This window comes from Miscanthus floridulus, chromosome 4 (genome assembly GCF_019320115.1).
Source record: "Miscanthus floridulus cultivar M001 chromosome 4, ASM1932011v1, whole genome shotgun sequence".
NCBI lineage: Eukaryota > Viridiplantae > Streptophyta > Magnoliopsida > Poales > Poaceae > Miscanthus > Miscanthus floridulus.
The window spans coordinates 101,462,033-101,533,443 of NC_089583.1; the positions used below are offsets into that span (position 1 = coordinate 101,462,033).

The window sequence follows — 71,411 nt, forward strand, 5'->3', positions numbered from 1 at the left end:
TTTGGCTCAAAGCATCAGCTACCACATTAACTTTTCTAGGGTGGTAATGAACCTCCAAGTTATAATCCATGATTAGCTCCAACCATTCCGTTGCCTCATATTTAACTCGGATTGAGTGAAAATATATTTGAGGCTCTTGTGATTCATAAAAATGTGTACTTTATTTCCCAACAGATAATGCCTCCAAATTTTTAGAGCATGCACCACAACAGTCAGCTCTAAATCATGGGTGGGATAATTCACCTCATGCTTTTTTAGTTGACGTGAAGCATAAGCTATCACACACCCATCCTGCATAAGCACACATCCCAACCCTATCTTCGAGGCATCACAATATACATCAAAGGGTCTGTCAATATCTGGTTGGGCAAGATCAGGAGCGGTAGTAAGAAATTTCTTCAAAGCTTGGAGGGCTTCTTCACAAGCTGGGTTCCAAACAAACTTGCCATCTTTCTGGAGCAGCTTGGTCATCGGCTGAGCTATTTTGGAGAAGTCAGGAATGAAGCGCTGATAATATCCAGCAAGACCAAGGAACTGACGAATCTGGTGCACTGACTTGGGGGACTTCCAATTTAACATATCCTGCACCTTGCTTGGATCTACCGAGATACCTTCAGGTGTCAGAACATGTCCCAAAAACTGCACTTGATCTAACCAAAATTCACACTTGCTGAATTTGGCATACAACTTGTGTTCCTTAATTGAGTCAGTACTATCTGAAGATGTTGGGCATGCTCTTCCTTGTTCTTGGAGTATATCAAGATATCATCAATGAATGCCACTACAAACTTGTTTAACTTCGGCATAAAGATTGAATTCATGAGGTACATCAAGAATGCAGGAGCATTGGTGAGACCAAAAGACATGACTAGGTATTCATACAACCCATACCTCTAACTGCTTTTTCATTTCAGCCAATTCCTTAGGGGCCATGCGGTATGGGCACCGGGAGATAGGAGCAGTGCCAGGTTCTAACTCAATGGAGAACTCCACATCTCTATCCGGTGGCAACCCAAGTAGATCTTTAGAAAATACATCTAGGAACTCACATACCACAGGAATAGAGGCAAGATCAGGGGAAGCTTCAGCATGTGCAGCAACAGGTAAGGTTGGATCTGAGGGCATAAGAATAGACATCCTATCCTCATAAGAAGGAAGCCGTAACTCAACAACTCTCTGCTTCAGATCCAAAACTACCCTATATACACGCAACTAGTTCATTCTCAGAATTGCATCAATGCCTTGCCTAGGCAGCACCATGAACTAGAGACAGTAAGTGTGAGTGGCTAGCATTAATCCAACTATGTCCGTCCGAGTATTAACGCACAACTGGGCACCCGAAGTACTGATTCTATAGGAAAAAGGTATAGCCATAAGAGGTATATTGCGTATGTGTGGAAATCCCATGCTCATGAATGAATGTGATGCACCAGAATCAAACAACACATAAGCTGGATGAGAATCAATGGTAAACATACCAACCATCACCAGTTCATTCTGCAATATTTCCTTAGCCTCCATAAAATTAACTTGTCTAGAATGGCTTACTGGCACCTTCTTCTTGATAATTGTCTGCTTGATTAGATGGGATTTAGCTAAGGGCTAAGCAGACTGGGTAGGTTGGTTTTGCGGACACTCCCGGGCATAGTGGCCTTCCTTGCCACACTTGAAACAAGCACCAGGCTTGTTCCCATATCCTTGATGAGGTGGAACCTACTGTCCCTAGGGCTGTTGATGTTGGACCTACTAAGTAGGTGCATGGTACTGGGTGGAAGGTGCCTGAAAGATCTGCTCAGGCTATCGAAATGAATGCCCACCCGAAGACTGATAGGGCACCCGCCTGACAACCTATACCTTCTGCGCCTGGGGGTGACTAGAAGACCTAGTAGCCACCCACTTGCACTTCCACTCTGCCTAAGAGTCACGCTGCAGTCCCTCCATGGCAATAGCAGCATTCATCATAGCCCCAAAGGTCTGATAGTTTCCTGTATATAACTCCTTCTGCAGGCTGCAAGAGAGGCCGCGATAGAAACAGTTCCTCTTCTTCTCATCTATATCGACATGAGTCCTAGCATACTGTGATAAGTGGTTAAACTTTTTGACATAGTCCATCATGGACATGCTCCCTTGCCTCAGATCTAAGAACTCTATTAACTTCCTGTTTAGAACACCAGAAGGAATGTAATACTCTTTGAAGGCTACATTAAACTCCTGCTAGGTCACACGGTGATCCACCGGCTGCATGGCATTAAATGTGTCCCACCATGCACTAGCAGATCCCAACAACTGTTGCGCTACAAAGCGCACCTTCTGCTCCTCAGTTATGGTGAGTAATAGAAACTTTTGCTCTAGAATACGAAGACAATGCTCCGCACCCAGAGGCTCAGCAGTTGGCATGAACATGGGTGGGTGCGTCTTTAAGAAATCCTGATAAGAGCAAGGTCCCTCAGGACCATAGGCACCACACCCATTCCCACCATTTCCTCCATGGCCTTCATGAGCGAAACCACCGATAGCCTATGCTAACAGTTCCATGGCATGGGCTGACTCGCGACGAGCAGCCAACATCTCTACCATCATCTCTACATGAGTCATTGAAGGCGGTGGTGGTGGTGGAGGAGGAGCTAGAAATGGGGCCTCATGGCTCTCCTCGTTGCCGTGCTCATTGCCCTGGCCACTTTCACCTTGGCTTTTGCCAAGACCATAGCCTGCTCCAGCACTGGTGCTCCCATGATTGGATCTCAAGTTCATCTAAAAACAGATCGAAACCAACCATTTAGGACAACCCTCCAGATCAGGAACAAGAGATTAGAGAAATGATAAAATGGTTATTAAAGCATTCTTTTAGGTTATCCTATCAATTCACTAATCCAAATTATACATGTAGGAGGACTTTAGTTTAGGCAAGATTCTCTTTTCATGATGCATGCATCGGCCTACCCGTTCACTCAAGCCAGAATATAGCGGCATTCACAAAATTTTTGGCATATCGCACACTCACTTTCCGCTTGCTAAACGATTCTTACGCAGTGTAAGTTAGTGTACCTGTAGAAAATTGATTAGATAAAACCAGTGCCACTATCCTTGATAGACCATATTGCTAGGGCTTATATTTATCTACATAATTTATCGCATCCTGCTTTTCGCAAAACTTTTATTGGTCAAATTTTAGGTTTTTGAAAAGAGTTATGAAACTCGTAGGCTCATTATTGGCTCTGATACCACCTATGGCAGAACCGCCCAGAATGTCCTTCGGAGGCGCTCGTCTTCCACCAGACACTAAGCACCCCGAGAGCGAGCTACATCGGGTGGATTTTGTCAAGCACACCCCAAGGGAGAACTCGAATAATCCACATTTTCACCAGGATCCAATAATGAGAACAAGTTTACAATACTTAATCTATTTCATATAACCAGAGTTCTGAGAAATAAATTATTACAGTACCAAATTTAGAGTGCGGAAATTTAACAGTGGAATGAAAATAAACATCTATCGATAATATACAAGGATCCGTCTATGCCCACTAGAAGAATCCTTCACACAATGACTACTCCTCAAGCTGCACCTGCAATAGGGGTAAATAAATCCTGAGTACATAATGTACTCGCAAGACTTACCTGACTAGTGGGAATAATTTCTCGACTCCAAGGGATATGATAAGCTTTATTGTTTGCTGGTTTTCCTATTTGCGGAAGGCAATACAAATAGTGAATCCTTATGTATGTTTATTATTAGCAATCATGGTTAGTTCATTATCTAACCATTCTATATAAGCACATGTTCAACTTTCAAGCAAAGTTGAACAAACAGTTCAATTTCACCACTTTTGATCTTTCAGTTCTTACTACGATGCAAGACTTAGACAAGCCGTATTGGATCACCCAGCGATTCATGAATTAATGTGCCCAGCTGGGTACCCCAAAACACACGTCCTGCTTGTACCCCAGGCACAAGTAGGACCAACCCACCACTCTCCTATCATGGAGCCTAGGTCCCCATCCAAACTTGGACTCCAAGCCCCCACAAGAACCGCTCTCATATCTATTTTGGTTATAAAGTTAAAAAAATCACAAGACGATGCAAGCTATACATTGGTGTTCTCTACTTTACCTTATCTTAAGGGGGGTAGCCAAGTTGAAGGGTTTGCAAGATGAAGTTTTCTTGCATTCTAGTGTTTCATGTGGAAGAATTGGATATCTCAATGGTTGGGGTTTTCTCTAGTCTTTCATACTATCAATCCTATCTTATCATCTCTTGAAACTACAGTAAAGAATGCTATGAATGACTGAATCCTAATGCATATATGTTGGAAACAGATGGCCTCTACCAAGAGAAGTGCTTCACAAGATGTTGGAAGGAATGTTCCCACTTCTAATCCATCGCCATCAAGTCCCCCAACTATAGAGCAAGCTTTGATGACGTAGACTCAACTGATGGGAGAGAAGAAGAGAAAATGTGATCTTCAATGCTAGCTAAGGAACACTCATCCTTGGTTCACTACGCAACTAGAATATTAGTCACATCCTATGAATCTACTTGTGAGTATAGATCAAAATCAGAATCAGCAACCCAATGATGAAGTGCAATAGGTCAGCTCTCAAGAGCTAGAACAGAATGTCTATGGGAAGCAGGTGCATGGAAACAAGTTAAAACGGAATTACATCCTTGGAAGATTGAATAGTGTGGATATGATTACCACTCATGGAGCTAAGGAGGTCATTTATGGATTGATTGTAGTAAGCTCAACCACTGCTGAAATGACCTGATTTCCACGAAGGGAAATCCACAGAGTCAAAGTGTAATAAGACAGTTTGTAGATCATATTACCCAATTTCTAGTCGAATACCACATCCATACAATGATAATATCAGAGTACAAATAGTACAGAATTACATAATTTATTACATCACTGCATTGGTGGAATCAAAAGTAGCATTCATTCAGAACAGCTTGAAGATAAGATCACCAAACTCGAGCGTAGGCACGAACCCCTCAACCATCAAACTCCTCGGAGCTATACTCCTCAGCAAAACCTATGTGCCAAAATTTATCAGTACGATTTGTAATGGCCACTCCCACCCTATGAGCTATGCTTTGTGGAAATTAGATGCAAGTTGGATATAAGCAAAAGGAACCTATAAGGCTGGTGTTCCCTATGTTTTAGCATGTCAAGTATATAATAATAGTTGTCAAGTTTTAACACCATCCCCACACACATTCCACCCCATTCTCTTTCTAGAGCCAGGTTTCGATCATGGGATCGATATACCATCATCCACACCATCACCATACCATTGCTCAGTCGATAGGCCAACTCCCTCTCGGCACTGTCTCAAGGCCCATAGCCCCTGGCTATGTCCAACACTCTCTCACGGGGGAAGAAGAGAAGGACTCATCTCACTATCTAGTTTAAGCAAAACCCAGGAAAGGTCCATAGCCGACAAGTTGGCACATGTATCGGTCGATCAACCATACACTCTATAGAGGTTTTACATAACCACAAGATCTGCCTTCTTCGTTGACCGTCATCAACTAGGCTGATTTTGGCCGCTTGCTAGCCTAGGATAATGCCACTCTACCATTCGGCCCTTGTACACCACAAGTCTAGTCTGGGGCGGCAGAAACTATGAGTCATGAGCCAGGTCCACAAGGTCTCCATGAAGTCTCGGAAGGGTGTGGGGGAATCCTCCGTGCCCCGTACCTCTTTACACTGTCCGCTATCAACCTAGCAGTAGTGGCAATATCCTACCAAGTAGTTCAGCCATCCTGCACCATATAGGGTGAGTGGTACATAAGGCTTCTCGGTGAATCTGAGTACTAGTAAGTCCTTAGGGATGACCAAGCCAGAATGTCTTCATTAGGGTTTCTATTTACCGTGCCACGATAGCACCTCCACCCTGGGCTCCTCCCATCATAGGTTCACACCTAGGGCCACCTCATATACCATTTACCCACCACATGTATCCATTCTAGGGGTGCCCAGGTAGCACCCCATGGCAAGACTTGCCCTAGGCTCGTCATATACTCTAACTTGGTCGACACAACCCTCACCCTCCACATACCCAAGTCACACACGCAGCACTCTCCCCATAGTCCAGATAACACTAGTTTCCACCATGCTTTAATGTAGTATAGGCATAGTAGAAGTATAAGCATTGAAATATAGTAGTAAGCGTGTGTCTAGCCTAATAGCAGGGTACGTAGGGGTAAGGTTGAGTCAAGGTAAAGGCCATCAAGTAAGCATACTACCATGCAAGTCCTATCATAGCATGATTATAACAGTAAAGTAAAGCAATAGCAGTTCTATGTTAGCCATGCGTAATAGGTGCTACAAGATTGGGTGGGATGTGGCACCTTCAGTGTAGTCGTCTGTGTTCTCCTCATGGTACTCACGATCCTCGTCCATCTAGTTCTCCTCCGAGTCTACAATGATCGCATTATAGTCACATTAGCGACGTTTATAGAATAGCACAAAGAAGCAATGAAAATTCAAAAGAGCCAAATACACTCAAACATGGGTTCATTGCGTAAAGCTCGATTTTAGATGAATTTTGGTCCTAGTTTTGTATTTTTTTGAGGGTCGTATGAATTAGTAATGAATTTTTGAAGTTTAATTCATCTCTGAAAATGGAAAAGGGCTGATTAATTCAGGGCTGACATGTGTCACACTGTGACTGGTCCATGTGGCATGCTGACGTCAGTGTGACATCAGCATGATGTCATCATCTTGGCTTCGAGCTGATAAGTGGGGTCCTGCTGACGTCAGCATGACATCATCAACGTCATCGTTTCCGATAGGTGGGGCCAGAGGCTCTTAGGTCGCTGACATGTGGGTCCGGTCAAGGTCAACATCAAGTCAACGGGCGAGTCAACGATCAACGGACCACAGTCACTGACAGGTGGGGCTAGGGCTGGTGACGTCAGCAGCTGACGTCACCATGACATCATCATGACGTCACCTTGGCTGTGTTTGTTACTAACAGGTGGGACCCATGTGATGTCGTCATGATGTCAGCATGACGTCACTTACTGACAAGTGGGTCCAGAGTCTCTGTGTCGCTGACATGTGGGGCCAGGTCAACTGTCAACATTGATCGGTCAATGGTCAACCAGGTTGGGTCTCGACTGGGCTTTGGTGGGCCTGGACAGGGCTGGATTTGGGCTGGGCTCAGCCCGCCACGTGGCCTCGTTATAGAGTGCCACATCGCCTTCTGGGTTTCGGGTCGGGCTGGAGTCCATAGCTCGCGGTCCATGGTGGACTCAAGAGCGCTGGTCCATGGACCACAGGCAGGTCTATGGTGAACCACATCCATGCGGGCATAGGCTGTGCGGTGCATCATGCACCTGGTGCATGTGGTGAGGGGAGGCTCCGCCCCCCCATTTCTCCACCGGTGTTCTGCCAGAGCAGAGCTCTCACCGGCGGTGAGGCCGGGCGTGGGGGCTCCCTGGTGGCTCGGCTGAGCGGATAAGGCCTCTACGGATCCATGGGGGCACGGTGAGGGCATCCAGGGGATCAAGGTGGGGCTTCGGGTCTCCATGTAGCCAGTAGGGGCACCACGGTGTCTGTGGCGGCATGGTGACGACGGCAGGGCATGACGGAGCGCTACAGGGCACCAGTGGGGCGGTCTGGGTGTTCTATAGCTTCTCCAAGGTGTGGTGACTCTAACAGTGGGGCTATTGCGGTGGCCGAAGTCCCCCCAGGGGTCTAGCCATGGCGACAGCTACTCGAGCTCCTCGGCATACGGGGATGGTGCGGTTGCAGCGGCAAAGGCTAGACTCGTTGTATGTGTGAGCATCGCGGTGCTCCAACGGGCTCGTCGGGCAGGTCGAAGGAACTTCTAGAGCCCCCAGTGGCTTTGGCCATGGTGGCGGCCTGATTTGGTCACGGCGGCGGTCCGGTGGTGACATGAGCAGAGGGCAGTGCGTGGGCGCACCTTTGGTGTCGATGGTGAAAGGATGGTGGTGCAGTGGCGGGTCATGGCCATGTTGAGACGAAGCCGTGCAGTGCCAAGCAGCATCGACATGGTGGATCGAGGCGTCATCCTCCACTACGACGACACCGGCGATGTCGAGCGGCTTCGATGCTCCTTCTTCTTCCTCTATCCCCTCTCTCTCTTGGCTCGGGTGTGCGGTGGATGGCCACAAGGTGGTGGCGGGGCACGGGAACGCGCCTGGGCAACCGGGGCCAGGGCTTTTATAGCTGAAGCTCGGCCATGGCATGGAGCAGGCGGCTGGGGATGGCCAAGGGGCACGCAGAGGGCTGTGATCGCGTCGAGGCTAGGAACTTTATTTTAGCTATTTTGTATAACAAAAATAGGTGTAGTTTTGTTATACAAAAATAGAATTAGTTTCCTCTTTAAGCATTTGTTCTTTGGTTTGATTAATAATTACTTTATGGTTTATTACTTTAAAGAATTTGTTAAGCATTACATAAAGCAAATGGAAATCCAAATCACCATTTGAATCAACGATGTATGCTACATTTTATTTGTCAGGATTTTAAATAAACATAATTTAACAAATGACATGCCATGCTCATGAAGTTGTCTAGTTGGGTTACAACTAATGCAACACCTAGGGTTGGCTCCTACAGATGTCACTCAACATTGCATGGGGTAACAACAAAAATTTTGTAGTTGTGATTTTTGGTGTGTGGATTTTTGGGTTGTTACAGTCCTACCCCCTTAACAGAATCTCATCCCCGAGATTAAAGTGTAACGTACTCTTCAAAGAGGTAAGGATATCGTAGTCGGAGGTCAGACTCTTTCTCCCATGTTGCTTCTCTCTCAGTGTGGTTGCTCCATTGGATCTTGCACATAGGAATAGTTTTGCTTCGGGTCTCTTTGGTATCTCTATCTAGAATTCTGATAGGATGTTCTTTATACTCAAGAGTATCTTGAATGTCAAGTGTATCAGTTGGAACTACTTCATTGGGCTCTCTGAAACACTTGCGTAGCTATGAGACATGGAATATGGGATGTACACCCGCCAATTCCTCAGGTAGCTCAAGTTTGTAGGCGAGCTTTCTAATCCTTTTGTGGATCTTGTATGGCCCAACAAATCTAGGGGCTAGCTTTCCTTTCACATGGAATCTAACAGTTCCACGTAGCGGGGATACCTTGAGATAGACGAAGTCTTCTACATTGAACTCAAGTTCTCTTCTTCTTTTGTCAGCATAGCTCTTGTATCGACTTTGAGCAATCCTCAAATTCTCCTTCACTTGAGCAACTCCTTCTTCTGCATCTTGGATCTTAGCGGAATCAAAGAACGATCTTTCTCCCGGTTGGGACCACATCAAAGGTGTCTTACAAGGTCTGCCATACAGAGCTTCAAATGGCGACATCTTGATACTGGCTTGGTAGCTATTGTTGTAAGAGAACTCTGCATAGTGTAGGCATTTCTCCTAATCAGAGCCATAATTTAGCACACTAGCGCGAAGCATGTCTTCTAAGATCTAATTTACTCATTCTGTCTGTTCATCTGTCTGTGGGTGATAAGCGGTACTAAAATTAAGTTTGGTTCCAATGGACTTGTGTAGGGCTTCCCAGAATCAGGACACAAACTAAGGATCACGATCAGATACAATACTAGAGGGAGCTCCATGCAGTTTGAGAATATGCTCAACATATAGATCTGCTAATTTTTCGGCATTGGTCTTGGTCTTAACTGGTACAAAGTGAGCAATCTTGATCAAACGATCAATAATCACCCAGATGGAATCATTGCCTTTCTGTGATCGGGGCAATCCAACTATGAAATCCATGGATATGCTCTCTCATTTCCACTCGGGAACGTCAAGAGGCTTTAGCAAACCTGCAGGCCTTTGATGTTCAGCCTTAACTCTATTACAGGTGTCACACCATGCCATATGTCCCGCAATGTCTGTCTTCATGCTTTTCCACCAAAAGTGTTTCTTCAAGTCTTGATACATCTTTGAACCTCCAGGGTGAATACAGTACTTGGAATAGTGAGCTTCTGACAGAATTTCCTCTCATAGTATTGGGTTAGATGGAACATAGATTCTGTTCTTGAACCAGATGGTTCCTTGTTCATCTTCCTGGTGGTTGGTCTTGTAGCCTAGTTTCATTAGACCACGGAGATATTCGATCTCTTCGCAACTTTTCTGAGCTTGACGGATGCGATCTGTGAGATCATACTATATGCGGAGCTCATTCAACAAGTCATGCGGTAGTATCTCAAGTTGGAAATCATCAATCTCTTCCTTGAGCTTAGGTGGTACGGATTCAGTGATCAAAGTGTGACAGTAACTCTTGCGACTAAGAGCATCTGCGACTACATTAGCTTTTCCCGGATGATAGTGTATTTCCAGGTCATAGTCTTTGATCAACTCTAGCCATCGACATTGCCTCATATTCAAATCTTCTTGAGTGAAAAAGTACTTCAAGCTCTTGTGATCGGTGTAGATATCACACTTGTTGCCTATCAAGTAGTGTCACTAGATCTTTAAGGCATGCACAACAGCTGCTAACTCAAGATCATGAGTAGGGTAACGGTTCTTGTGTTCTTTTAGCTATCGAGATGCATATGCTATCACTCTTCCATCTTGCATCAGTACACAACCAAGTCCTTGATGGGATGCATCACAATAGACCATGAAATCTTTGCTGATATCAGGCAATGCTAGCACAGGAGTTGTGGTAAGCTTTTGTTTCAATTCCTGGAAGCTATGTTCGCACATGGGCGTCCATTCAAACTCCTTAGTCTTCTTCAGAAGGTTGGTCATTGGACGAGCTATCTTGGAGAAGTTCTCAATGAATCAGCAATAATATCTGGCCAATCCCAAGAAACTTTTGACTTCTATCATGTTACGGGGTTGATCCCACTCTTTCATAGCTTCAATCTTGGCTGGGTCAACTGTGACACCTTCAGCTGATAGTACATGGCCTAAGAAGGCAACTTCCTGTAGCCAAAATTCACATTTGCTGAACTTTGCGTAGAGCTGATGTTGGGCTAGTTTCTCAAGCATAGTTCTTAGATGATGTTCGTGTTCTTCAGCGGTGGGTGAATAGACAAGGATGTCATCAATGAATACTACCACGAACTTATCCAGTTCATTCATGAAAACCTTATTCATCATATTCATGAAGTATGCGGGAGCATTCGTGAGTCCAAAGGACACCACGGTGAACTCAAACTGCCCATACCTAGTCACAAAAGCTATCTTCGGGATGTCACTCTCTTGAATCTTCATCTGATGATAGCCAGATCTAAGATCAATCTTAGAGAAATACTTGGCACCTCGAAGCTGATCAAGCAGATCATCAATCCTTGGTAGGGGCTACTTGTTCTTGATGGTGACTGTGTTCAAGTTTCGGTAATCAATGCACATTCTCATTAAGCCATCCTTCTTCTTAACAAACAGAATAGGGGATCCCTAGGGTGAAGCACTAGGTCTAATATATCCCTTCGAGATGAGCTCATCAAGCCGTTTCTTGAGCTCGGCCAGTTCATCAACTGACATGCGATAGGGTCTCTTGGCAATGGGTCTTGTTCCTGGCAAAAGATCAATGATGAACTCTACATCACGGTCTGGTGGCATACCTGGTAATTCTTCAAGGAATACATCGGGATAATCTCTGACCACAGGCACATCATGAATTGTCTTCTCCTCTTTCTGCGATTCTGAACTTGCTTTAAGGGCACATAGGATGGAAGTGGACTTTCCAGACTGAGGTTCACATCTAATAACTTGGCCTGATGGGTGGGTCACTTGGATGTATCTAGGTGAACATGATATGATACCTCGGTGATTGGTCAGCCAATCCATGCCTAAAATGACATCTAGGTTTGTGGAAGGTAACGGGGTTAGGTCGGCTTTAAAGGTAAGACCCTCAATGGCAAGACTCACTCCCTTACAGATGTGGGTGCATTTTAGGTCTCCTAAAGGTGAACTGGTGATGATAGGCTTTTCACATGGGGTTATAGGTAGGTCATGCTCTCGTGCAAACTTGGATGATATGTAAGAACAAGTTGCTCTAGAGTCAAATAGAACTGATGCAGTATTGCCATTAACTAAAAACATACCATACACAATGTCAGGGGTAGCCTATGCTTCCTCAGCATCCAGATGGTTAAGACGTCCACGGGTAGCAGATCCCTTGAAATGAGACTTCTGAGCAGCTGAGTTCTATGGGCACTTAGCGGCTTTGTGACCTGGTTGGCCACAAGCAAAATATGTGAAAGGCGTACCGCTTATAGGGGTTGGCGCGGGTGCCTTCTAGTTTCTAGTGCTTGGTGAGGAGCGGTTCTGTGCTGGGCGTTCATTCACATAGCGGGAACAGTTGAAACGGTCCTAGGTGTTACGGTCTTGAGCATAACGGTCCTGGGTGTAACGATCCTAAGCAGGGCGGGAGTATTTGGTGGTGTAGCCTCCACTACCCCTACTCGATCTAGGGTTGTCATCCCTGTTGTGGCGAGAGCGTTCCCTGGATGGTGCATCTCTGTGGAACCTCTTGCGATCATGGCCACGGAAGGACTCCTCAGGCTTATGCTTCCTCTCCCTGTACTCCTCTCTAGCTTCAGCACGGTCCTTCTCAATCTAGATGCAGCGATCCACTAGAGCACGTAGCGTGCTACTCTCAGTACCACCAAACTTCAGCTTGATGTGCGGGTTGAGTCCCTTGCGGTAATAGTATAGCTTGTCCTTCTTAGAGTTCACAACATAGGGAGGTGCATAGCATAGAAGATTGGTGAAATGAGTAGTGTACTCAGTCATCCTATCCTTTCCCATCTTGATGTTGCGGAACTCCTCGGCTTTGGCCTCCATGATACCTTTGGGAATGTGATACTCAGTGAATGCTTCGGCGAACTCTTCCCACGAGATGTTGGTAGGGTCCTCATGGGAATCACTGAAACTGTACCACTAGGCACGTGCTGCACCTATGAGCTGGTGTGTGGTAGCTCCAACACACTCATCATCGGTGAAAGTAGTGAGGTCAAGCTTCTTCTCCATCTCCTTGAGCCAGTCATCGGCCACAAGCGGGCCAGGGTCGATGCCATCATAGGTAGGTGGCCTTAGCATCAGAAGTCTCTCCAGCTTCCTTTGGAAGTCATTCTGCTGACCTCCCTAGCGATGGTTTGCTCCATTAACAAGAGGTACAAGAAGTTGGGTCTGTTGTGCCATCACTTCTGCCAGTTTTAGTGGTGGTGGTGGTGGAATGTTCTCCTCAGGCGGTGGGGTATTCTCCAGGTTGAAGGGTATCCCTCCATGTCCATGGCCATGGCCACGACCATGGTTGTTGCCACCACGCCCCCCATTTGGTTCAGCTAGTTCGAGGGTGGGCACACGTCCACGGTTCATTAGGCGATCAGATCAGCGGTTCGGCATCTGCAACATGGATCATAGGAATTTTAGTGTTTGTGCCATAAGTGCTAATAATTTTAGTATGATTACATGATTTTGATGATTTAAAGAACAACATTTATTCTATCCAACACTCATTACAAAGAAGCAATATGATCCATAAGATGCAATAAGATCCAAAACATTCATTACATGGGTTTTATTACATAGCATCATCTCCAGTAGCTACACTTGAAGACTCGCAAGAATCGTACTATGCATAGTGTCTCAGATTACATCTCTTAAGGGGTACATCATGGGGTACAACCTATGGAAGCTACTGACATGACTCATGACCACGTAGGGTCATCTACTCTAACTCGTACACCATAGCTAGGATACGACTGTTCTCAATCTCGATCTCCTCGTCAGACTTATGAAGTCAGGACACGTACTTCAAGGCCTCGACGAGCTCCTTAGTAGGCTTGGCTCTAGGTAGAGTAGGGTAGGCGTCTAGGTTGAGGTGAGTCGGGGCTAACTCAAACTCCTCTATCCTAGGCTTCGTCTTGCTACGAATCTCCTTGGGAAGCTGATCCCACATACCCTTCATCTCCTTGAGGCGCTTCTAGTCAGACTTCTACTAAGCCTGCCATGTCCTCTCACACTTGTCCTATAGGTACTCGTTCTGCCTGAGTGCCTCAATCAGGTGACCCTAATTGCGAACGGCCTTCTTCCTGAACTCCTCTAGATCCTGAGTCATGGTCTTGTTCCGAGATTGGATTTTTAGCATATCAATCCCCTTGGACCTTTCTCTTTCTCCTCTGTGGTTGAACTCGGCCTTCTTATCGTCCAACTCTCTCTACAACTCCAAGACCTTGCTGTCAAGGTAGCAGTTCCTGTTGCCTAGGTCGGCGGCTTTGTCCTGTAAGTCTACAACATTGGTTCTGTGGACTTCTTCATGATGGTTGAGCTCGTCCTATAGCTTGGCGACTGTCTCAAGTAGACTAGCTCGCTCCTGTACTCCCTGTGAGTCTCGCTCCTAGTACTCCCATAGAAGGGCCTGGTCCTAACATCTCCTCTGCTCTAGCTGGGTCACGTACCTATCCTACTCCAGTAGGTGGATAGCTGAGACACGAAGGCATCTGTCCTCCTCGGCAAAGATAACCCTGTCGGCTACAAAACTCTACTCACTAGGGGTAAGGTTGAGGTCGAGGGCCTAGGGAAGTAGATGGATCTCTATCATCTTCAGGTGCTCGTAGTGGTCCCTCATCACTCTGCGAAGTGCCTTGTGTGAGATAGCTTGCAGTCCCTCCTCGACTGTATCCTCTATAGTCAACTCGGTGAAAGCTGGGACAGAAGGTAAGGTAGTGCTAGCTAGGAACTCGACTGAGGTGACAACTAGTCCTTCGATTCCTCCTTCTAGAGCTAGCTTCCCGGTGCAGGTGACCTTGACAAGCTCATCGGGGACTCCTAACGTGATGAGAACTCGGCAGAGGGTCTATGCAAAACCCCCGAGCTCACGTAGGTTGAAGGTAAGCTTGGTGTGGTCCAGAGGTAGCGGTCCTAGAGGTGGCTAGTCAACGTTCGTTGCCATCTGCATGTTTTAAGGAAACAGGTATTAGCAGGTCAATAATAGATAAGCCTTGCATAAAAGTAAATGCAGGGTTGGTATATAACCGAAAGAAGGGTTGTTCACATCCTATTCTATCGTCTATTTCTGAGGGTTTTGTCCTATGGTCAAGTATGTCTCTGATACCAACTGAAATGACCTGATTTCCACGAAGGGAAATCCATAGAGTCAAAGTGTAATAAGACCGTTTGTAGATCATATTACTGAATTTCCAGTCGAATACCACATCCATACAACAATAATATCAGAGTACAAATAGTGCGGAATTACATAATTTATTACATCGCCGTATTGGTGGAATCAAAAGTAGCATTCATTCAGAATAGCTTGAAGATAAGATCGCCAAACTCGAGCAAAGGCATGAATCCCTCAATCGTCAAACTCCTCGGAGCTATACTCAGCAGAACCTGTGTGCCAAAATTTATCAGTACGATTTGTACTAGTCACTCCCACCCTATGAGCTATGCTTTCTAAAAATTGGATGCAAGTTGGATATAATCAAAGGGAACCTATAAGGCTGGGGTTTCCTATGTTTTAGCGTGTCAAGTATATAATAATAGTTGGTCAAGTTTTAACACCATCCCCACACACATTCCACCCCATTCCCTTTCTAGAGCCAGGTTTCGATCCTGGGATTGACATACCATCATCCACACCATCACCATACCATCGTTCAGTCGAGAGGCCAACTCCCTCTCGGCACTGTCTCAAGGCCCGTAGCCCCTAGCTATGTCCGACACTCTCTCACGGGGGAAGAAGAGAAGGACTCATCTCACTATCTTGTTTAAGCGAAACCCAGGAAAGGTCCATAGCTGACAAGTCAGCACATGTATCGATCGATCAACCATACACCCTATAGAGGTTTTACATAACCACAAGATCTGCCTTCTTCACTGACCGTCATCAACTGGGCTGATTTCGGTCGCTTGCTAGCCTAGGATAATGCCACTCTACCATTCGGCCCTTGTACACCACAAGTCTAGTCTGGGGCGGCTGAAACTATGAGTCATGAGCCAGGTCCACATGGTCTCCATGAAGTCTCGGAAGGGTGTGGGGGAATCCTCCATGCCCCGTACCTCCTTACACTGTCCGATATCAACCTAGCAGTAGTGGCAATATCCTACCAAGTAGTCTGGCCATCTCGCACCATATAGGGCGAGTGGTACGTAAGGCTTCCCGATGAATCTGAGTACTAGTAAGTCCTTAGGGATGACCAAGCCAGAATGTCTTCATCAGGATTTCTATTTATCGTGCCACCATAGCACCTCCACCCCGGGCTCCTCCCATCACAGGTTCACACCCAGGGCCACCTCATATACCATTTACCCACCACAGGTATCCATTCTAGGGGTGCCTAGGTAGCACCCCATGGCAAGACTTGCCCCAGGCTCGTCGTATACTCCAACTTGGTCGACACAACCCTCACCCTCCACACACCCAAGTCACACACGCAGCACTCTGTCCATAGTCCAGATAACACCAGTTTCCACCACACTTTAATGTAGTATAGGCATAGTAGAAATATAAGCATTGAAATATAGCAGTAAGTGTGTGTCTAGCCTAATTGCAGGGTATGTAGGGGTAAGGTTGCGTTAAGGTAAAGGCCATCAAGTAAGCATACTACCATGCAAGTCCTATCATAGCATGATTATAACAGTAAAGTAAAGCAATAGCAGTTCTATGCTAGCCATGCGTAATAGGTGCTACGAGATTGGGTGGGATGTGGCATCTTCAGTGTAGTCGTCTCCGTTCTCCTCACGGTCGTATGAATTAGTTATGAATTTCTGAAGTTTAATTCATCTCTGAAAATGGAAAAGGGCTGATTAATTCAGGGCTGACACGTGTCACACTGTGACTGGTCCACATGGCATGCTGACATCAGCGTGACGTCAACATGACATCATCATCTTGGCTCTGAGCTAACAAGTGGGGGTCCTACTGACATCATCTTGATGTCAGCATGATGTCATCAACGTCATCGTTTTCGACAAGTGGGGCTAGAGGCTCTTGGGTCACTGACATGTGGGTCCGGTCAAGGTCAACGTCAAGTCAACGGGCGAGTCAATGGTCAACGGACCACAGTCACTGATAGGTGGGGCTAGGGCTACTGACATTAGCAGCTGACGTCACCGTGATGTCATCATGACATCACCTTGGCTGTGTTTGTTACTGACAGGTGGGACTCGCGTGACGTCATCATGACATCAACATGACGTCACTTACTGACACTTGGGTCCAGAGTCTCTGTGTCGCTGACATGTGGGGCCAGGTCAACGGTCAACCAGGTTGGGTCTTGACTGGGCTTTGGTGGGCCTGGACGGGGCTAGATTTGGGCCGGGCTCAGCCCGCCACGTGGCCTCGTTAGAGAGTGCCATGTCACCTTTCAGGTTTCGGGCCGGGCTTGAGTCCATGGCTCACGGTCCACGGTGGACTCAAGAGTGCTGGTCCATGGACCACAGGTAGGTCTATGGTGAACCGCATCCATGCGAGCGTAGGCTGTGTGGTGCATCATGCACTCGGTGCACGTGGTGAGGGGAGGCTTCGCCCCTCGTTTCTCCATCGGTGTTCTGCTAGAGTAGAGCTCTCGCTGGTGGCAAGGTTGGGCGTGGGGGCTCCCTAGTGGCTCGGCTAAGCGGATAAGGCCTCTACGGATCCATGGGGGCATGGCAAGGGCATCCAGGGGCTCAAGGTGGGGATTCAGGTCTCCATGTGGCCGGTAGGGGCACCACAGCATCTGTGGCGGCATGGTGACGACGACGGGGCATGCTAGAGCGCTACGGGGTGCCAGCGGGGTGGTCTGGTCGTTCTACCACTTCTCCAAGGTGTGGTGACTCTAACGGTGGGGCTATTACGGCGGCCGAAGTCCCCCCAGGGGTCTGCCCATGGTGATGGCTACTCGAGCTCCTTGATGTATGGGGATGGCGTGGTTGCAGCGGCAAAGGCCGGACTTGTGGTACATGTGAGCATCGCGGTGCTCCAGCGAGCTCATCGAGCAGGTCAAAGGAACTTCTAGAGCCCCCAGTGGCTTTGGCCATGGTGGTGACATGAGCAGAGGGTGGTGTGTGGGCTCACCTTTGGTGTCGATGGCGAAAGGATGGCGGTGCAGTGGCGGGTCATGGCCATGTCGAGATGAAGCCGTGCAGTGCCGAGCAGCATCGACGTGGTGGATCAAGGCATCATCCTCTGCTGTGGTGACACCGGCGACGTCGGGTGGCTTCGGTGCTCCTTCTTCCTCTATCCCCTCTCTCTCTTGCTCGGGTGTGTGGTGGATGGCCACAAGGTGGCGGTGGGGCACGGGAACGCGCCTGGGCAATCGGGGCCGGGGCTTTTATAGCCAAAGCTCAGCCATGGCATGGAGCGGGTGGCTGGGGATGGCCAAGGGGCGTGCGGAGGGCTATGATCGCATCGAGGCTAGGGCTACAGGGTCACGATGCAGCCGCAGTTGCGATGGCAAAACCGTTTTCGCATTCCTTGGTCAGCAAGGCGGGGGATAGGGAGGTGACAAGGTCACGGCTCGGCCATGGCCATGGCAGGTGCGCACGGCAGTGGTCATGCGCCGTGCATGACCCTATCAGGCAGCCAGTGCCTGTGTGGCACCCATCCAACAGGCTTCGCAGTCGGTTGTGAGGCACGGACGGCGGAGAGGGGCCAAGGTGGCGTCAGATTCTTCCCACAGCACCCGTGCTCTATTTTCTGATCACAGAGGAGGGGACCAAGGAGGGGGATGACAACGGGGGGTCCATTCATCAGCGAATCAGGGGAAAACGATAGTAGAGAGGGCATGTGGGCTGGCTGTGTGGGCCATGCGCGGTTGGGCCAAGCCTGCTCGCGGCTGCATGTGGGCTAGCGAAGCCGGGAGGGCGAGCTGGGCTGGCTGGTGGAAAAAGGGTAGGCTAGGCCGATCGATTGCTTGGGCTGCGAGGCTAGCTCTTCCCTTTTCTCCTTTTTTTGTTTTTCTTTTCTTCTCATTTGTTTGAATTCCAATTTGGTTTGGAATTTGAATTCAAAATTGGTGTACCTTATTCATTGGAGTTTTAGAAACTTTATTTTAGCTATTTTGTATAACAAAAATAGGTGTAGTTTTGTTATTCAAAAATAGAATTAGTTTCCTCTTTAAGCATTTGTTCTTTGGTTTGATTAATAATTACTTTATGGTTTATTACTTTAAAGAAGTTGTTAAGCATTACATAAAGCAAATGGAAATCCAAATCACCATTTGAATCAATGATGTATGCTACATTTTATTTGTCAGGATTTTAAATAAACATAACTTAACAAATCACATGCCATGCTCATGAAGTTGTCTAGTTGGGTTACAACTAATGCAACACCTAGGGTTGGCTCCTACAGATGTCACTCAACATTGCATGGGGTAACAACAAAAATTTTGTAATTGTGATTTTTGGTGTGTGGATTTTTGGGTTGTTACAACTGCAATGGTGATGTTTGATCCTAGTGCGTCACATTCGTTTATCTCTAGTGCATATGTAAAAGAACATAAGGTAACTATGCTTCCAATGAGGAAACCAGTGACAGTTAAGTCCCCAGGAGGAGAAATGAAGGCAAACCGCATATGCCCAACAGTTAGTCTTGACATAAAGGGGGTAAAATTTGAAGCAAACCTTATTGTGTTAGAGTTAGTGGACATTGATGTTATTCTTGGAATGGGATGGATGTCTGCGTGTAAAGGAGTGATCAAGTATACCCAGCGTTCGATGCTTCTAACCACACCGTCAGGAGAAAGGATTGAGTATGAGCGTATTCAACTTGCACCTGAGGAATATGACAATGGGAATGATCTAATAGATGGTGTGAACACTGAGGATAGTAAAGTGGACTGTAAGTTTCCAGATGATGGTGTAGAGGAACAAATACCCTTGGAGGAGCTCCATCCGACAGATGATGATTATCCAGTTAGGATCTTAGAAAGAGCCCAGGGAACTCTTAAGGGAAGAGTCCTTAATGTGTGTAAAGTTCAATGGAATAACCAATCAGAGGAAGATGCAACTTGGGAAAATGAGAATCAAATGAAGATAGATTTTCCTCATCTCTTTGAGGTGTAACACAATTACGTTAAAGGTCAAGATGGGGTGTCATATGAAGTTGGTTATGCCCTTGAGTCTAAGGTTTCTGTATTCAAGACAGTTGTATCCCTCAAGTTAAGGGGGTAATCCATGCAGCCAAATCTTTTGATTCTTGAGCTTTGGAGATGAAACATGTGTAGGTTGTGAAGCTGGTTTACAATGCAAGTTGAGATGTTGGAATGTTTATCGGAGTTCTATTCCTAGTTCTGTCTCCCTTCCTTGTTCCTAGTTTTTCTCGAATCTCGGGACAAGATTCATCTTAAGGGGGGTAGAATTGTAACACTCTAAAATTTGCCACTTTTGAAATAGAGCTAAAATGATTTATTTATGAATTTTTGTGCACATGAAATATAGGAAAATAAAAATTTCCATTAATTTAAAATTTATCATAAGGTAGCAACATGTGTGAGCATACATGCTGTTGCATTTTATTGTGATGAATGGCGTTGATCCAAAACTCCAAAGTAATTTGGAATGTTTTTGAAAAGGGTTTGAAAATGGCTTTGAAATAAAAGAAAATAAAATTAGAAAATAAAAGTATTTTTAAAGTTGTAAAGTTTATCTTGGAAAGCCTAACGAAATTGTCCATTTTTATTTGAATAGGGAGGTATATTTGAAACCATACTTGAATTCAATTTGAATTGGGCTTGGATTTGAAAACTAGAATTGGAAAAGAAATTCATTTTGAAAATTTGCTTTCTTCCTTTTCAGCCCAGCCCCTGAAACCGGCCCAGTCCCTTCCTCTTTTCCTTTCCTCTTACCCGGCCTTGGCCTAGCTCATCGCCTAGCCTAGTTCCGCGCGCCTCCATCCCGCCTCCCTGGCCGTAGCCCGCTTCGCGCTCGGCTTGCTGCCGGCCCAGCCACCCTCCCTTCCTTCCCTTCCTCTTTCCTTCCCACGCACCAACCCGCTTCGTGTTGCATCGCACGCGCGCACCCACGCGGCCCAGCTCAGCGCTGTAGCCGCTTTGGCCTTCACCGCCCACGCCCGTCAGCTGGCCCATTCTCTTCCTTCCCCTTTCCTTTCTTCCTCACGCCTCCTTCCTTTTCTCACCGCCATTGATGGCGTTGCCATGCTCGGCAAGCCGCCGCGCCCACGCCTACATGGAAAGCGCCCAATCTTTCCCGCCACCCGCTTCCCTTCCTCCTACTACAGCGCCTGCCGTCTATGAAGCCTCGAGCCAGATGCCCTCCCTCCTCCTTTTCTCCATTCGCCTGTCGAAGCTCACCACCGCCGCCCCATAGCCACTGCTCCAGTGCCGAATCGACAACGCCGATGTACCTAGGAGCACCGCCGTACTCCCCTAGGCCCATAGGTACCGTCAATTCCTTGTTTTGGCCTTGATTTGCCCAGATTCCTCCTCACCACGCCTTGTCTTCTCTCTCCGGCCGTCGTCGCCATCGCCGGTCACTCCAAAGCCATCTCGAAAGCCGCGCTCCCCTCCTAACGACTCGTGGTGAGCCTCTTGTTCTTCTTATGCCCTCCGTTCATCAAATAGTGCGCTAGAGTGTCGTAATTGCAAGCTCCCGAGCCACCGGCCAGGGCGCCACCATGGGACCGCCGCTCCGGCGTGATACCTGCCGTGGTCTCACGCTCCGTTGAGTCCACAGGACCTCACGCTACGTTCTTGTGCCCTCGGCTTGGTCTGGGGTGGCCGGATTCACCCGTACCAGCGTCACCGATAAGCCCAGGTCATCGGCACCCATGGTGCCGCCGTCATGTGCGTCTTCCCTGACGACCCGCTGCCCCCATCACACCAGCGCCGTTAGATCGTCAGTGAATGGCCAAGATCGCGTACCCCTTCGGGGTTACGTAACTGGTCCACCGTGGACCCATGGACTCGGTCCACGGTGCCGTGTCAGCGTGTCCACTGCACGTGTGGTGCACCGCGCCAACAGCGTGCTGCCACGTGGCTGACCAGTCAGCAGCTGTAGTCAGCCCTTGGTCAAAGCCGCGCATGTTTTGTATTTTAGCCCCTCGTTTTTCAAGTGATCAACCCACAGTCCGGTTTAATTCAAAATAAATGCATACCAGTCCTGATTTTATTCGTTTAGGTCCCTGTGTTTTCCAGAAATAGTACCTGCAGTCCAGCAGCCGTGTAATTACATATTTTTAATTGTTTTAATTCAAAATTAAGTTCAGTTTATTTACAAAAATGCCATTGCATCTTATTTAATGCGTAACTTTTGTGTTTTAAGTCTAATTTGACCTATTCGAATTGCGTTAGGACCGTATTTATGTTTTCTATGTGTTTATACTACTGTTAGGCATGTTTTCAATACTTAAATTCATGGGTAGATTTAATCTATTATTTAACTAAAGTAAAACTTGTTTAAATCATTACTTATTCATTTTAACTCCAAAATAGTCCGTTCAAGTTGCGTTAGATTCATAGCGACTAGATCTACATTTTAGTAATAGTGTTTACTATATTACTATTTCAGAAAAATCATGGTTTAAATCGTATCTTGATTAATGATTATGCAACTGGATTTTATAAATAAAATATTATTTGTTTTACCTTAGTTTTATAATTCAAATCTAAAATTGACTTAATTCAATCTATATTATTTATAAATATCTTATACATATGAATTTATATAGTTAAAATAAATGAAGCCTATAGTTTTCTTTTCCACGTATAAAGCAAATCTCTCGGTAGTTGTAACTTTTCAACCGTAGCTCCGATTAGAGTGCCTCTCGCGACTGTGTGTCCATAGCGATACGTAGAATCATATTTCAAACTCTTTTACTTATTTTTCTATGATTAGTGTATTATTCTGATATAGATGTAATTGTATGCTATGCATGTATGTGTATGGATATTTGTGTGGTGTCCTACGATTACGTCCAGTCGGTGAGATACATGTGGTGATCCAGAAGAAGAAGAAGGACGTTGAAGATTAAAGCTTACTGAAGGATCGATGTGTAAGACAAGTATAGCATGGGACCATCCTTGATACCTATTCACCATTAATCATTTTATTCATGATGCATGTGTCTACCTTGGCAACTGTAGTAAATTCCCTAGTTAATTGATATCCTAGATTCCTTGATACCTTTGGGTTATTGCATGGGGTAGTTTTTGCTAGTGCTTAACTAAACTATGATCTTATAACTTGACTAATGGTATATGCAATAAACATTAAAACATGACTTTTTAGTAACATGGAAACAAGGGGCTGGAGTGTTTAGCAACTTTCTAAATGCTTCAGATTCCTCTCCCTAAGGACTTATCTATAAGCGATCATCCGGGACTTTCAGTATAGCCGTGAGGGCTATATGGCTCTAGCTTTAGCTCAGTATGAGGACCTTTTCTAGTTTGTTAGTAGTTACCTTTATGGTGCAAGAGGGTATGTTTCCTTTCTTGCTAGGATGTGTGTACCATGCTACGTGCCCACGCGTGCCACTCCTAGAGAAGGGCCACATACGCTCAGCGGCCCTAACTTATTAGACAAACCTTTGAAAGGCTTCATAGTGAACCCTGTTGACGTTCCTTAGAAGTGGGTCAAGAGATTAGCTACCTTAGGCGAAAGGGTAAATCACGACTCACAGTGAAAGTGCACAACCTCTGCAGAGTGTAAAACTGTTATAACAGCCGTACTCATGGTCACGAGCGACCTTGGACCCTTATGGAATAGATGATCATTAATGACTAATGATGATGCTAATAATTAATTGTTTATGCTATTCATTAATCATGTTTACCTGATCATGTGTTTTTGGGAATGATAAATTCTTTGCCACTCAATTACTTAAAAAGATGACCTATTAAAGCTAATCGCAGTAAACCAGTGTCAGCCTTATGAGCCTCATGAACCCCATGATATGTTGTTGAGTACGACATGTACTTACGCTTGCTTTATTTTTCTATAATTTGAATAAAAATCCTAGATGGGTACCAGATTGCTGGTTTGGAGGAGTTAGGCTTGTGGTCAACCAGTCAGTCGTCCCTGTGGATTTGGAGTCTTCGCCAGAAGATCAGAGTTGTCTTTCTGCTATCTAACCTCCGAGGTGATATTCCTTTTACTAATACATTAGGTAACAAGTATTATCTCTTGATAATACCCTTATTTATGGCTATATGTGAGATTTGGCTTCCTGGGCTCACATATAGTGTGTATCTAGTTTTGTCTTTAAAATCGAGTGCTACACATGCTCATGAATGAATGTGATGCACCCGAATCAAACAACACATAAGCTAGATGGGAATCAATGGTAAACATACCCGCCATCACCAGTTCATTCTGTAATATTTCCTCTATCTCCGTGAAATTAACTTGCCTAGAATGGCTTACTAGCACCTTCTTCTTGATAATTGTCTGCTTGATTGGATGGGAGTTAGCTAAGGGCTGAGCAGACTAGGCAGGCTGGTTTTGCGGATACACCCGGGCATAGTGACCTTCCTTGCCACACCTGAAACAAGCACCAGGCTTGTTCCCCTATCCTTGATGAGGTGGAACCTGCTATCCCTGGAGCTACTGATGTTGCACCTACTGAGTAGGTGCACAGTACTGTGTGGAAGGTGCCTAAAAGGTGTGTTGAGGCTGTCGAAACGAATGCCCACCCGAAGACTGATAGGGCGCCCGCCTAACAACCTATACCTTCTACACCTGGGGGTGACTAGAACACCCAATAGCCACCCACTTGTGCTTCCACTCTACCTAAGAGTCACGCTGTAGTCCCTCTATGGCAATAGCAGCATTCATCATAGCCCCAAAGGTCTGATAGTTTCCTGTACATAACTCATTTTGTAGGTTGCAAAAGAGGCCATAATAGAAATGGTCCCTCTTATTCTCATCGGTATCGACGTGAGTCCCAGCATACTATGACAAGTGGTTGAACTTGTTGACATAGTCCATCACGGACATGCTCCCTTGCCTTAGATCGAGGAACTCCGTCAACTTCCTGTTTAGAACACTAGCAAGAATGTAATACTCTCTAAAGGCCACAGTAAACTCTTGCCAAGTCACATGGTGATCCACTGGTTGCATGGCATTAAATGTGTCCCACCATGCACTAACAGATCCCAACAGCTGTTGCGCTGTAAAGCGCACCTTCTGCTCCTCACTTACGGTGAGTAGCAGAAACTTTTGCTCCAGAATAAGAAGCCAATGCCCACACCCAGCGGCTCAACAGTCAGCGTGAACGTGGGTGGGTGTGTCTTCAAGAAATCCTGATAAGAGTAAGGTCCCTCAGGACCGCGGGCACCACCCCCGTTCCCACCATTTCCTCCATGGCCTCCACAAGCGAAACCATCGATAGCCTGTGCTAACAGCTCCATGGCACGGGCTGACTCCCGATGAGCAGCCAACATCTCCACCATCATCTTCGCATGAGTCATCAGAGGTGGTGGTGGTGGTGGAGGAGCCAGAAGTGGGGCCTCTTGGCTCTCCCCGTTGCCGTGCTCATTGCCCCGGCCACTTTCACCTTGGCATTCGCCAAGACCATAGCCCGCTCCGGCACTGGTGCTCCGATGACTAGATCTCAAGTTCATCTGAAAACAGATAGGAACCAACCATTTAGGACAACCCTCCAGATCAGGAACAAGAGATTAGAGAAATGATAAAATGGTTATTAAAGCATTCTTTTAGGTTATCCTATCAATTCACTAATCCAAATTATACATGTAGAGAGAGTTTAGTTTAGGCAAGATTCTCTTTTCATGATGCATGCATTGGCCTACCCGCTCACTCAATCCGAAATATAGCGGCATTCGGAAAATTTTCAGCACATCGCACACTCACTTTCCGCTTGCTAAACGATTCTTACGCAGCATAAGTTAGTGTACCTGTAGAAAATTGATTAGATAAAACTAGTGCCGCTATCCTAGATAGACCATATTGCTAGGGCTTATACTTATCTACATAATTTATTGTATCCTACTTTTCACAAAACTTTTGTTGGTCAAATTTTAGGTTTTTGAAAAGAGTTAAGAAACTCATTGGCTCATTATTGGCTCTGATACCACCTATGGTAGAACTGCCTGAAATGTCCTTCGGAGGTGCTCGTCTTCCACCAGACACTAAGCACCTCGAGAGCGAGCTACATCGGGTGGATTTCGTCGAGCACACCCCAAGGGAGAACTTGAATAATCCACATTTTCACTAGGATCCAATAATGAGAACAAGTTTATAATACTTCATCCATTTCATACAACCAGAGTTCTTAGAAATAAATTATTATAGTACCAAATTTAGAGTGCGGAAATTTAACAGTAGAATAAAAATAAACATCTATCGATAATATACAAGGATCCGTCTGTGCCCACCAGAAGAATCTTTCACATAATGGCTACTCCTCAAGCTGCACCTACAATAGGGGTAAATAAACCCTGAGTACACAATGTACTCGCAAGACTTACCCGACTAGTGGGAATAATTTCCCGACTCCAAGGGATATGATAGGCTTTATGGTTTGCTAGTTTTTCTATTTGCGGAAGGCAATACTAATAGTGAATCCTTATGTATGTTTATTATTAGCAATCATGGTTAGTTCATTATCTAACCATTCTATATAAGCACATGTTCAACTTTCAAGCAAGAGTTGAGCAAACAGTTCCAGTTCACCACTTTCGATCTTTCAGTTCTTACTATGGTGCAAGACTGTAGACAAGCCGTATTGGATTGCCCAGTGATTCATGAATCAATGTGCCCAGCTGGGTACCCTGAAACACATGCCTTGCTTGTACCCTAGGCACAAGCAGGACCAACCGACCACTCTCCTATCACAGAGTCTAGGTCCCCGTCTAAACTTAGACTCCAAGTCCCCGCTCCTGAGTCCCAGACTCAGTGCGGTGCTTAGAACTCCACCATCCCCGCCTCCAATCAGTCGGTCCAGAAAGAGCCAGAACCCATGACAAGAGAGCAACAAGCCTTCCCTGCACCCATACACAAGTATGTGTTCAGGATAATAAGTCTATGACTTGCCTAGAACCCAATGCAACGGCCAGTCCTTAACTAACACAGATAGGAAATAGTGTAACCAAGCTATGCCCCATTAGCCACATGACACAACCTCTTACACCCACCAATACCCAAATCATATCCCTATCCGGTCTCCATTTTCCTTCCAATATTTTATCATGAGTGATCATAATAATCACCTATTGTGAGTAACGGCAGGTTACGCTACCAAAAATCCTAAGCATAGCAGCTACTCGACCTATGCTAGTAGGACTCATAGTTAGGTATATCTATGCATATAGTTTCTATAAAATGCCTGTAACATAAATGCATATCACATATATATATATATCCAGTGATCATTCAAAATAAAGGTTATGCACCGGGGCTTGCCTTGGGCAGGCGGGGTGTCAGCAAAGTCAGCAACTGATGGCTCCAGGGCTCCCTCCTATACAAGAATCTCCTCCTCATACTCCTCAATAATTTCCTTGTACTCCTGCTCGCCTGCAGTCATAAACTCTACAAACTCGTTATCTACATGCATGAAATGATGATGCAACATTTAGTAATACGGCAACAGCAACTCTTAAAATAAGAATACATCTATCAAGCTACTAAGCTAGCTCTACTGACCAAGACGCTAAGTTACCTATTATTACCACTAAATAGGTAGGAAACATTGCATGTATTATCTTAGCAACTAAAGGCATCCTTATTCATAATATCGATTTACTATATATATGATAAAATAAGGAGTACTAGCTACCCTACTTATCAACCTATCCTAAGGCTACAAAAATTACAGTGAGCACCTAACAATACAATGAACCTATTGTAGAAATTTTACGGTCAAAGTTATTACCAATTTGCCACAAAAATTCCTACAATTATTAATCTAAATAACATTAACACTTTCAAATGATTTAATAGACCTTAGCATCAACATAGACATATATAAACTAACCATACTAGCAGGTAGACCACATTTTTAGGAACTCAACAGCATTTATTTCACAATTTTTGGCTACTTATATGAATTGATATTAATTTTCAAACTCCAACTTAAGATGTAAAATACAAAGCTATTTCTATCTTCTATAAATTGAAAAGTGAATGTAACCCACGTGGCCCACGAGCGAGCAACGCAGCCCACACCCACGCAGCGTGCGCGCATGCGACCCACGGGCGTGGCCCACATGGGGCGTGGCCCAATTGCGTGGCAACGGCCCGCGACGGGGAGGCCCGCGTGTGCCGTCACTTATGTAAAAATGTCCCTGATCTAGCTGCTATTCCCCTAACTACTATGCGCCCTATTCCTATAGTCGGGACTTAAGCAAACTAGCCCTCGGAACAATCTTTCTTCACAACGGCCAGGTCCTCAGCCCCCCCCCCCGCGCGCACCAGCGCGGCGGCGATAGCACTGGACCGCCACGCTGACCAACCGAGACCCACTTCGACCTAGATAGCGAGCCGAATAGCACCTACAACTCTAGCGCCTACCCTAGTTGAGTTTACAGGGGCGGTGGAGCTCGTGGAAGCGGCAGCCACGGCGTGCGGCCATGCGCGATGGTGGCGCGACCACGCCAGCCACCCTAAGCCACCGTGGGGAGAGCTAGCTACTCTAAAGCACCACTATCGTACCTTGGTTGTTGCTGTGGTGATGGTTTGGTCGGGGATGGACCGGGTGCGTCTGGCCATGCGCACACGGCAAGCTTCGCAACGGACTGCGGTGGCGCGACCATGTCAGCGACGCTGGGAAAGCAGGGGAGGTTCAAGTGGGTGCGCAGGAGGTGGAGGGGATCAAGGCGAAGACATGGTGCCACGAAATTAGATGGAGGTGGATGGTGAGAGGCTAATTTCGTGGGCGTTGCCGTTCGATCTTAAGATGGCCGACAGCGAGGAAACTTCAAATTGAGGCTCAACACAGTACGGCTATAGTAGTGGGCAGGCTTGGTCCGTAGCTAGGCTCCCCTTCAAGCTTCTTGTGCATGTAATTACTCTAGATTAGACCAGGCACTGCAATTTGCTTTCACACGGCTTGGCCAAGCCGGTGCGACGCCATTCACGGTGGCGGTGGTTGGGAAGCCGGGGCATGCAGGTGGACAGGATGGCAGCAGGACTCATCAGACTTCTACTAGGGCGCATCTTGGTGGTGTATGGGTGCTGTGGCCGAGGGTCCCTCGCCCCAAATGCAGTGGACGAGCGAGCGTGTCGGCAACAGGTCGTGGACCGCATGCTGCGGCGCCATTAATGGCATCGCTATGGCATGCAAGGCCACACGGACAGCATCCACCCGGTCAGAGGGGAACAATGCAGCGCAGCATAGACACGACGCAACGCAGCGACACGACAAAGCAGAGCGGCCAGGCCAACTGGCCCCCAGCGTCCCGCCGAGCGCGGCGATGCACGTGTGTGCGTGCGAGTGTGTGTGGGTGCGTACGCGTGTATGTCGGATAGCCGACGCTGCGACACTGAGTGCCCGAGGCACGGTGACCGCGCCCACGCGATGAAAAGGCCGGGAACGCGCCATGCACGCTTTTTAAAGCATCCTAAAAATCCAAATCGTTGATTCAATCGCCAAACCACCTATGCTATACTTAAGAGGGCATGTTAGGCTACTAAAACAAGCCCTAATACAACACCACTACTTAAACCAATTCTCCTACAAAAATTGTCAAACATAGCTTTGTCAAACCATTTTTTATTCTTAGAAATTCGACTAAGTCTTCATCGGATTCGCGTCAAATTAGATTTCCAAGCTAATAGACCAGTTAGTTGATGAATTCATTTTTTTTACCACGGGTATTTCATCGTCATCTACAAAGTTTATACTTCTAACTTTATTTAAGTTTCGTATATACGTTCTATAGTGTTTCCGTTCAATAAAAATTCATGAATATCCTTACTTGATAATTTCATAAGTCGAGAACAACCTTTCGTTATGCATTTCCGTTGGTCGTTTTAAGTTATGAAAATCGATGTACACACTATATTACATACATTAACACATAAACATGATGCTTATGTAGTGTTTTAGCAAATGATTTATAGTGTAACACCGAGGGTGTTACAATTTTTAACAGAGTTAGTCCAACTATGTTCTAAAGAAACCTTACATATTTTGATAGGTGGTGACTTTAACATCATTAGAGGGCCAGAAGAAAAAAAATGCCAATTACAATGATAGATGGCCATTCTTGTTTAATGCTATCATTGATGCCTTTAACTTAAGGGAGTTGGAACTTTCTAGAAGACAGTTCACTTGGGATAACAACCTAGAAATTCCAACATTTGAAAAGTTAGATAGGATTCTTTCTTGTAGAGAGTGGGAATTAAAATTCCCGTGTACCACTGTCCAAGCTCTATCAAGAGAGATCTTTGATCATACACCCCTATTTATTAATATAGGGGAACCTGCATCTAATAATAATCAATACTTATTTAAATTTGAGTTGGGTCGGTTGTCAAGAGAGGGGTCTGTGGATTTAGTTATAGATATTTGGAACGGTGTGGATGAGGGGCATAACTCTTTAGAGCGTTGGCAGGCTAAAATTAGACGTCTGCATCAATACTTGAAAGGGTGGGCCAAAAATACAAGTGGTGCTTACAAGAAATAAAAGAAGTTGCTAGCAAAATTGGATGAATTGGATAAAAAGGCTAAATCAACTTTATTAGATCAAAATGAATTGAATCTTAAGTATGTCTTGAATGAAAGATTGTCCGAACTTCTACGAGAGGAAGAAATAAAATGGTACCAACGTGCTAAAGTAAAGAATTTATTAGAAGGGGATGCCAATACAAAATACTTTCATTTAGTAGCAAATGGGAAACCCAGGAAAACTAGGATATTTAGGCTGGAGCAGGAGGAAGGTTTAATTCACGGTGATGTTGAGCTTAAAAATTATATCACCACTTACTATAAAAAATTATTTGGGCCATCAGATCATAACAATTTGGTGATGGATGAGTCATACCGTGGTGACATCCCTCAAGTTACAGCTGAGGAAAATGATCTCTTGGTTGCTGAGTTTACGGAGGAGGAGATTAGAGGTGCAATTTTCTAAATGAACCATAATACGGCTCCAGGTCCTGATGGCTTTCCTCCAGAGTTTTATCGGGTATTCTGGAATGTAATTAAGCATGATCTGATGGCTTTGTTCATATATTTCCATAAGGGAGAATTGCCTCTACATAGCCTAAACTTTGGAATGATCATTTTAACACCAAAGTCTAAAGAAGCTAAAAAAATACAACAATATAGACCTATTTGTTTGTTAAATGTTAGCTTCAAGATTTTTACTAAAGTGGCTACTGACCGAATTGTAAAGATAGCTCAACGCATAATTAAACCATCCCAATGGAGGGTGCAGTTATTTTACATAATGGAACCACATTCCTACCTAGGAGAAATATAATGGAGGGTGCAGTTATTTTACATGAAACCTTACACGAGTTACATAAAAGAAACAAAATGGAATTATCTTTAAGATTGATTTTGAAAAGGCATATGATAAGGTGAATTGGAATTTCTTACAACAAGCACTAAGAATGAAGGGGTTTCATCCGGTGTGGTGTGATTGGGTCAAAGTTTTTGTTCAAGGTGGGAATGTGGGCATTAAAGTTAATGACCAAATGGGCTCATATTTCCAGACCAAGAAAGGTCTTAGACAAGGTGATCCTCTGTCACCGATCCTTTTCAATATTGTTGTAGATATGCTAGCTATCATTTTATCTAGAGCCAAGGAGGAAGGCCAAATAAAAGGGGTTGTTACACACCTAGTGGAAAATGGCTTGTCTATCTTGCAATATGCAGATGACACGGTTCTATTTTTCGACCATGATATTGAACAGGCAAAAAGTTTGAAACTTTTGCTTGGTACTTTTGAACAATTATCAGGTTTGAAAATCAACTTCCATAAAAGTGAATTATTTTGCTTTGGCCAAGCAAAAGAATTTGAGGAGCAATACTCATATCTATTTGGTTGCAAAATGGGATCATACCCTTTTTTATATTTGGGCCTTCCTATGCATTACAAGAAGTTATATAATAAGGATTGGAAATTAATTGAAGAAAGAATTGAAAAGAAGTTAAGTGGGTGGAAAGGAAACATTTATCATATGGGGGTAGATTAGTGTTAATCAATTCTGTTTTGTCAAGCTTACCTATGTTCATGATGTCTTTCTTTGAAGTCCCAAGAGGTGTTCTAAAAAAGATTGAATATTTTAGATCAAGGTTGTTTTTGGCAAAATGATGAGCACAAAAGGAAATATAGACTAGCAAAGTGGAATATTTTGTGCCAACCAAAAGAGCAAGGTGGTTTAGGAATTCAAAATCTAGATTTACAAAATAAGTGTATTTTAAGCAAATGGCTTTTTAAACTTTGCAACGAGGAGGGCACTTGGTAGGAATTAATAAGGAACAAGTACCTAAAGAACAAGACTCTTAGTCAAATTGAAAAGAAAAATGGGTTTTCGCAATTTTGGAATGGTTTGCTGGGAGTCAAAGACATTTTCTTAAGTCTTGGGAAGTTTAAACTAGACAGTGGAACTCAAATTATATTTTGGAAAGATAAATGGTTGGGCTCTCAAGCCTTGAAAATCCAATACCTGAATTTATTTAATATAGTGCGGAAGAAATAAGCAACGGTGGCCGATGTACTTAATTCCACCCCTCTCAATGTGTCTTTTAGAAGGGCACTAGTTGGGAACATGTTGGAATGGCAAAGTCTAGTTGCGAGAGTTGCTTTTATTAACTTAAATGAGGGTCAGGATACTTTTATCCAGAACTTAAATAATAATGGCTTGTTTTCTGTTACATCCATGTACAAATACATAGTCAATAACGGGATTAAGGTTACCCAGGAAATTTGGCATATGAAAGTGCCCCTGAAGATTAAGATTTTTCTTTGGTTCTTAAAGAAGGGGGTGATACTAACAAAAGATAATCTTGCCAGAAGGAATTGGAATGGTAGTAAGGCTTGTTGTTTTTGTAGCACACCTGAAACTATCCAACACTTGTTTTTTGATTGCCATTATGCCAGTTTTCTTTGGCGTGATGTGTTTGTTTTATTTGGCATTAATCCTCCAAGGAACATGAACCATCTTTTCAATAGTTGGTCTAAGTTAGGAGGTTCCAACCATAATCATCTTTTATTGACTGGGGCTGTGGCGTTTTGCTGGGCAATATGGATCACAAGGAACGATGTGGTTTTTTATAAAGGTCACCCAAAAACTTTTTTGCATGTTCTTTTTAGGGGAACATACTGGTTACGGTTTTGGGCTCTATTGCAGCGCTCGGATGATGGCAAGGAACGGATTCGCTTGCAAGCTACTAGAATCGAGAACCATGGAGTTCTTCGCATCGCATGGATGGTCTTTCATTTACCGTCTTGGACTTTAGTTTTGAACATGTAATAAGTTTTAATTATGGGTGTGCTACTATAATAAGTTTGGACCGATGCTTCTTCTTGTTAGAAGAAGGCTGAAGCAGGAAATTTTCCATTATCTAAAAAAAATTAGATTGCAATGATGGCTCGGATAGAGAGTGTTATTACTGTAGTTTGTTATTTAAGTGTGTATCCATGCATGCACTACTGATCATGATCGATTTTCGAGGAGTTGACCATGATAATGATGGATATAAACCTACAAATATATTTTGCATACCGTTAGTTGTTTCCTAAAATAAAAGTGTCGTCGAGGGAACTTGATTCATTTAAATTTAAGCCATTGTTTTAAATTTGACCATGGCAAACTCTTCATGAATAAATTTAGAGTTTTTCTGCCTGTACGTTACCATTTTCTCAATCCTCTAAGTCAAGGATTGATAATTTGTCTTCTTATGGCTCACTTTTTGTTACTGATATTTTTCATAGTTCATCTAGCGTGTGTACGGTTGGTGGGACAGTGGAGAATGGCATGGGTGAGCCTATATTTTTGTCTGTTTCCGAGATGAGTGGGAGGGAACCATCCCTGAAGAGGACAAGGGAGTATTCCCTCTAGATGTGGGGTTTCCTTCAAATTGGGCGGACGGCTCAGTCCACTTGGGCACGACAAGGGTGAATCTAAGTATGGAAGAGAGTGCGAGCATTTGTGAGGAGGAAGAAGAGGTCGGGAGAGGGCAAGAGAAGCATGCGTCGGTGGCCTATGGTGCATGAATGCTGGAGCAATGAGATTCCGGAGTTCGTGCGGGAGAAAGATTAGGTCAAAGGGAGGAAGCCCATGTCTGCATGTGGAGAGGTCGATGGTCGGCAAGGAGGAAGAGGGGCACACAGAGGTCGACAACTGGTGAGAGGAAGCATGCCATTGTTCTCTAATAGGATTTTGCGCAAAGCCTAGCCGCACTAGCGGGCTTGGGGGTGCGAGCGAGGGGAATTAACAAGTTTGGAGGGGGATTGGTTATTGGCTAAGAGGAAGACATGTGCGCAAAGGTCGGCAGCTGGTGGAAAGAAGAGGGGTGGTCGTGCGCGCTGGGCCGTTGCAAGGAGCGAGTTGATGCACAGAGGAGTTGAATAGGATCAACAATAAAATTAGCAACTTAAAAACAAATTGAACATTGCATGCCATTGCTAGTGGCGGAGCTTGGGCTAAAATGGAGGGACCAACGTCCATCGTAACTACCCATGATAGTTGTGCACTAGTGATAGGAGCGCGAATCAAAAGATAAGAAGTCATATATATATATATATATATATATATATATATATATATATATATATATATATATATATATATATATATATATATATATATATATATATATATATATATATATATAGGATCGAAAACGGGTTAAAGAATGACAGATGGTCATGAAAATGGCTTCAAGAAGTATAGATTGTGAGGAGGCAGCGTATACAAGATTAGCAACAAGAAGGTAAGACCACTTAGAGACAAAAGGAGGGAGTGACACACGCTTACTGCCGAACACCAAAACCCCTGGCTGAAAGGGATAGAGATGTCCAAAGCCAGACGGACAGGGACTATTCCGCACTGCTCGGTAGGCCAGGTGATGTCACCACAGCGTAGCTATCCATTCCTCCTCCTTTAAAAAGCTACTAGTACAAGTCTCACAGCCCACAAGCTGCACTGCAATGTGCTCCTCTCCTCCTACCACCTGACCTCCACACACAATCCAAATTCACTCATAAATACCATACTCGTTCGTTCTCATCTCCCCCACCACTACACCGCACGGCGCAACAAGAGCTAGCTAGGATTGGAGCTGAGCTCATTAGCTAGCTAGCTACTAGCTAGCTAGCCTGCACCAACTGCCGCTGCCCCGGCCGTGTGCATGCAGTGCATGGCGCAGGAGGGCTCCGAGGCCTCCGTCGCCAGCTCCCCGCCGCCTCCACCGCCGTCGGCCTCCTCCTCGTCCACGTCCTCGGCTGCCGCCGTGGCCTCCTGGTGGCGCGACAGCATGCACCCGGCTGCCTACGGCGCGTGGCCGCCCCCGCCCCCCGCGGCGACGACGGCGAGGTGGCCCCCGACGATGGCGCCGCACCAGCAGCACGGCGGCCGGACGACGACGTCCTTCGGCGGCGGCGCCGACGACGACCTCTCGGCCCCCAACGCCACCATGACGTCCTTCACAAACACCTCCACCACCAACCACTCCGGCCTCAGCATGGACTCCGGCGGAGCCGAGGCGGCCGCCGCCGAGAGCCACCTCTGGAACCAAGTCCTCATGTGAGTACGACACGACACGACACGCGCACGAACGTATATCCGTACACACATACCACCATGTATATGTCTCCATGAACACATGTCAAAATCAAATCAAATAATAATACAGGGGTAGAAGAATGATTTGCATGCATATTCGATTCGAAGGCGGCCGGCAGGAGGGGGTGATGAGAGAAATGAAAAGAGGGCATGCGTCCACTACCCTTTGTCCGAGTGCCTCCAAAGCAGCCTCGCTTTGCCTAGCTAGATTCTAGCATCTAAATTTCCTTTCCACGAATATATCTACACACATAGCTAGCTAGCTGCTGCTGCTAGTGACGCCGATCGATTAATCTTTGCTGCTTAGGCCCATTTGGCCGGACTCCGGCAGCTCCAGCTCCGCTGTTGAATCACTGTAGCAACACTATTTATCGAAGCTATTTTTCAACCTTCTTCTTTTCTCTCTCTTACTTACATCACTGGAGCCGGAGAAGCTCGTTTTTTTTCTCCTGTGACTTTGGCTACAGTGTCGCTACAGTGTAGGAGCCGGAGCACGCGGGAGCCCGACCAAACGGGGCTGAGTTATTCAGAGAACAAGAATATGTGCTACAAAGTAAGTTAGTATATGTTTGCGGTAGCGTAGTCGTCTAGCTAGTGGCAGGCCAGGGGAAAGAAACTAAAGCACACAAAGGATCAGGAACCAAAGCAAGCAAAGCGAGAACTAAAGGGGCTTTCTTTTCGATTTCGAAAATATAGCGGGGAAAGCGCGCGCGGGGGCCGGGGTTACATGTGTACATACAAATTACAAAATTATTGTGATTTGATTCTATGGCTATAAGGTTCTTTGCTTGTGGCCTAGCTAGATTCGATGCAGATTAAAGTGTTAGCAAGACTTGCATATATGCAAGTCCACTGGATTCGGAATTGGAATTGGAATTTGCATATATAATATATATAGTTGTGAAGTGAGATTGGTTGCAAACTTGCGATACAATTTCACACACACACACACACACACACACATATATATATATATATATATATATATATATATATATATATATATATATATATATATATATATATATATATATATATATATATATATATATATGTGTGTGTGTGTTAAAGTTGTTGCTGCCTAGATAGGGTTGGGTAGAAACATAACCTAGCTACCTACATATATAACAATGCCAAATTAGCTAGCTAGATAGCCACTAATCATTTTGTGTGAAGAAGCTGATACACCATTAGGATCGACTAGTTGCAGATCTAGTGGGTGTAAATTGTCATTTAGCATATGGTAAACCCTAGAACACGAATTAGTATGAGGAACTAGAGAGAGAGAGAGAGGTGCGGGTAGCAAACCATCAGTCTTGGAGGAAGAGGAAGCCATAGCGTCGGTGGAGACGGGTGGCGGTGAAGGAGTAGCAGTGGAGTCCGACGTCGGCGATGTAGATGGCGCAGTGAAGGCGCAGTCGCAAAGGCGGTGGTGCAGAGGCGCCGGTGGTGGCTTCCCGTCGCCGGCAGTGCTCCTCTCTAGACCGGCTTAGGGTTAGGAGTGTAGGTGGGGTGTCTGGCGGCGCAGATGAACCTCGTGCCTTGTGCCCCAGCCCCCACCTCTCTTTTATGACGCTGTGCGACAGGGGCCCACCAACCATAGTTAGGGTTGGGCACACCCAATCAGAGCTCAGATCAAGGCCCAATTGGCCATTGGGCCAAACTGGTGGGATCAATCTAACATTCTCCTGTTTGATCTCACCTTATGACTTAAACTTAACTTACTTACTTTATCTTGTTCCCATTCCATCACAGATCAGAGTATAGAGCGTGCCTCATCGTCAAGGTCTGTTGCCATTAGATTAAACAGCTATAATACGCCTCTTTGTTTTGAAACAGATTCTCAACTAGTTCCTCATTGTCCAAGAATCATAGGCTTTCCCTTAAACCCATGCCGGCTAAGTGTTCTCTGAACACGCTGGGTGGTAAGCCTTTTGTAAGCAGATTCGCGAGCATCTTTTCTGTTCTTATATGCTCAAGACTAATTATATGATCCCAGACTTTGTCTTTCACAACATAATACTTTATGTCAATGTGTTTGGTAGCACACTTGACTTATTGTCGTGAGCGTAACATACTGCTGGATTATTATCGCAGTATAACTTGAGTGGTTTATGTATGTCATCTACCACTTTTAATCCGGGCATGAATTTTTTTAGCCAATTCACCTGCCCTATGGCCTCATAACATGCTACAAACTTGGCATACATTGTGGACGATGTAGTAACAGTTTGCTTTGAGCTTTTCCATGATATAGCTCCTCATGCGAGAGTGAATATGTATCCTGACGTGGACTTTCTGTTATCTCCCGCATAATCAGAATCTGTATACCCCTCTATGTACAGAGAATCAGATCTTCTGTACGTTAGCATGAGACCTTTCGTACCTTGCAGGTAACGTAAAACTTTCTTTACTAATTTTCAGTGTTCTATTCCTGGATTACTTTGATATCTGCCAAGTAACCCGGTAACAAATGCTAAGTCAGGGCGAGTACACACTTGAGCATACTATAAACTTCCGACAGCTAAACTATATGGAACCGCTTTCATTTGATCGATCTCATATTGGTTCCTGGGACATTGAAATTCCCCATATCTATCGTCCTTGACTATGGGAGTAGGTGAAGACTTACAATCTCTATTCCTAGGACGAACGAAGCTTCACCGAGATCCTTCATATCAAACTTCAAGGACAAGAACTTTGTTTCTAGTAGTAGATTAACATCACTGCTAGCGAGCAAGATGTCATCCACATACAAGACTAGGAAAATGTATTTCCCATTCTTAAACTTTACATAAACGTAATTGTCCTCTATATTTTTTTGAAACCCAAACTTTCTTATTGTACTATCAAACTTCAAATGCCACTGTCTTGAAGCTTATTTTAATCCATAAATGGATTTCTTCAGGCGGCATCCCATACGTTCTTTTCCTTCCACAACAAAACCTTTCGGTTTTGCCATGTAAATATTTTCCTCTAGATCCCTATTTAGGAACATCGTCTTTACATCCATCTGATGTAATTCTAAATCATAATGTGCTATATGCGTCATTATGATTCTAAAAGAATCCTTACATGAGACTGGAGAAAATGTCTCATTATAATCTATACCTTCTCTTTGCGTGAAGCCTTTCGTCATAAGTCGCGCTTTGAATCTTTCTATATTCCCTTTGGAGTCATGTTTGGTTTTATAGACCCATTTACAGCCTACTATCTTGGCTCCTTTAGGAATTGTTTCTAAGTCCAAACACCATTGGTTTTCATTGATTTCATTTCATCTTCTATGGCTTCAAGCCACTTTAATGAATGAGCGCTTCTCATGGCATCTTCAAATGAGGTGGGATCACCCTCCATTTAAAATTCCTCACAAACTTCATAGTCATCAGGAATGGCTGATCTTCTGACTCTTTGAGACCTTCTAGGGGCCTCGTTAGGTGACGCTTGTTCTATATGAGGCTGTTGTTGCTCCACCTTATATGTGACAATGGGTTCTATGGGATCTTGAACAACAGGTTCCCCATGTTCATTCATTTTTGCCATAGGAGAACTAACAACAGGTGTTGTTACTATAATGTCTTGCACTATTGGTACGACAACAACAAGTAGTGTGAAGAATGGGTCCTGAACCATCGAAGTGGGCACGTATACCCGCTTCTCTTCAAAATTAATTTCTCGTGCTACCATGATCCCCTTATCATATCATCCTCTAAGAACACAGCATGTCTTGTTTCTACAATCTTTGTTTGTCTGTTAAGACAATAGAAACGATAACCTTTTGACTTTTCTAGATAGCCAATGAAATAACAACTGATTGTCTTGGAGTCTAGCTTCCCTATATTTGGGTTAAAGACTTTAGCCTTAGCTAGACAACCTCACACACAAATAGTTAAGTGAGGGTTCCTTTCTAGTCTACGGCTCATACTGTGTTTTAGGCACTAACTTGCTTGACACTCGATTAAGAATATGAATGACGGTTTTTAACACCTCCATCCATAAATTTATCGGCAGGGTAGAGTAACTTATCATGCTCCTCACCATATCCATTAAGGCACGGTTGCATCTTTCAGCTACTCTATTTTGCTGAGGCTCGCCCGGTGTAGAATACTAGGCTACTATGTCATTTTTCTATAGGAACCTTGCAAAGGGTTCAGGAACTTGGCCATATGGGGTGTGTCGATCGTAGTACTCTCCCCCACAATCGGATCTTACTAAATCTTTAAGTTGTGCTGATTTTCTACTTCAGCCTTAAATATCTTAAATTTATCCAATGCTTCTGATCTTTGTTTAATTGGATAAATATAGCCAAAACAAGAATAGCCATATGTGAATGTTATAAAAGAATCATAACCATCCACACCCTTCAAAAAAAAGGACCACAGATGTTTGTGTGAACTATTTTTAAAATTCCTACGCTTCGTTTGGCATCTTTCTTTATTTTCTTAACGTACTTTCCTTTTATGCAATCTATGCATTATTCTAAATCTGAAAATTCTAAAGGCGGAAGAATTGATTTCTTAATCAATCGCTCTATTCTCCCCCTCGAAATATGGCCTAAATGATAGTGCCATAATTTCGATGATGTATCATGAACTCTCTTCTACTTGTTACTTGCATTCATAGATGAGGAGACATTCTCGTTCTCAGTGCTCACAACATTCACATACTCAAAAAGTGATAATAAATAAAGCTCGTCTTGTCGGAAGGCAAGACCAACACACTTATTAGTATACACAATCCAACATTTTTCATTACCAAAATAGCAATCATATCTGTCATCATCTAATCGTGAAACACTTATCAAGTTTCTACGCAAAGAGGGTACATAAAGAATATCTGAAAGCTAAAGTCTAAAACCATCATCTAATTCTAGAGAGAGATCTCCAATGGCTTCAACTTCAGCTTCAACTCCATTTGCTACTTTATTTTTTTCTCTCCTCTTTGTAGGGTCCTCCTCGTATGAAAACCCTGTAATGACTTTACAACATGAACAGTTGCACCTGAATCAATCCACCAAATAGATTTTGCATAACTTAAATACAAGAACTCATCTATGAATGTAATGTAGTCCTCATCTCTCTTCAGAAGGCTCTTCAGAAAGTCTGGACAGTCCCTCTGGTAATGTCCATGCTTCTTGCACCATTTGCACTGATCCTTTTTCAACTTGGGCATTGTTGTTCTTGTGATGATGCTCAATCTGAGGGGCTTTCCCTTGAGGTTTGGCATTCTTATTGAAATTCTTCTTATTGTTGTCCTTCATAAGGTTAGCAGAGTCACCCTATGAGTTTTTCAGTCTCTCCACTTCTTGAACACACATTGCAATGAGCTTCTCTATATCCCATTTATCGGGTTGCATGTTGTAGTTCACAACAAAAGTTTCATATTTTTTGGGCAAGGAAGTAAAAACCAAATGAATCAGGAACTCATCCTTGAGCCCCAAATCCATTGGCTTCAGCTTCGAAGCCGTGTTGCTCATCTTCAGTATGTGCTCTCTGATACCGCCACTAGTGTATTTCTCATTGAACAATTTCTTGATCAAAGTACTGGCATAAGCCTTTAAAGAGCTAGTGAACTGACTCTCCACTTTCTTAAGATACTCTGTGGAGGTATCACAATCTAGGATAGACCCCCTTATAGCATCTGAAATTGTGGACTTAGCCACCATCAAGCACTTGCGTTTGAAATATCCCATTTCTTATGTTCGAGATCATATTTTATCCGCACTTCTGCATGATCTCGCTATCGAGCAGTGACATCAGCATCAGTCTCATTTTCTTCCCTTCCCGGGTCCGCTGGCTCAGTAGGACACGGGGAGGTAAGCGCTAGGTCATTTTCAGACAGCGCAAGTGCTAGTTCATACTTCTCTCGCCATACCCTATAGTTGCCCCCTTCAGGAGGTGGTATGTGCGAGGTAAATGCCATTGGGTTGAGTCCTGAAAAACACCATCAGAGATAATGTGAAAATATGACATAATAATTGTATGTTTTAATTTAACGTTGGTCAAAATTAAAACATACAATATTCTTATATACTAATTCTACATCACCGTTGGGCAGAAATAGAATTAATGCATGAAAAACTTATGAATAAATATTATAATATTGTTATTATCAACGTTGGTCAGAAAAATATCAATATCATGATTTACTAAATAAAATTTAATTGCTCTTCAAATTAAATTCTCTCTTTGGTTCGAATTTAATTAGATGATAATAAACATTAACTCAAGAGCGGAAACATGAAAAAATTCTTTATCTACTTTTCAGAAGCATTTTATTGTACTCATCTACTCTCTGAAAAAAATTATTTTGTTGGTTCAAATTTTATCAGGGATTTAAACTGGACAAAAAAACATCAAAAAATTGCTTCCGAATAACAATCCGTAAACATTACTCTGCATCCGGGCCGAAAATCACTCGCGCGCTGCGCGCTGTCGTGGCCCAGCGGCGAAAAACGGCCCAGTCTGAAAGCTGGTCCCCGCGCCCAGACTAGGCTGAAAGCTGGTCCAACGAACGCCTCCCGTCGGATCAAATCCAACGGCTGTCCGCGTTGATCGCCGGATCAAAACTGCCTGGCCACCCCTCCCCTTTCTCTCTCTACGCCATGGCGGTCGGTTCTCTCTCCCCTTCTCACCCAAAACATGGCGGCCGGAGAGAAATGGTGGGGCCGCCGCAGGGCCCTCGTCGGCGAGCGCGCTCGCCCGAGGCTGAGCGCGCCGCCGTCGAGCGGCCTTGCGACGTTGCCCTGAGCCCGAGCCACTGCGGCGGCACTCTGTGCCCGACGGCGCTTGGCTCAGCTCGTTCTCCGGCGCGGCAGTGGAGCAGAGGCGCCGATGGCGGCTTTCCGTCGCTGGCAGCGCCCCTCTCTAGATCGGCTTAGGGTTAGGAGTGTAGGTGGGGTGTCTGGCGGCGCAGGTGAACCTCGTGCCTTGTGCCCTATCGCCCCACCTCCCTTTTATGACGCTGTGCGACGGGGGCCCACCCACCATAGTTAAGGTTGGGCACCCCCGATCAGAGCGCGGATTAAGGCCCAATTGGCCATTGGGCCAAACCGATGGGATCCATCTAACAGAAGCAACTAAGGCCTGTTTGGTACGGATCACCGAAAAAAGTGGAACCATATCAAGCAGCATCCATGTCCCCCTTGTTAGTACTTTAATCCATTTCACAAAGTTGACCCCTCTCTTTGCTTGGTTACATTCTCACACATGCGCTTCGTCATTTCGGGGAAAGTTTTGCCTCCACTTCTTTAATCGATTGCTCAATGATAGATCACTTCTAAATCAGTGCTAATAATTAATAACAATAAGCAAGGGTTCATACACAGCACTTTTCCCGGCATTTCGGTGCAATCAGTGCAACTTCTGCTGCTAGCTTCACCTTTTGTTGTTCTCCCTCTCTCTCGTCAGGGGAGCCGGCGGCGAGGTTGGAAGGAGCATGCAGGCCGTGCACGACGCCCACGACGACAGCGAGAACTTCCTCGAGCTGCTCAACTCGAGGACGCTCGCGCCGGAGCTCTTCGCCGAGCCCCCGGCCTGCGACTACCTCAAGAAGATGGAATACGGCAGCAGCGACGGCGGCAGCGGTGGTGGCGGTGGCGGCGGGTGGCCGGACCACCACCAGTTCACGACAGCCGCCCTGGAGAAGCACCTGAGCTCCGGCTACGGAGCCGGCGCGCTCACGCACCAGCACCAGTCGGAGCGGCTCACGGCGAACCTGTCCGACCTTGTGAGCAACTGGTCCATAGCGCCGCCGAGCCCGTGCCTCGGCGACGCGCACCACCGCGCCGGCGTCGCCGCGGCATGCGATAACAACGCCGCCGCGGTGGCCGCCTTGGGACACGGCGCCAAGGCCGGCCTGTTCCTGGACTCCGGCGGCGGCGTCTGCAAGCACGAGATAGGCGGCCACGGCCACGGCCACGGCGCGAGGCTGGAGGAAGCGGCGTCCGGGGGCAGCGGCACCGGCGGCGGCGGCCAGGAGTTCCTCCGGCCCGCGGGGTACAGCTCCATGCTCGGGCTCAGCAGCAACAGGATGTATATGGACGTGCCGTGGAGCAACAATGCCGGCGCGGCGAGGAGCCTGTCGGACCTGATATCTTTCGGCGGAGCGCCGCTGGGAAAACCAGAGCAGCCGGCGCCGGCCACGTCAACGAAGGCGCAGGTGGAGTACAAGAAGCAAGGGCACGAAATCTCTTCGCCGGTAAGATCGACCGTCGACGACGGATGCAAACTATGGTTTCTTTTTCTTCTTGCCACACAGTACAACGTAATGCTAAGCGGGCAGAGGATGGAACCCGCGCTGATCCATCTGAGCATTTCTTCAGGCAAAGACAAGCAGCGGAGGTGGCAGCAAGGGAAGCTCGGAGGGGAAGAAGAAGAGATCAGAGGAGCAGCAAGGGTCGGAAGGGAACGCCAAGAAGTCCAAAAATGAGGCCTCCTCGCCCACGTCGTATCTCAAGGTACACACACCTAGCTAGCCTCTACACGCGCATGCAGTCATGCAAAGTCTTCTTATCCATTTAGTTTACACGTACATATGCAATAGACTAAAGTGGGCCATGGCCTCCCTTAACTTAGAAAGTTTATTAATTAAAGAAATACTTAATTCCACCACTTAAGTGCTGATACATTGCTAATCTAGCCTCCTCTATTATTGTCTCAGGTTTAATTAAATGGCACCCCTTCTCAATTTTAGTTAAAGCTCTTCCACTGTGCATTCCTACTTAGGAGTAATTTGTATTATATGCATTTTTTTAATTTCCAGAATTTGACTCTGATCCAAAGATTGATGCACTTATATATATAAATATCTTTGGATGACAACCTAAAGTTTCTAAATACTTCCTCCGTCTCAAATTATAAGTCATTCTAATTTTTTTGGAAAGTCAAAGAGCGTCTCAAGTTTGATCAAAATTATATAGAGAATTACAATGATTTATGACATCAATAGGTACAATCTAATGATACTTATTTGGTATCATAAATGTTATTATTTTGTTATATAAATTTGATCAACCTTGATACAATGTTATCCTAAATGCTAAACGGTAAACAGCCAGTCATTTGTCGTTTAGCCATTATTGGGTCTAAACAGCCAATTAAACAGGCAAAACGACCGGTAAAACAGGTTAAACGACTGATTAAATGGAAATGCTATACCACTATGTAGCGTTTACACGGTGTCTAAATGGGATAAACGACCGTTTAAGCAAACAGTGCCTTGGGATGCTTTGATTCTTCAAGAAAATTGGAATGACTTATAATTTAGCATAGATGGAGTAGTATACAATATAAGGAGCTTAGAAACTGATGCTTAAAGAGAGAGAAGATTGTCATTTCATTAGGCATCAGATAGGCTCAGCATCCTTTCACACATATTGAGCATTGATGCTAATTTAAACATCTTATCCACCTTTTAAGCATCAGGTGCTAATAATGGCATAGTGAGAAAAATGGCTTTTTTTGCTAATCACCTAGCATCCTCATTGTACATGCCCAAAGGAAGTTAAGCATGAATTTCTTAATCCAGATGATCACTCATGGGTCTCACTATTGAGCTCGACACTAGATTTCGAAGCATAGCTCCAAGCCTCATTCTTCCCCAATGCTACAACCTTACCACTTGCTCCCATTAGCGGATCCACCACCTCACTCCATATCGTCCCACTCCCACCTCGATCCGCGGCTCCGCCCAAGCATCCCCACTAGCTTTCCTCCACCACTTTGACCATTGGCATCATTGCACCCATTTCCCCTATATCCACCATCACCACTTGCCCAACTTATCACTGTGGCAGCATTCCCTCTAGACCGGTCACTTTTTTGCGAAAACCCTCATGCCCTAAGCTTGAACGTCAACTCACTAGGAAGTTGTCAGAGCTACGGAGAATTCCTTGTGCATGATGGATGGGAGAAGGGAGTAATCAAGTGATGCTTACCATGTAATAAACATGTGCTTTGTATATCCTCAAATGTAGTGATGGTTACTATGAATATAGTTTGCCTTTAAATTCAACCACTATAGCAACACTGCTTAAACTTCGCTTGGCACCACATGTGTTTATTGTTTCCTTCATTCCCAATTATAGGTTATTTTAGCTTTGTCCTAGGATAAATTTGTCCAAATTTGATCAGTTTTTTAGAATATATTAACATCCACAATACCAAATAAATGCACTATCAAGTATCATCACATGTTTTATGATGGATGTAATTATCCTAATTTGATGTTGTAGATATCCATGCATTTTCGATAATTTTGTTCAACATTTTTTTTGACTGAGGACAAAACTAAAGTGACTCATAATTTGGAAAAGATTAAGTACTTCTAATTTACATTTTGCTATCCTCGGATGCAAACCACTTCGAGTAGAGAGTGAACAAAACTAGAATGTGTTTCACTAACGAACTCGGGTTTCAGATACTAACTGAAGACCTGTCTAGCTAGGGTGCAACACACACACTATAGAACTAGCTCAGATCAAATGCAAGAGTTCATATTATACGATATTTTAGCGACATAAACATAAGTACATAGTCGCTATATAAATATTTATTGGTTGGGATGTTGATGTTGCTTAGTTTAACAGGCATCGCAGGTGCCAAAAGTGAAGTTAGGAGATAAGATAACTGCACTGCAACAGATCGTTTCACCATTTGGAAAGGTACGCGCTCGCACGTACTGCGTATACGTATGTGTTATTTCGAATATTAATTAGTTTAATATAATGGCCTTTTGCATGCATTGACCTACCTGTCTTATGTGCGTATGTCTTATTAGACCGATACCGCATCAGTTCTGTATGAGGCGATAAATTACATCAAGTGGTTGCATGAACAAGTGCAGGTAACTTGGCCATATATATTGCATATATACTCCTGAAAGTTTAGTCATCTTATTCATCTTTCACATAGCTGGTTTTCTCATGCTTTTATAAATATACCTGAACTAACTTGATTATTGACCTTGTATGTATATAGTACCAGTAGCCTAGTCTTTTGGTAGTATCCATTTTTATATGTGTGCGGCATAATAAGCTGTTTAAATATTTCAATCACTGATCGGGAAAGAGGCCGGGTGCAGAACTTTTTAAAATCTTTCTAAAATCGCCATATGTTTTGTGATGCAGAACTTTTTAAAATCTTTCTAAGACTTCCATAATATAAATATAGACAGTGTGCAATTATTGGCTTGTCAAAAAGGATTGAAAGAGGGCCCTGGTATTTGCAGGGGGGGGGGGGGGGGGGGGGGGGGTACCTGGAATGGTATCATCATGCAATGTGACCAACCACCAGAGGACACGTGTCCTACCTCCAAATCCTATGTCGACTCATACCCTTCCTGGTGGGCCCCCAGCAGGGGCTCCCCTTTGTTCGTATTTTGGACAACATGGGTGTTAGTAGTGCGCTGCTGCTTTTGTGTAATGGAATGCATGGTCATGGCCCCCTTAGACACCACCTCCCCGGCCCTTTGGCAATTTGGCTCTGCTATCACTTCATCATACAAAACGTGGAATGCTTTTCTCTGATGAATTGAGTCTCATTTTGCTTTTGTAGGGGTTTTTAATTATTTGAGCTGAACTGACTAGCTTCTCTTTCTGGTTTGTTGCATGCAGTTGCTGAGTGATCCATACATGAAGACAAGTAGTAGCAAGGTACGATATATTTAACAAAGCTGCCTACCTCTTTCCCACTATGCATGCCTTTGAGCCTTTGCATCGAGGGTATAATATATCTCCAGTCAAGTTTACTTTGACGTTTCAGACAATAGAAAACAGCTGTCTCACTCTTGATATTGTTGTCTAAACGTCATGTTTAATTGACAGGAGGCAGTATATATATTATAGTAATAAGTTATGAATCAACTCAAAACGGGACAATACAAAGTACGCACTCCCCTATTTTAAATTTATAAGATGTTTTGGTTTTTCTAGATACATTGATCTTATTATGTATCCAGACATAGTGTATAACTATCTAAGTTCACAACAAAATGTACGTATGTGAACAGCCAAAGTCTTATAATTTGGCAAGTATAGAATGACAGTAACAACATATAGCAAGTAGTCATCATGCTTCATTTGTAACTACACGTTACATTTTTAAATTGTTATGACCTAACAGGTAGTAACCCTATATATTATTTTGTCAGGACTACAACGCATCGGGAAGGTTGGATAGGAAGGAGAAATCGGAGACAGAGATTGACCTGCGAGGTAGAGGCCTGTGCTTGGTACCCGTCTCATGCACGCCTCAAGTGTACAGGGATAACAACGGCCCAGATTACTGGACGCCCCCATATAGAAGCTGCTTATACCGATGAACTGGATTCCTAGCTATTTATTCGATTGGTTACCATACTGAGTGGTAATAATTTGTGGTGAATATATTATTGTTAAAGAAGACAAAACATGATGATTAGCCTTATAAGTTTAGAGTTCAATTTGTGTACAACCACGATTTCATTATTTAAATTAAAACCTGATGTATCTGGTTTTATTAATTAGAGGCTTCGTGACATTAATAATTTCATCATCATCATTGACATTGATGTAGTAATTTTTTGTTAGTCCGAGCGAGAGATATGTTATCAGCTAATTTAGCTTTGTCTAATTTTCCGTTTCTTATATATAACTAATATTAAAGAGCAAAATTTTATTTCTTCAATCTCTCGCTCTCTCCACCGTTTGTCTATCCCGTGCTACTCTCGTCTCTTGATCCATCATCCCTCACTCTCACCCATTAGCGGAGCCAAGATGAGCACCTCGGGGGGGGGGGGGGGGGGGGGGGCTAATCAATAGAGATTTAGAACAAATGTCGAAGATTAACGGTGAAATCACGTTTTTACTACAGTAAATATAAAGGAAAATCACTTCCACAGGGGGCTGCTGCCCCCCTAGCCCCCCCCCCCCCCCCCCCCCCCCGTGGATCCGCCACAGCTCTCACCTTTCTCACCTCATTGTCACCCTTCTCGCTTTGATTTTAGAGTTGCAAAACCTTACTTGCATCGCCGAGCGTGTTCGTGTCACATGTGTGGGTGGCATGCCTTCCACCTTTTTAAAAACTCACGATAAATGCACTCATAGTCACCTATTTAAGTTACATTACATGTCAATTTTCTATACGAGATTATCATTTATCACACTAGCATTTATTATGGGCCTACAAATTTATTTGATTTAAGGTTGGGCCAAACCCAATTAAATCTAACAAGAAATAGCTAGCTCATTTTAGTCGGCATGAGCATGGCACAACAAATTGTACGTTCCGTTATAATTCATGGACATGTTTTCTAGTAATTTAATTATAATGAAGAGGTAGAAACAAATCCTACAATATCTACAAGGGTGAAAACCCTAGTTTTTTGTTTTGGTAATTAAGTGACAACTAGTGAACTAATGTTTTTAATTGGAGATAACTGAGTTAGGGTCCATAAAATGGAGTTGAGCAAGGCTAGGAGCATGGTGGAGTTGATAATGACCATGGTGCAAGTGTTCAACAAAGAGAAGAGAAGGAGTTGCAACCATTGCAAGGAATTGGAAGGAGTTCCAAACAAGCCCCAAGACAAAGGTATAATGTATAGGGGTTTTGTTCGCTGGCCAAAGTGCAATAGAGTACTAAACAGTCGGGTTTAGGATATAGATAGGCGTAGTATTAAGAGGGGAACTCTAAAGTGATTACGATTATCTAGTGCCATTAGGTGAGGACTAACATTGCATATGCATTAGACATAGTGACGTGGTGTGAAAGCAAGTGAAAATGCTTTGAAAAATATTTTGAAAATGCTAATGACCCTACCAGCTGTAATCACCATTGGAACTAACAGTGTGTGTATCTACGTGGATGGGAAAAATAATAGGTCAAGGTTGTGCGTGTTGTTAATTATCGTTTCTCAGAACCTCATGCGATGGTCAATGTGATTGATCCGGTGAAAACAGAGATGTTTGGAATGGCCCAGAATCAGCTTGTTTTGATCAACCTCGATTAGAATTTCATAGCGATTTCATACAACGCATAGATTATTAGGGTCTTAGGGCATGACGTTGGGATCTAGGGCATTGGATGCCACCCAACAAATAAGAGACATAGGATGTGATTAACAAATGTTGCTTACCTATGTCGCTAGGTTTTTAGCAGTGATGCCAAAGCTCACTAGAATTTAGATCCGAACTTATCTGGGTAGGAAATTGCAGATCAGTATAGTCAAATAGCAACCCAGTAGAGATCAGGCCCGTAGAAAGAATTGTCCTGTTAGCAGCACTTTCTGGAGGCACAGCGGCCAGGCCAGCTGGCCCAGGAGATTGATTTATGAAATCAAGACTGTGTCTCACCATGTCATGATAATATATTTTTTATTAATTTCCATCTCCAACCGTGTTCATCATCTCTAATATACATGGGCGCTGTTGCTCTTCACGTCTCGCTTCTTGTCCCTCTTCTTCGCGTCTGCTGCTATGAAGACGTTCGTGTACGACCCTACTCACCTTAAGACGCCGCCAACATGGTGGTGAAGATGAATGCAACCTGCTGACTGCTGACTGCTGAGTACACTCGCTATCCAATACATTGTGTGGTTTTAAACAGTGGCTAGAATGAACACAGAAAATTTGCCCTTAGGGGCATATGCTCCTTATGTGCATCACCGTTCGACCAAAAACAACATTACTAGGCAATAGGTGTTATATATGATTTTTGCTTGCGACACAACGAACGGAGGGGACCGGAGGGCATATTTGATCGTGCGTAGGATCACATCAAAGAACAGGACCGTAAGGATTAACGACATGCACGCCTGCTTTGCTTGTTTTAGGTCTACTAGCAAATATGCTTATGCGCTACAATCGGGGCACATCCTTAGCTCATTGCCCAAAACTCAAGTAATAACTTGATTTATGACATGCATTAATTATTTTAAAAATAAGCTTTAAATTACTGCTAGTGATATAATATTTTTTTTCATTCAAAACGGTGTAATTTTTATTCTAGTAGACATATTCGTGTGTCGCAACGGGTTGCACAACTTATTGTAGATCATCTTGATGACTTGCAGCTCATAGATTTATTCAGAGACCGTGTCGTATGTTCCATTCATCTTGAAATCAAACTTTGTAACTTGCCTGTAAACAAACTATTTTAACTTGTATAAGCATGGGAGGCTTGGAGTCCTATCCAATGATCCTATCATGCGTTCTAATTCATCTTAGATCGAACTCTCTATCATGTTTGGACACACCACTCTAACTCACCACGAGCACGAGAGAGTGAAAGATCATGAAATGCTCTAGAAGATGTTGTATTCTTTTGAAACTCAATTGAATCGATCAGCATTGTGTCAGGTACCAACACATCATGGCCTTCGTGCATCTCTCGCGAGCTCAATTTTCCACTAAGTTGGTGAGGGGACATGCAACCTAACGATACGACCATTGTATATAAGGTGATCTCATTCCTATGTTTGCACAACGATGTAAGTAAGAATTTGGTGCTATCTAATGTCGGCACTTTCAGTGTGTTTAGAGAACAATTCGAGAATGCTATGAACCTTGAAGAGACTTCTTACGTTGTATCTACAACTCATGGACATGGACGCACCATGCTCAAGACCTATCTTGAAGTGCAAGACCATCAAAGCTCAATGTTATGGGTGTCCAGCCAAGTTGGAGACCCAATCCATATCAAGTTCAAATCAATCATGAACTACAGGAGCAACCTACACTAAAACTGACACCCAGGCCACATACGAACTCTAATTTTGATGCACGGAAAACTAAGGAGATAAGCTTGCCAATGCCACTGGTCCCATGTCAAAATTCATTTGGGATCAACAAGAATCGTCGAAATAAGTGGACATTCAGAATTTGTCAGGGTACTATACATAACCATCTTTTGGGCCGTTGGTTGTTCAACGTGTTGGGGCTCCGGGATGCGAATAGGGGGTCTTTAGCCACCCTTAGACTATATATTCAGTAGACGGCATCCAAGTTAGGGTTTAGGTTTTGTCGAGTTCTAATTTTCGACGTGAAACTGACAATCTTCATGTTACTTGTGATGCCAAGTCCGGCTGCTATGAATCAAGGCCCTTATTCTTGTTCTGTTTGACTATGATGAATAGTACGTTCGATTCAATAACTTGAACCTTTGAGACTTATATATTTTATATATATTTGCAATTTCAGATTGTGTTCTTTACATTCTTGCTTGTGTTCCTTGATTCACATGCAGGAAATACCTTCTTGGCGAGGTCAATTGTGTTGTTCATGGTTGATAACCAATGGAGTAGTAGTGTAGCGGTTGTAAGTATTTTGAATCTTATACACTATATGTTGTTGGATGGGGGATAATCACAAAACCTATAGTGTGAGAATATTTTGTTAACTTATCTAGTTAAGGTTAGCATAAACATAGTGCTTTTATTTTTTACCAATTTTGGTGTTCAAATTTTAATCGTGTAGTCAATATAATTTTTTATTCTTAAATTAAGTTAAACTCTGATGCTTATGGTATCTTTATTACTTCTTCCATCTCAACTTAAATCAACTTCAGTTGTCCTAATTCAAACTATTTTAACTTTGACCAATTTATAAAAAGTGACCAATACTTATGACATCAAATTAGTAGATACATCATGAAACATATTTTCATAATATACTTATTTGGTGCCATAGATGTTGTTGTCTTTCCTATAAAGGTGGTCAATTAAGATAGAAAAAATCTATATATTAGATTTCAATTCTTGATCTTATTTGTTGTTGCGATTTTTTATCCATGTGTTAAAATGAAACTCTGGTGCTTATAGCACATTTTATTAAAATCTTTACATTTTTTATTAAAAAGATTGTATATCCTAAGCTACACTCTTAATGACTACAATGGCATAAATAGCCATTTCCAGTTAGACCCACGTCACTTAAGATGTTGAATTTGCTATATTGAAGAGTAGTAGTACGTTGAGTAGTAATTTTTTATAAAGTCAGAGCGCGTAAAATTGAATTATTAATATTGATATGACATAATCTATTATTATAGAGTATTAGTATAACTTAGAGTGAATTATCAGTGCCATTCATATGTGGTTTGTTAAGAAAACATTTTTGCATACTTGCATTGATAATGATAAAATAAATATTAATCTTAATATATGCATGTTTACTTGGCATGAGCGCTATGCTTAATTTTAATTTGATAGTAATAGAAGATGAAATTTAGAAATATATGGTGTACTTTATGGCTATTGAATTATTATGCATAATAGCATATATTAGTATTTATGTGTACATTTAAGGGGTATTTTAGTTATTTCTATGATGACATATGTGTATAATTTAGATACAAAATAAAGGTATTATTATATATTTTAGTACAGCATAACTGAGATGTAAATTTAGTGGTTACTTTGCATTATGTTTCGTAATGGTATAAGTGGGTAATTTAGATACAAGCTTAGAGGATTATTTAAAATTATCTTTCATGATGACAGAGGCGGTTAATTTAGATATAAATTTATGGGGGTTTTAAAAATTATCTTTTATAACAGAGGTAAAAAATTTAGAGGGTTAATATTTAATAATGATAATTATGTGTAATTTAGATACAAATTTAGGTGGTTACTTTAGGTATTTTTCATAATGACAGAGTGAATGTTTTTCATATAAAAATGGTTAAAGACTACCGAATTAATGGTCATATTTTTTTATTATTTGTAAGAATTTCAAATTTTATAAGAATAGGAATAGACTGTAGCCTCACATACAGCTACTGGAAAATCCATGGGGATGTCGACTATACTATTACTAGTAGTGCTAATGCTACAGTGACTTTTTAGTTGTGCTAACGCATCGGAGGCGATACAACATAAACAAGCATAATAAGAAACTAAAGATAAGAAGATAACAAGTGCAAACTATGGAGTCTAACTCAGATAAAGCATGAAGCAATCATTTAGCGACAAAAATAGATAATCTGAAATAATGAAAGTGTATGACAATGACACAAAGATAAAATGAACATGAAGGCCACAGATTGATCCACGTTATCAAACAAGGACATCTGTACACACTTCCTTTTGAATACGAAACAATGCAAATATCACTCCCCTAGAGATCATTTGAATAGAAGGATATGACATTACATCGAGCATGTATTTTTATACTATCCTAAATAAAGGCCAGATTGATCCACGTCATCAAACAAGGACGTATGTACACACTTCCTTTGAATACGAAACAATGCAAATATCACTCCCCTAGAGATTATTTGAACAGAAGGATGTGACATTACATCGAGCATGAATTTTCATACTATCCTAAATTTCCCACCATGTGTCACAGAACGGAACTTCGTCAACAAAACACCAAAATTCACCATCCATTTGTCATTTTGTTTCTTTCAAAGTTGTGTCTTTTGGCATCCATTCAACATGTTAACAGCAGCTAGCATCTAGCACTCTAAACTTCCAGAATATGGTTACTTCCTGAAAAGATGAAATTACAGTTTCTGAAACTTCACAGCACAGGCCTTTTGAGACATTATTAATAATTTTCTGATATTTTGTCACAATAACAAATGTACTTCCTATCAGATACAATCTAACAATGCAACGTAGAGGTACGAAAACAAAGTTATTTATTGATCTATCAGCTATCGTTATGGCTAAGCACTAACCCAGAAAAGAATTGCAGAAACAGATAGATCATTCTTTGCGAATCTGAGGGAAGTACATGTTACTATGCCCTGCTTCCTTGAATTTGACATCAGGCTCATTACCTAGCAAATCCCAAAATTTCACTCGCACTAAAGCACCCTGAAAGAAGAAAAATGTATATTCAAAAGCATGAAGCCAATGCTAAAATTAGAAATATCGTCTAGATATCAAAAGCACAATGTTTAATGTATCTTAGTCTAACGGCGTAACTTGTCTATTTTGTCATTACTGATCAATAATTATGTACACTGCAGAAAACAATCATATGCGAAAAGCAACAATTATGTACACTGCAGAAACTTTTCGCAATGAACGATCGACCGTCGGTAGAATGCTAGAGAAAGCAGTTTCATTTCTGAGGATCGTTATCTGGCACAACAAACTATAAGGTCAGTAGGATCGAGTATTGTTGGAAGCATGTTTCACAAAATGATAGCTAACAAAAGGCAAGAAGAAATTTTGTAAGTGAAATGCATCTAGCATCGTATGTTGGTTCCTCTCACTTTTAGTAGCTCAACTTCAGATATTTGAAAGCTGGTAAACATAAAAACAGTGCAAGTTTATATTTTCCATATCAAGAAAATACCTTGATGTACTGTGGCTGTAATATTTTTCATGATCTGTGAAATGCATAGGAATAGTTTTGTCAAACTTATTAGAATCTAGATTATACTGATAAAAGGATAGCAAACAGGCCGAGTGCTGAATAGAGTGATAAAAGGCACAAATCCGATGCATATGCTTCACCCCTTGAAGTAGAGAAGGGTGGGGCCGATCTTTATTCTCTGATAGTAGTGTGCCATGCTAATGCTACGGTAAAATAGAAAACAAGATAAAATTTGCAAAAAAAGAAAAATCAGATTCATTAATATTGATGTCAATGCCAGGTATTTTGTCCTTATCCTTCTCAGAACCAATCCAGTGTAGAAACAATGAAAACTAAAGAAAAAGATTTGCATGAAAGATCAAACAGTTTCCTTCAAATCACCTAGAAAATCATCGAAACTTAGATTTGCTACTAGTCACGCTCAAGCTTGAGGCATAGCCATTAGTATCTACCCAGTTCTAAACTTTAGTTATATAATTCAATCTTGAAAACTATAAATCTTGTTGAATTTAACAGGTACTTTATTGATAAGAATAATATAGCTATAAACACTTCATAACAAGTCCATCCTTGGGTATAGCCCTATTGGCTTCACTTTATCTCATAAACAATACACATTTTCATTGTGTCACTGTCACATACCGTATCAGAGTCACTGATACAGGAAAAGAAAGAACAAAGAAAATAGCCCAAAGCTATACCTTTGCACCATATTTTGCCTTCAATTCCAAGTTTCCACCTGGTATGATCATATTGATGATGGGTGTTCACTGTATAATCAAGTTCTAGTTTCTATTTACCAATGCATTTATAATAGGCACAGCCTCACTTTTTATGCTGCTTGGACTTATATAACAATAGTTAATAATTAGAAGAAATATAATTAACCACTCTAGAGAAAAATTAATTGGTACATACACTCAAGTTTGCAAAAACTGTTATAATAAAGCTCTCATGTGTATTGCCATTGGGGTCAAGCTCTCCCGTGTCCAACAACAAGGTTCAGGTGCCCAAAATCAATATCATGGCATCATCACTAACCATACATGAAACCTGGAATTTAACAATAGAGCATTTAGTCAGCTTCCAATTCCACGGTATGATGACAATGAAATTGCATTTGAGACAACAGTTATCCAATACCAGTACATGATCAACACCAAATTAGCAGTGGGCAACACTAATACTCTAATATAATAGCCACATCAATTTACAATCCACACTTCCTCACTTAGCCGGCTTGCATCTTTATAAGCCTCCACTAATGTACACATGAGTTCACTGAAACTGTAAGAAAAAAGTTCCATACGAACAGATTAGAGTTGCTTATTTCTGTTAGATAATTAAATACAAAAATGAGAAATATCCCATCCAAACCCCTGTCTTATTCCCAGCTACTAGTTTGGTCGATTGAACAAGTGAAGATTCGAAAGAAGCAGGTTGTTCGGAGTTGTGGAGTTCTCACCCCATCACTACTCTCCGCCGGCCGGACCTCTGACACTGTATCTCAGTGATGGTGATGGGGTTCGTGGCAATTGCGGCTCCGACCGATGGAGGAGGGGTGGCACTACAGTGCTAGCTCGAGATTGGGCCACAGGCGAGCGGCTGCTCACGTCCTCATCTGCACCTCCTCCTGCGTTGATGCCCTCGGACATCGAAGAATTCACAGAGAACTACTCACGCAACGGTGACTAACCACCAAATCCATCTCCATACCTCGGCCGACAACCTCCAGTGCCGGAGTAGAGCTGTAGCTCGTCCACGTCCATGCCTGGCACCGCCATCGCCGCGATCCATAGCCTGTCCCGAGGGAATCCGCCACCACCGCGTCCGCCCAGCACGGATCCAGAGTCTCGAGGGCAGCTGCCTGTCGCCTGACACCCACGCACGCAAGGCCGTCGGATGGGGAAGGGCACCGCAGCCGCCGTCGAGAGGGGATGGCGATTCGCAGGCGCCCCCGATCCATAGCGTACGACTCCCTCCCTCAACCGCCTCTCCTCTCCTTCCTCCTGATCCTGCTGCGCGTGGCGCGAGGTGTGGAGCGCGATGGGGTAGGGCTGTGGGCTACGCCGGCTCGAGTAGATCCCATGGAGAAGACCTAGCTGGTCGCGCGCATCTTCTTGACTTGCCTCAGGTGCCGTCGAGGAGGATGGGGGGTAGCGCGTGCGCCGTAGCGTGGACCAGCACCAGGAGGCGAGGTCGGAGGACGGGCCTCGGTGAGGGTGGGGCGGAGGAGGCGGCAGCCCGGGAGGGGGCGGTGGGGTTCTGGGCAGTGTCGCAGTTTCCTTCTTTTTCATTCTGTGACCGCAGCCTTTGATCCCTGCTCACGATGGTGTGTGCCTTCAAGCGAGTTTGAAGCCAACGTGCGTGGGATGGAAGGCGCGGGGATGAGAAGCCTGACATTACACATCAAACATCATTTTGTCGAATCGGTTTTAGTGTTTTACTAGCTTTTGATTTTAATATAGATAAATTCCTATATATATTTTTCTAGGTGCATAATGGTTGGAAGCTTTCAGCGGGATGTTTTCCTGGGGGACTTAGGATAATTTTGATTGGTTCATTATAGTATAGATGCTTCTGCTTGAGCAAAGTGCATACCTGGTCCTTATACTTGGTGTGTGTCATCCCGGTCCATAAACTCTCAAAACGACTAATTAAGTCCGTAATCTTTGTTTCTGTGTCGTTTAAGTCCATAAGCAAGGATGGTGTGGTGTCTTATTGTAATTAGGCCCCTTAGGTCCGTAATTCCACCCGCATCCCTTCGTGACCCTTTGGGTTCATCGTCGCGGCTCGCGGTGAGGGCGTTGAGCGCTATGAGGCGGGCGACTGAAGGGACAGCAGCGAGGGCGGCAAGGGCCTCCGTGCTACCGGAGCAGGAGAGGTGGGCGACTAAGCTCTGGAGTGGCAATGCTGTGGGTACAAGGATGGTCGCGACGCCATAGCCAAAAGGGGCACCTCCCCCAGTGTACGGTGAGTTTGATCGGTGCTTTCCATTCTTGATTCATCGATTTTGGTAGGCTAAGAGGATGCACGTGAGGTAGAAAGGCAAGACTTTGCCATGTCTAGTCATCGAGTTGGAGCAAAATTTTAGGGTTTTGGCATTTTTCATCTTCACTGCAATGTACCTTATTTTGTTGATTTTTTGTCTATTCTGTAGGTGATCGTAGAGATGTATTCACAGTGGAGATTCATTATGGTGGTTTTTTCTTGGTTCTAGGAATCTTAGATCATATGTGGATGAAATGGTGTCTTTGTTTGATAATATAGAGGCAGATACATGGTCTCCATTGTGGTTTCAGACTTTGCAGAGCAGTTAGGCTACCAGAACAATCTAAACTTGAAGATACATTGGCTGCTATCAGGGAAGATAGTACCAAATGGTCTTCGTCTTATACTTTCAGATGCCGACACCAATGTAATGACAACATGTGCAGAGGATGTGAAAAATCTAGTAGTGTATTTTGATCATGAGGACTTGTACAATGAAGTTAATTGGGATGATTTTGTTGCAAATCATGTGCCTGAATTGCCAAAGGACATCAGCCCATGCAAAAGCAGTATGTATAGAAGAATCCTACACAAAAGTTGCTTATTTTCTACACAAATTTGGAGAACAATAGAGTTGATCAAGTTGTTCACAATGACGTAGGGAGTGGGAGTGAAAATGATGTGCTATGGGACAGTGATAATGAGATAGAAGAGGAAGATGCAGATCTTGTCGGGAACCAATACTAGGGTACCCAAAGAGGAGGAGCTAACGCTCATCAACATTAATTCATCCGAGCAGTCAAGAGCGCCACTACAGCTCCAACCGACCCCTAGGTGCGCGGGCTCTGCCTCGCCCGACCCCAAGGCCGTGGGCTCCACCTCGCCTGACCCAAGGCCATGGGCTCTACCTTGCCTGACCCCGAGGCCAAGGGGTCCATCTCGCCTGACCTCAAGGTCGTAGGCTCCACCTCACCCGACCCTTGGGTTTGTGCTCCGCCTCATCCGACCCTGAGGCCATGGGCTCCGCCTCACCCAACACTGAGGTCACAGGCTCTGCCTCTCCTGACCCTTGGGTTTGCACTCCATCTCATCCGATGGGGTCCCATACCACCGCCAACCACTTTAGGTCCAGGCGTATAGGCCTAGGTCAAAACTCTGACACCAAGGAAGAGACTGACACACCCCGACGTAACCTGTGGCCATGACGGGCCACACCTGAGGATTCACATCAAGAATAGCGTTGGGCGTGCCGGTGCTGTTCTGCCTAACCCTTGTAAGAACATTGATAGGCGTGTTAGCTCACCACGACGTCCATTAGGACAGAATGGAGCGCCATAACCAGCAGATGATACATGCACATGGCACGAGTGACGGACAGGGCCGCGACGTGGAACCATCCCTGTTGACATCTACAAGGTCGGCAGGACCCGCGTGAAGGAGGAGAAGGACCCGGCGATCCTAGAAGCCTTCCTCTCTCTCTCTCTCTCTCTCTCTCTCTTCCCCTTTCCCTCCGTTGTAACCCGTGCTTTCCCTTGGCCTATAAAAGGGAAAGCAAGGCATCCCATGAAGGAGGGCCGATTCAAGCCGGATAGACTCGATCGACCCATCGACAAATCGAGCCAGATACACACAAGCACATGGCTGAGTAGCGACCGAGCTCTTAGCACCCGTTCACTCCTTTCACTAGAGACTTGGGACATGTCCCTCTCTCGCTTGTTTGTAACTCCTACTACAAACTTTCAATGCAAGTAACACAAGCAGCAGCAGCGAACTAGACGTAGGGACTTTCTGCCCAAACCAGTATAAACCTCATGTCCCCTAAGCATACCATCCGAGCCAGATGCACAATACTAGAAATTTACTCATCGGTGGTGACTCGAAACATGGACATTTGGTGTGCCAGGTAGGGTCCTTTTGCGCATCTCGACGTCCACATTAGGCCTCGGATGGCTAGTCATAATGTCAGTTGGGTACTAGGCGCGCACGTGCGCTTTGGGAACCTAGACTTCATCGTCACGATGGAGGGAGAGTTGGCATGGGCTCCTATCGTCCAACCTCTCCACTCCGCCGGCTCCGATGCGATCACCGAGTTGCTTAAGGAGCTACAGCTACACGCACCGAAGGCCCATGCCCTCGGGAGCAACCAGCTCCTTGGCTTCAATTACTAGAGGTTAGAGCGCCAGCTCGGTGCCTTCCTGGGACCCCAACCATCCCGGGAGGACCTGGGCCGCCTCACCTTCTCATTCACCAACATCATGATGCAGCTTGCTAGAGGATAGCCCCTCTACCTAGAATACCTCATCCAGAGCACCCTGATGATGCTCCCATCTAGTCTACGCAACACCGTAGAGACCGTTGGCCACCTTGTGGTGCAACACACTCCCCCATCCCTATGAACAACAAGTTCATGGGGATGACCGAATATATTGTGGAGTCTTTCCATGACCTCCTCGTAGGAGAGTCAGAATAGCCCTCTAGTTCTAACTCTAGCAGGGGGAGCCATCACCCCTCTCATGAATGTTTCATGGTAGGTACCCCCGAGGGACATGTCAAAAGCATCCATGAAGAAGAGGCTACCCCAATGAACGACCTCAATAATGAGGTTGAGAGGGATGCAGGGGCCCCACCTCGCCTACGGGTGGAGCAGCTGAAGTCCTGGCACCAAGAATCAAAGAAGCATGACTCTAGCTCAAGCAAGAATGCTTGGAGCTCGAGCAAGAGATCGAGCACCACGGAGACAGTGGGCGTGCATGTGCCAGGGCCCGCGATTCGAACCAGAGGATCATCGAGGATGATGAAGCCCTCCCACACTTCACCTAGGTGAGCCAGAACATCACTGACGTGGTGGCCTTGCTCCGAGGGCTTTTAGGGCCCGCGATGCACGAGGATCATTGGGCCCATCATGAGATTCGCACGCTACTCGAGTGTGCAAAGACGCAACAGGCCAAGAGCTTGCTATCTCAACGACGTGAGCTCGACGCCAGCCAGCGCGCGCCCTTAGAGTGACCCAACATGGACGTGTCAGTCCACTAGGCGCTATGAGGCGGTAGGCCACGCACCATGGTCCTGGTGCATGAGCGTCTTGGCCGCAACCATGATGCGCGCGACACCCTCGATGCCCATAGGAGTGCCCATGGTGATGCAAGGAAGGGGGCTAGCCGTGGTTACCACCCTTATCATGGCGGATGCTATGATAGTGGCGAGGACCGAAGCCCGAGCCCTGACTTGTCGGGACCTTCAGGCCTTTGGCCGACACATCCTCAACGCCGCCTTCCCACCACAGTACCGACCACCGACCAACATCCTGAAATACTCTAGGGAAACGAACCTCAGACTGTGGCTCAAGGATTATTGGCTTGCTTGCCAAGCTGGTGGAGTGGATAATGACGATTTCATTATCCATAACCTTACATTGTTCCTGGCCGATTCGGTGCGAACATGGTTGGAACACCTTCCGCCCAACAGAATCCAAAGTTGGGTGGATCTGAAAGAGATCTTCATGGGGAACTTCTAGGGCACATACACGTGTCCTGGAAACCCATGGGACCTCAAAAACTACCGATAGAAGGTCAAGGAAACTCTTCGTGGATACATTCGACGCTTCTCCTGGTAGTGCAACAAGCTACCCAACGTCGCCGATGCCGACATCCTAGGAGCCTTCTTGTCTAGGACCACCTGCGAGTCCCTAGTCCATAAGCTAGGACGTAAGGGCCCATGAACCACCAAGGAGCTCCTCAACATCACCACTAGCCATGCCTTGAGTGAGGAGGCGATCGAAGCGATCTTTGACCGCCTCAAGGGCAAGGCAAAGCGGGACGAGGACGCTGATGAAGGCACCTCCAACCATCCAAACAAGAAGAAGAACAAGCAGCAGCATGAGGGCTTGTTCATGGCCACTATCAACCGCAAGGGGGTCGAAAGGCCACCGAGGGTACCCTGGACCACTTCGAGAAGCTGCTCGAAGGACCATGGCTGAACCATGCCTTCCCCGTCAAGCATCTATATAACGACTGTGGCCTCATGAAGCGGTTCTTGTTCAGAGGCTCCAACAAGGGGGAGTATAGGAAGGACCCCAAGTTGGCCACAAACGGCACCAAGGGGAAGGACGATGGATTTTTGGCACTAGATGGTTGCCTCATGATCTTCGAAGGGTCGGTAGCCTACAACTCCAAGCGCCGCCAAAAGCTTGCGCACCACGAGGTCTATATGGTTGAGCCAGTAGCGCCTTCCTTCCTCTAATGGTCGGAGTCTGCCATAACCTTTGATCGGACTGACCACCCGAAAAGCGTCCCGCAGCTAGGACGATATCTGCTCGTGGCCGACCCGATCATCAACATGAAGCGGCTCACCAAGGTACTGATGGATGGAGGCAGTGACCTCAACATCATGTACACTACATGTTCGGCCGATCGAGGTGCCTTTCTAAGGCATCGTGCCTGGAAAGCAGGCCATGCCACTCGGGCAGATCAATCTGCCCATCACCATTAGGGATCCATCCAATTATAGGATGGAGGCCCTTACCTTCGAGGTGGTTGGGTTCCATGGAACCTACCACGCCATCCTGGGATGTCAATGCTATGCGAAGTTCATGGTCGTCCCCAACTACACCTATCTAAAGCTAAAGATGTCGGGTCCATACAGGGTCATCACCATCGGCACCTCCTTTTAGCATGCCTACGAGTGCGAGGTTGAGTGTTGTGAACACACCATGGCAATTGTCACCTCCAAAGAGCTCATGGCTATCAAGAAGGAGGTCATCGAAGAAGCACCCAACCCCAAGCGGTCGGCCGGGTCTTTTGAGCCTATAGAGGGCGCCAAGGAGGTCCTCATAGACCCCAGCAGCTCCAAGCACAAAGTGATGCGCATTGGTAGCACGCTTTCCTCCAAATAGGAAAACGCGCTCGTTGACTTCCTTCACGCCAACAGAGCCATCTTTGCATGGAGACCCTCAGACATGACAGGCATTCTGAGAGAAGTCATCGAGCATGCCTTGAAGATTAGGCCAGGCTCCAAGCCAGTGAAGTAGCGCCATCAGCGTAGTGCCATCAGCGAGGAGATCATGAAGCTTTTAGCAGTCAGGTTCATTAAGGAAGTATACCACCCCGAGTGGTTAGCCAATCATGTTCTTGTATGAAAGAAGAGTAGAAAATGGAGAATGTGTGTTGACTACACGGGTCTCAACAAAGCGTGCCCAAAGGATCCATTTCCATTGCCACGCATAGACCAAGTAGTCAAATCGACCTTAGGGTGTGAAACCCTTTGCTTCCTTGATGTGTACTCTGGGTACCATCAAATCACGATAAAAGAGTCCGACCAGCTCATGACATCTTTCATCACCCCATTCAGATCATTCTGCTATGTCATAATGCCATTCGGTCTGAAAAACATGGGGGCTACGTACCAGTGTTGTATGCTCAAGTATTTTGTGGACCTCATCGGGCAAACCATTGAGGCTTACGTGGATGACATCGTGGTCAAGTCCAAATGGGCTGACTAGGTTATAGCCAACCTAGAGCAGACCTTCATGAAACTCCAAGCAAATGGCATTAAGCTCAACCCCGAGAAGTGTGTTTTTGGGGTCCCAAGGGGTATGCTGCTGGATTTTATCGTCTTCGAGCACGGCATAAAAGCCAACCTAGAGAAGATCTTGGCCATCACAAGGATGGGCCCAATTCAGAACATAAAGGGGGTATAGCAAGTTACAGGGTGCCTTGCCACACTCAGCCGCTTTATCTCATGCCTCGGCGAACAAGGTCTCCCCCTCTATTGGCTTCTAAAAAAGGCCGACCGTTTTGAATGGACACCTAAAGCCTAGGAGGCACTTGACACGGTCAAGCAACTTCTGACAAAGGCCCTAATCCTAGTCCCTCTAATCGATGGGGAACCATTTCTGCTCTACATCACAGCCACCATGCAAGTGGTCAGCGCCGCCCTGGTGGTAGAGTGAGAAGAAGAGGGACACACCCTCAAAGTATAGTGTCCCGTGTACTTCATTAGCAAGGTCTTATCCGATTCTAAGACTCGCTGCCCCCAAATCCAGAAACTCATGTATGCCATCCTTATCGCCAAGAGGAAGTTGTGTCACTACTTCGAGTTGCATTTAGTGACGGTCATGACGTCCTTTCCTCTTGGCGAGGTCGTCCAAAACAGGGATGCCATGGGAAGAATTGCCAAGTGGGCACTCAAGCTGATGGGTCAAGGCATTTCATATGCCCCTCGGATGGCCATCAAGTCCCAAGTGCTAACTAATTTCATTGCAGACTGGACCAAGATCCAAATGTCACCAGCAGCCATCGACCAAGAGTACTGGACAATGTACTTCGATGTATCGCTGATGAAGAAAGGTGCTGACATGGGGCTAGTCTTTGTTTTGCCCCTTGGGGTACACATGAGGTACATGGTTTGCATCCATTTCCCCTCCTCCAACAATGTGGCCAAATACGAGGCACTCGTCAATGGCCTACGCATCGCCATCGAGTTGGGTATCCGATGGCTTGACATCTGGGGTGACTCCTAGCTGGTCATTGACCAAGTCATGAAGGAATCAAGCTACCACAATACCAAGATGGCTGCATATTGCCAAGAAGTCCAACAACTAGAGGACAAGTTCGACGGTCTCTAGTTCAATCACATCCCGAGGCATCTCAATGAGGCGGCCGATGCACTAGCAAAAACGGTGTTCGGACAAGAGCCGGTGCCAATCGGTCTGCTATGAGGAGCCAGAACAAGTTGGTGATGGGCTACCTAACCTACGCCCGAGGGCTAACTAGCCATTGGCTCCATCCGCCCTCGAAGTTATGGAGCTTAATGAGGATCCAGCGACAGAGCCTGACCCTCTGAGCGATTGATGGATGCCTTACCTTGACTATCTCCTTCGTGAGGCACTACTAATGGACAAAATCGAGGCTCGATGGCTCACGCGTCGCGCCAAGTCCTTTGTCCTTATTAAGGGCGAGCTCTACAGGCGAAGCCATATCGAGATCCTACAGCGCTGCATCCCCATCGAACAAGGGAAGCAGTTGTTGAGCGATATCCATGGTGGGGTCTATGGGCACCATGCCACGCCTAGGACCCTGGTCAGAAACACATTTCGATAGGGTTTCTACTGGCCAACCATAGTAGCCAATGCTGAATAGATTGTGCGCACCTACGAAGGGTGTCAATACTATGCTCGACAGACTCACCTGCCAGCCCAAGCACTCCAAATGATCGCCATCACATGGCCATTCGTGGTCTAGGAGCTTGATCTAGTTGGACCTCTCAAGAGGGCGCCCGGGGGCTATACGCACTTGCTTGTCGCCATAGACAGGTTTACAAAGTGGATAGAGACTCGATCAATCTCCGTGATCAAGTCCGAGCAAGCCATGCTATTCATCCATGACATCATCCATCACTTTGGGGTCCCAAACTTCTTCATCATAGACAATGACACACAGTTCACCGGAAAGAAGTTCCTCCGATTCTATGATGAATACCACATCTGCATCGATTGGGCCGCTGTGGTGCACCCCCGCATGAATGGCTAGGTCAAGCGCGCAAACGGCAAGGTCCTACATGGCCTCAAACCTAGGATCTTCAACCAGTTAACAAGTTTGGCGGACGATGGGTCACAGAGCTTCTCGTGGTGCTCTCAAGCTTGAGGACGACCCCCAGCTAGGCCATTGGCTATGCACCATTCTTCATGGTCTATGGTTCTAAGGCTATCCTCCCAACCGACCTCTATTATGGAGCGCCGAGGGTCAGGGCATACAATGAACAAGGAGCCAAGGCGTCCCTCAAGGATGCCTTGGCCCAGCTAGATGAAGCACACGACGTCATCCTCCTTCGCTCGGCAAGGTACCCACAAGCATTGCGCCGGTACCATAGCAGTCGAGTGTGGGGTCAGGCCTTCAACGTTGGGGACCTGGTGCTCTGCCTCGTCTAGTGCAACAAGAACCGCCACAAGCTCTCTCCACCGTGGGAGGGACTATACGTTGTCGCAGAAGTGCTCTGACCAGGCACCTACAAGCTCAAGACCATCGATGGCAAAGTCTACGTCAACGCCTGGAACATCGAACAGCTACACCGCTTTACCCTTAACATACACACACTTTCTCTTATCAGTTTTCGATGTTAACTCCTTGATCTTTAGCGACACCTGACCCCAGCAACGGTAGGGGGTCGGGCCACACTCGGGGGCTAATAAGAACTTATCTATCAGGTAGACATTCTCTATGCCCGACCCTCTCTCATGTTAAGATCTAGAAGCTAGGGTTGTGAAAACGAACGCTAAGTAAAACTGGTCAAACTACAAGAAACCTATGCCCTAGCGGCTATGCTGTTTTTGCTCACCAACGTGATTAGAGTTTTTTCACACCCCGAGCCTTTTAGCCTTAACTACAGAAAGAGTTGGTATGCGCTTAAGAGTATATCCACCTAGCAATTGTTCTATGTGCCAAACCCTCTCCCATGTCAAGATCTAGAAGCTAGGGTTGCAGAAACAAACGCTGAGTAAAACTAGTCGGACTGCAAGAAACCTATGCCCCAGCGGCTACGGCGTTTTTGCTCACCAGCGTGATCAGAGCTTGTTCACCTGCACCCCAAGCTTTACAGCGTTAACGATGGACAGGGTCAGAATGTATTAACCTTTTTATATAAAAAGGGGCAAAGGGCTAAAAACCTATTTGGCCATAACAAAATTTAAGAGCTTGTTCACTTGTTATGAGTTCACCGCCTTGGTTATCTGATTAACTAAAATTCTTGGGGAGGATGATCTCATCCTCTATCTCTATAGGAAAGTCATGTGCCAGTGAGCCACCTAAGTCGGTCTCCGGAATGACTCAGGCATCTACCGAGAGGTGGGTTAAGGAGCAGTGGAATGCCACATGAGAGCTATGCCAACCCCATCACAAACGATAGACCTAGATTCCACTCAGACATATCCAGTAAGAGCTCTCCGAACCTATCACTTGAACCATCAAGGTAAGTCATGTGCTAGCAGGTCACCCAAGTCGATCGGATGGCTCGAGCCGCTACCAAGAGATAGGTAATCTTTAAGTGACACCTGACCCTAGCAACGACAAGGGGTCGGGCCTCACTTGGGGGGCTAGCAAGAGTGTCTATTTGGTAGACATTTTCTATGCCCGACCCTTTCTCATGCTAAAACCTAGAGGCAAGGTGTGTGAAAATAAACACTGAGTAAAACTGGTTGGACCGCAAGAAACCTACGCCCCAATGGCTATGGCGTTTTTGCTCACCAGAATGATCAGAGTTTTTGTCCCCGCACCACGAGCTTTAGCCTCCGCCTTCCTAGGAAGAGTTTGGAGGGGCCCACCGGTGGAATCTCCATCAAGGAGAGGCCAGCAGGTTACCCAAGTTGATCGGATGGCTCGAGCCACTATCGAGAGATGGGTCATCTTTAAGTGACACCTGAGCCTAGCAACGGTAAGGGGTCGGGCCTCACTCGGGGGCTGGAAAGAGTATCTATTCGGTAGAGATTCTCTATGTCCAACCCTTTCTCACACTAAAACCTAGAGGCAATGTGTACGGAAACAAATGCTGAGTATGTGGCAGAACCTCCTAAGTTATAGGACCCACATGCACTTGTCACTATCCAATGACCTTTGACGACTATGCATATGTTCCTAGTAACTTACGAAGTCTGTCGGGTGTCCTCGGGGAACCCCGAATCATCCACGATTTCTGAGCAGGATCATATTACAGAGTCATTGCAGTATTACAACATTTATTCAAATATATACATCAGAGTAAAATAGCAGAAGTCTTACGATAACATAATTTACAAACCAGTTGTTTCAAACCTTACAAACTAAGTTCGATAATTATTACAAACCATAGTAGTAGTGGAGTGGCATAATTAACATAAACATAACACAAAAAATAAGCATCCTGCCCAAGGATCACACATTCACTTATCGTCATTGACCGGAACAATAGTCATGCAGCAAGGTCCAAAACAGACCTGCTCATGAGACTCACCTGCAACAAGGATCAACAAACCCTGAGTACAAAAGTACTCAACAAGACTTAATCGAAATAAAACTGAGAAGACTCAGGAATGCAGGCTCAAGGATTCAAGGTATGGCTTTAGCAATACTCAAAGTTCTTTTGCGTAAAAGCTCTTTAGCAAAATTTTAGTATTTCAACATTTAAACTTCATAAGAACCATATATGAATCTGCCATGATCCGTAATGAGATCATGAACTTCATATCAAACTCTTTCTCAAGTCTAGCTTAATTTTTAGTTATTAACTACGATGATGAACAGTGAGTTGAGTTTTCATAACTGAGGAGCAACGATGATTCGAACCGATTATAAAACCTAGCTGGGGATTCCAGACCACACGACATATGCAGGTCCTCGACTTACATATATCAACCTACCCTTAGAAATTCTAAAAGAAGAACGGGTCCGTGCCACCCGAGAATACAGTACTCCACCAATCTAGCCCATTGCCACGTGGGTACACGCTATTCCCGCCATCTCTCCACTCCCAGTGCGCGAGTAGCCATTCTCATAATAGAATAGTCAAGTTAAGGCTTACCAGAGTATGTGGTTAGTACTACAAAGTCTCACCTCATGCAATTCAACAACGGACGGACCTTAATTGACACAGGCGAAAAGAAGCTGCTCACAAGACCTCCATGTCTTGTGGCTCTCACACACCGAGTCCGCCCGGTCTAGATTTATTACTTCCCACGCTCATATCTCATGATAACATAAGTAACCAAAGATCCATTTAAAACTCTCAGGTGACAGGTAATCACCCGACTAAGCATGACTAAGCATAACTAGTCATTTACGAATTAAAACTGGTAACAAGGTAGATATGGAAAAACATGGTTGGTAATGCACCAATTAGGTTTCCACTTGACTCCTAATCATTTAATGCAGTATATAAAAGCAAAAGCGATAAAATTTGTAAAACACAAGGTAGGGTTAAATGCATCCGGGGCTTGCCTTCGTTGACAGAAAAGTTAAGTCCTACGACATTCCAGAAGTATCAGATCCGACCTCAACAGACGGATTAACCTCCTCCACAACTTGATTTACTACCACGTGTTCACCTTCGTTCACTACACATAGTAACAATGCCATGTTTAACATGATGCGGAATACGAAACATGATGCTTGATGATGGATGTAAAATTAATAATTCGAATACAACTTTCCTTCGCAGTACAGTTGCAAGTCAACCGAACTAAACCTTTTTCGTAACACATACATCAATTGCCAAGGATCATTACCAACTAGTGATTCAAGGTCATCACTCAATCCAAAATTTCAAACAAAACCTAAATCATTAAAGGTTACTATTTGCTTTTATGAATTAATTATTTAATTCAAAATTATGAAATAAATCAACTTATTCCAATTGAGCTCAAAATTTTTGTAAATGTTCATCACATGATAACTAAGTGGGAAAACAATTTTCATAACTTTTGGCTAACTAATTAAGCCTATAAAAATCATGGGAACCCATTTATTAATTAATTGAGCAATTTTCATCACATTCAAAAATTACTGAAAAACAACATTTCATATTTTTCTTAAATAACATACATCACATAGAGGTCACACAAAAAATTTATAATTTTTGGAACTCTAAATGATTCTACACAAAAATAACAAAAACTATCACTATTCATTCAAATCTAAAAAACAGAAAATTCATTTTGAACGCTGAGTCACTGACAAGGTGACCCCACTTGTCATCTTCAACCTCTCGTGCTGACCACGGCGACGATGACGCTGACCGACGATTTCTCACCGACGACGAGGTCACCAGAGACAGCCAAGGCACCAACACACTCCCCTCGTCACCCCGCATCGATTGAGCACACTATCGAGACTAATTACAGCGGCGCACGAGCTTGCCGACGGCCATGGCGGGCACGGTGGCGCGGCTATGCTACACCGGCAACATGAGACCAGTAGCAGTTAAACAAAGGGTCCAGGAAGCATCAGTAGCTCACCCCGAATGCGTTGGAGCAAAGAGCGAGGTCGGAGGAGCAACGGTGACGCGGGTCGATGCTCACAGCGGCCACGGCGGAACAAGCGACGATGACGGTGGTGCTCCGGTGACTGTGCTGGACAAAATGACCAATCAACAAGGTATTAAGCACCATGGCATCGAGACGAAGCTATAGGTACACAGAGCAAGGACAACGGCTCACCAGAGAGCGCTGGCCACGGAGATGCGCTTGCGATGGTGAGGTTGCCGGCCGTGAGGAAGAAAGGTTCGCACAGCGGATTCCAGGCAAAATTCAGGCGACCAAAGCTGGCTGGATGGATGCACAAGAAGAAGATGGAGCTACAACTAGCTTGGCTATGATGGTGGAGGCACTACAGCGACGGTGGGAGCTCATCGGAGTTGAACGGTGGTGACGGGAAAAGCAGAGCAAGGGAAAACGAAAACGAATGGCGACGACGATGGCTGGTTTTATAGGATGGCCAAGGGAGCAAGGAGGCAACACGCAGTGGCCTTCTCCGCGCCAGCATGAAGCCAAGAGCGGCCACAGGCGCGTCCGGAACCGAGCAGAAGGACATCGGCGGTGGGGCGGTGGTCGTGGCACTATTCCACCTATTTACAAAATTGCCATTCATTTTAAAATCCAAATTACTCTCAAATTTGTATAACAACTCAAAAATCTCCAAAAATAAAAGTTGCTCAAATTTCAAAGTTCTACAACTTTGCTTTTATAACCACCCCCTAATTCGGTCTACATTTTGAAATGACATTTTGAATTTAAATAGGGGGCATTTAAAGAATTTTGCCTTTTCAAATTACTTCAAATTTTTCAAAACAACTTTGAAAACTACAAAAACAAACTTTGTATAACTTGCCAAGCTCTACACTTTTGCTTTTAGGCTCAACCCCAAAATGTGCTTAGATTTTGAAATGGGTTTTCAGGGTAGGATTTAAATACTGAAAATCAGGGTTTTCTTGAAAATTCAAATCCAACCAAAATTTTGAACTTGATTCAAATAATACAATTCAACACATACCACATAAAGATAAACTTGTTTTAGTGTATGCATATCAAAATTTTCACTAAATGATAAATGCTTTGCAATGCATATGATGACATGGTAGGTTTTAGTATTTAAACACCCGAGGTGTTACAATCCTTTCCCCTAAAAGAAATCTCGTCCCGAGATTCAAAGTTATAGGGTAAGTAATGGAAAAGGAAATGTGTCGCGCGAACACATACAAAATCTGTCCATAAAACAGCTGAGGTCCCTTTACAAAACACAACTGGCAACAACTAAGCTCAACTAACAATACTCTATATTAATGCAAGAAACTCTAAAAATTTTTCTAGCAAGTAATCTTCAGATTACAAAGTAGCTTCTTCTTCGAAATGTTGATTCCATTGTATCTTGTAGAATTTGATTGTCCTTCTTCGTGTGACACGATCTTTCTGATCTAGAACTCAGATAGGATATTTGGAATAAGTCAAATCA

At 44.7% G+C, this 71,411-nt stretch overlaps 1 protein-coding gene across 1 annotated transcript; it reads left to right on the forward strand.

Annotated features, from left to right (window-relative positions):
- Nucleotides 1–35,032: 35,032 nt before the first annotated feature.
- Nucleotides 35,033–48,146, forward strand: LOC136552344 (transcription factor bHLH111-like). The gene is made up of 7 exons (XM_066543884.1): nucleotides 35,033–35,609; nucleotides 43,055–43,844; nucleotides 43,969–44,103; nucleotides 46,234–46,308; nucleotides 46,425–46,490; nucleotides 47,260–47,298; nucleotides 47,796–48,146. The coding sequence occupies exons 1-7, from the start codon at nucleotides 35,215–35,217 to the stop codon at nucleotides 47,964–47,966; spliced, it is 1,671 nt and encodes a 556-aa protein (XP_066399981.1). The 5' UTR covers nucleotides 35,033–35,214; the 3' UTR covers nucleotides 47,967–48,146.
- The last annotated feature ends 23,265 nt before the right edge of the window (nucleotides 48,147–71,411 follow it).

Coding starts and splice junctions, on each gene's coding strand:
- LOC136552344 (XM_066543884.1), top strand. CDS start 35,215: ATGCAGTGCATGGCGCAGGAGGGCTCCGAGGCCTCCGTCGCCAGCTCC. Junction 46,309..46,424: donor TCGTTTCACCATTTGGAAAG/GTACGCGCTCGC, acceptor ATGTCTTATTAG/ACCGATACCGCATCAGTTCT. Junction 47,299..47,795: donor TGAAGACAAGTAGTAGCAAG/GTACGATATATT, acceptor TTATTTTGTCAG/GACTACAACGCATCGGGAAG.